The 71,699-nt window shown below is 42.5% G+C and overlaps 4 protein-coding genes across 9 annotated transcripts; 1 reads left to right on the top strand and 3 right to left on the bottom strand.

Moving 5' to 3' along the window:
* Positions 1–30,151: 30,151 nt before the first annotated feature.
* LOC120037510 (ADP-ribosylation factor-like protein 4D) lies at positions 30,152–32,379 on the bottom strand. The gene is made up of 2 exons (XM_038983545.1): positions 32,237–32,379; positions 30,152–31,492 (listed from the first exon to the last, which is right to left on the bottom strand). Exon 2 carries the CDS (start codon positions 31,346–31,348, stop codon positions 30,743–30,745), a length of 606 nt encoding a protein of 201 aa, XP_038839473.1. The 5' UTR covers positions 31,349–31,492; positions 32,237–32,379; the 3' UTR covers positions 30,152–30,742.
* Positions 32,380–39,569: 7,190 nt separating this feature from the next.
* LOC120037458 (transmembrane protein 106B-like) lies at positions 39,570–47,441 on the bottom strand. 3 transcript variants are annotated; one of them, XM_038983517.1, is made up of 7 exons: positions 47,061–47,441; positions 45,608–45,821; positions 44,711–44,864; positions 44,415–44,555; positions 44,260–44,303; positions 40,825–40,878; positions 39,570–40,391 (listed from the first exon to the last, which is right to left on the bottom strand). In XM_038983517.1, the coding sequence occupies exons 1-7, from the start codon at positions 47,209–47,211 to the stop codon at positions 40,274–40,276; spliced, it is 876 nt and encodes a 291-aa protein (XP_038839445.1). In that variant the 5' UTR covers positions 47,212–47,441; the 3' UTR covers positions 39,570–40,273. The 3 variants fall into 3 exon arrangements, with proteins under 3 accessions (XP_038839445.1, XP_038839446.1, XP_038839447.1); XM_038983518.1 differs by having other exon boundaries at positions 45,608–45,818; XM_038983519.1 differs by having other exon boundaries at positions 45,608–45,818; positions 46,927–47,440.
* A 90-nt stretch (positions 47,442–47,531) lies between these two features.
* On the bottom strand, positions 47,532–59,666 carry LOC120037329 (next to BRCA1 gene 1 protein-like). Of its 4 annotated transcripts, none has more exons than XM_038983488.1 (19): positions 59,442–59,666; positions 57,014–57,076; positions 56,895–56,913; positions 56,763–56,785; positions 56,418–56,603; positions 55,197–55,274; positions 54,848–55,044; positions 54,401–54,526; positions 53,911–54,114; positions 53,545–53,704; positions 53,106–53,375; positions 52,746–52,953; positions 52,333–52,620; positions 52,078–52,239; positions 51,536–51,953; positions 51,332–51,414; positions 50,877–50,952; positions 50,602–50,698; positions 47,532–50,381 (listed from the first exon to the last, which is right to left on the bottom strand). In XM_038983488.1, exons 1-19 carry the CDS (start codon positions 59,541–59,543, stop codon positions 50,208–50,210), a joined length of 2,934 nt encoding a protein of 977 aa, XP_038839416.1. In that variant the 5' UTR covers positions 59,544–59,666; the 3' UTR covers positions 47,532–50,207. The 4 variants fall into 4 exon arrangements, 2 of the variants coding, with proteins under 2 accessions (XP_038839416.1, XP_038839425.1); XR_005474805.1 differs by having other exon boundaries at positions 50,267–50,381; positions 50,854–50,952; XM_038983497.1 differs by lacking the exon at positions 53,106–53,375.
* A 250-nt stretch (positions 59,667–59,916) lies between these two features.
* On the top strand, positions 59,917–65,530 carry LOC120037501 (proteasome activator complex subunit 3-like). Its single transcript, XM_038983535.1, has 11 exons — positions 59,917–60,040; positions 60,607–60,639; positions 60,811–60,873; positions 62,145–62,249; positions 62,952–63,006; positions 63,253–63,368; positions 63,508–63,576; positions 63,739–63,806; positions 63,913–63,967; positions 64,053–64,139; positions 64,256–65,530. Exons 1-11 carry the CDS (start codon positions 59,996–59,998, stop codon positions 64,334–64,336), a joined length of 777 nt encoding a protein of 258 aa, XP_038839463.1. The 5' UTR covers positions 59,917–59,995; the 3' UTR covers positions 64,337–65,530.
* Positions 65,531–71,699: the final 6,169 nt, after the last annotated feature.

The following is a 71,699-nucleotide window of genomic DNA, read 5'->3' as shown; positions in this document are numbered from 1 at the left end:
CCAAACTCGTCATTAAGCTCGAGACCCTGGGTCTCGACCCCGCCCTGTGCAACTGGGTCCTGGACTTTCTGACGGGCCGGCCCCAGGTGGTGAGGGTAGGTAACAACATCTCCACCCCGCTGATCCTCAACACTGGGGCCCCACAAGGGTGCGTTCTCAGCCCTCTACTGTACTCCCTGTTCACCCATGACTGCGTGGCCATGCACGTGTACAACTCAATCATCAAGTTTGCAGACGACACTACAGTGGTAGGCTTGATTACCAACAACGACGAGACGGAAAATAACCTCACACTCAATGTCAACAAAACAAAGGAGATGATTGTGGACTTCAGGAAACAGCAGAGGGAGCAGCCCCCTATCCACATCGATGGGACAGTAGTGGAGAAGGTGGAAAGTTTTAAGTTCCTCGGCGTACACATCACGGACAAACTGAAATGGTCCACCCACACAGACAGCGTGGTGAAGAAGGCGCAGCAGCGCCTCTTCAACCTCAGGAGGCTGAAGAAATTCGGCTTGTCACCAAAAACACTCACAAACTTTTACAGATGCACAATCGAGAGCATCCTGTCGGGCTGTATCACCGCCTGATACGGCAACTACTCCGCCCACAACCATAAGGCTCTCCAGAGGGTAGTGAGGTCTGCACAACGCATCACTGGGGGCAAACTACCTGCCCTCCAGGACACCTACACCACCCGATGTCACAGGAAGGCCAAAAAGATCATCAAGGACAACAACCACCCGAGCCACTACCTGTTCACCCCGCTATCATCCAGAAGGCGAGGTCAGTACAGGTGCATCAAAGCTGGGACCGAGAGACTGAAAAACAGCTTCTATCTCAAGGCAATCAGACTGTTAAACAGCCATCACTAACATTGAGTGGCTGCTGCCAACATACTGACTCATCTCTAGCCACTTTAATAATTAAAAATTGGATGTAATAAATGTATCACTGGCCACTTTAAACAATGCCACTTTATATAATGTTTACATATCCTACATTACTCATCTCATGTATGTATATACTGTACTCTATACCATCTACTGCATCTTGCCTATGCCGTTCGGCCATCGCTCATCCATATATTTGTATGTACATATTCTTATTCATTCCTTTACACTTGTGTGTATAAGGTAGTTGTTGTGAAATTGTTAGATATTACTGCACGGTCGGAACAAGAAGCACAAGCATTTCGCTACACTCGCATTAACATGTGCTAACCATGTGTATGTGACCAATAAAATTTGATTTGATTTGAAGGGATGGTTCGGCGGTGTCAGAGGTTAAACGAAGGTAGAACTGGATTGAAGCCATTAAATTAAATCTGTGAGCAGCTGCTCTTGCGATCATTGTCATGAAGCCACACCCACCCATTCAGAACAAGAAAGTGTAGGCTATATAAAAAATAATTACGCTCAAATTGAAAAATCTATCAACTAAATAATAAGGATTTCTATCATCCTAGTCGAGGTGTAGATTACATCTCACATTCCAGTGTTTCAACTTATAAAAAAGTCTGCGTGGGATTTCTGTTAATGCGACTCCGTGCAGCCAATGGCAACGTCCACTTTAGGTGTAATGCCAGGAGCCACTTGTGGATTTGACAGATATAATGCAGTTCCACCTCCGATACCATCAAAACAACTGCTTTACGGATGTTAGCTAAAGCAGATCTGAAGCCATTTTTGTTTCTTTCTGACCATTTTAATGGAAAACTATTACAGTAAGGTATTAGTTGTTTCCTAGAAATGATTTGATATTGAGATAAAAACGGCTGCATTGGGCCTTTAATATGCTTGACTGCCCTTCACACAGAGATATAATACTGGTCTGCTGAGAGGTTCAAACACAGCTGATATTGCGGGCATATGGGACTGGAAATCCCAGAAGGCATTGGTAGGGGCGTGCCATCGTGGTAGTTGAAGGGATGGGGTGGGAGGGTATAGGGAGCTGAGCCTCCTGCATATCTGATGAGAGTGGAGAACAGAAGGTTTGGGGGTTATGGAGAGGGGGTCAGGGAGGGGAGGGGAGGGGAGGGGAGGGGAGGGGAGGGGAGGGGAGGGGAGGGGAGGGGAGGGGGTCAGGCATGGGGATGATGGAAACCCACAACAAAGAGACACAAAGACAAGCCTCGACCTTGAGCTTACAAATTGCACACGCTCGCCCGCAGGGGGGGAAGCGGGAGTCACCCTAACCCTGACCCTGTCTCTGCCAATGACAATGGCCCATAAGTGGTCCTCATTACTTCTCATGTGGTCTCCATTTCATATCACGCCTTTCAAGATCAAAATGTCCCTAGAAGACGACCCTGGAGAAAACAATTTCAAGTTAAAAGGGCTTGCGTGATTCATAAGATGGTTAGTCAACTGGTCAACTGCTTACGGCTTGTCTCCCAAAAACCATAAACGATATTGAAAAACTATACCCTCAACTTGTTCTTGGTTGTTTCTCTATACAGTAGTGTCTACTAACATTTTTGGTGGCAGTCTTCAAACGCTTCCATTTACTGAGGGAAAGGAGTACACCAAATGTGTCACTTAACCCTCGACCCTGACAGAGCCGCAAAAATAAACCTAATTTCCAGCTATTTAGATTGGGAGAGCAACCTCTCCAGGGAGATAATAGATGTTGTAATCACCAAGGGAAACCAAACTGTTGCTGTGGCAACCAGGCCTGACATGGGAAAACCCATTACTGAAAATAGGACTTGGAAGAAAAGTAGACATTTTTGTGAGGGCGGTATACATTGTGTGTCAAATATGATTTTAAATGGTTATGAGGTTGAATATCCAATGTGAAAAAATACCCGTGTGGCACAGTGGTCTAAGGCACTGCATCACAGTGCAAGAGGTGTCACAACAGTCTCTGGTTCAAATCCAGAATGTAACACATCTGGCTGTGATTGGGAGTGCCATAGGGTAGTGGACAATTGGCCCAGTGTAGGCTGTCATTGTAAATAATAATTTGTTCTTAACTGACTTGCCTAGTTAAATAAAGGTTACTTTTTTATTATTACGTAGGCCTAGTTGTTTGTCAAGGATCAGTTGGAAAACATGGAATTTACCGTGTTGTATGTTGCGTTTAGTGTACCATCTTCAACAGGAAGTCATAGCATCAACATACAATTATGTGTTTGCTTGGGTGTTCAGGCAGACCAGGGACTGTGGTTTGTGGTGGCACAGAGGAAGAGGACATTCTATCACTGAGACAGACAGGCAGGAGACATGCAAATCAGATGACTTTTAAATGGACCATGATCATATCAAAGATAGAAATGACGTAAATGTTTTTCTCTCTCCACTGGAACTTCTAACAAGCTTCCGTTGTTGATGTGTAACTTAAATGCAGATTTCCATAAAAGGGAAAAACATTTTAGATTAACTGGAGCACTGCACATGAATAACATAATAGTTGAAAATGATAATGAGGTACTGTATACCATGAACATTGGCACAGATATGGCAGTTGATAAGCAGGAGCCAAAAAATGTGCATTGTAACAATTAGTTTTAAATGTTGGATATTAACTTGTGGTGAGTTTAAACTAAATCAATAGGATTAGCAATGGTTCAACTGTGACTGTGAGCATACACCACAAACTTTATCTTCCTCGTACTCCATAGGGTCAAATCAGCTCAACTCTCCTGGGCACCCATCGCCACATCCATAAAAAGACAGTACCTTCCACTTCACCCTCCCTCCATATTTCATTCTCTTGGCGGTTGGTTCCTAATTGCAGTATTAGCTATATTTAGCCCTGGCTGTCCCCCCAGCACTTAATCTGCCCGTTTCTCTCTCTCCCTCTCTCTCTCTCTCCCTCTCTCTCTCTCTCCCTCCATTGGCTAATTGTGGAGTGGGGTATGTGGCCTGACTGTGACGTGATCCTTTGAACTCTGTCATGGCTGAGTCGGAACTCAGAACCTTTATTCAGATCTTGTCATGTCAGAGGCTTGGAACTGGAATGAGCTGTGCAGAAAGTGTTGAGTGACTCTGTCTGCAGAGACTTGTTAGAAGGGGTCAAGAAGGGTTCAAGAGCAGGAGTGGAGGGGTCAATTGGAGGGTGGGGGCACCTCTAATAATAATATAAATAAATCAATAAAACATTAAGGAAACATTACGAGCTGTATTTGCCAAAAAAGATGACATATTGGAAAAACGTCTTGACCCATGGTGCATTGTGCATCAAATTTCGATGGGCTCTATATAAGGCTCAGCCCCAACTCCCCAGCCTCCAGTCATGTTTTTCCTTCCATGACAATGTACGTTCTTAATTGACTCCTACACAGTGTCCCTATGACGTGTATTCCTTGAGCCCTTCCTGTCCTTGTCCTCCCGGCTCTGTGTTTTCCTCCTATCAGGTGCCAGGCTTCAGGTGGGGACCCAGGTGACCTGAGGTGGTGTGTAGGGTTTAACTCTGTGATGTCAGAAGCTCAGTATGTCAGAAGAAAAGGAGCCCAGGTTGGCTGCAGACAGACCTGCTCTAAATAAAGCTCAGGTCAACCTGCCTGCATGTAGCATTGGTGCTGAAATGGTGTCCTTGATAAGTGAAATGTTGGCATACTGCCTTTAGAGGTATCTTCTTGCTGTTGAACAGGCTAATTGGAATGTTCGCTATATATTTTGAGTATTTTCCAAGAAATTCTGTCATTTTGGAGTTGAAGTCTGTCCAGAATTAAGCAAACACTCACAGTGGGAGAGGGTGCTAGCTAGCATAAGCACAATAATATTCTCCCAGTGGGGAATAGGGCCAATGCCTGTGAGAGAGGAAAGGAGATGATGAGTCCCGAGAGGCAAGGTGACTCAGATGGACAGCAATACAAAACATGTTTGCCTGTGTTCCTATTGCTCTCTTTCTCACTCACTCACTCACTCACGCACACACGCACGCACGCACGCACGCACGCACGCACGCACGCACGCACGCACGCACGCACGCACGCACGCACGCACGCACGCACGCACGCACGCACGCACGCACGCACGCACATCTCCAATTTGGGTCCTTTTCATTCTAAATATACAGGTCTGAGACTGAGATCCATCAAAATAGCTGTTTTCTTCCTCATCACATTACAATGTGTGATGCAAACCACAAATGCAAAGAACACCTCGACACCACAAATGCAAAGAACACTACACTAACAATATAATTACAGGGCCGTTAATTTGGGTTGCTCGGGTGCGTATACGAAAGACTGTGATAATTGAGCCTTGCGAGCCTGGGATGCTACAGTGGAAGAGTGGAAGACAATGAGGATAGTGTGTGGCCATGTGGGATGGAGAGAAGGAGACAGACAGGCGAGTGGATGACAGACCTGTGGATTCCCTCCCCCCAGGTGTGACACACAAAGGGGCTCTTGTGGAGGAGTACAAGAGCTCTGCAGTAGGCTGCAATTACATGGAGGAGAGAGAGAGAGAGAGAGACAACAGAGAGGGAGACAGAGAAAGAGACAGGGAGATAGAGAGACCGAGAGAGTGAGAGAAGGGAGTGAGGGAGTGAGAGAAGGGAGAAGTAGACAGAGAAGGAGATAGAAATTGAGGGGGAGAGAGAGACAAGGAGGAAGAGGAGGGAAGCAGAAGTGATTGAGAGATAAGATATGAGAGGTAGAGGGAGAGAAGGAAGAGAGAGAGAGAGAAAAGGAGGAAAAGGAGGAGAGGAACAGAGCAATGTAGTGCCGGCTCAGAGATAGAGAGACACAGCTAGGCAGTGAAAGAGAAAAATAGGAGAAAATGGTTGAGACAGAGATGGGAAAAGAGCTTTTCAAAGATTTGGAGAGATAAGAAGATGAGGGATAGTGGCATATGGGAGAGAAGACAGAGAGAGAATCCACTAGCAGACAAATACTGGGCAGCAGGGGACAATCGTCAGCCAAATGCATAGGACTGGGGACAAACACTGTCAAAAATGAAAAGCTTTGTCATTGTCAATATTAATGATGTTTACCATTTCTTTGATAAATCATTTATCCCTTGTACTTATGGAATATGTACAAAATGCATTCTCCTTTTTAATTATTTATTTATTGTTTAACAAAGCTTTTGCTTATTTGACACATTGACAGGGAGAACACATACAAGGCGACATCTGACACATACACAGTGAGAAAGAGGAGTTACTGTTGACTCAGGCTGTGGTTGTATTTACCCCAGGTAAGGGGACATGTATGCACTGGTCCAGACAGTACAAAGACTGAGCACAAACACGTCAGCTGCTGGCTTATAGGTCCATACTGTAAGTCCATACTGTAATAATTGTTTTTTCTCAGATGAGTCAAGACAATCATGTGATACAGTGATACACAGCAACCAACTGCACATACACCATTTGTCTCAAGTGTCTGTTTATAACCACAGTGTAATCACTACTTAGCTGTCTTACTTACCACTGTCTTTTCTGACAAACCAAGTGCTACTGGATACATAACCCCAAAATAGCTATAAAGATTTTAGAATACTGTATGCAAGTAAAATGTTTAAAGGATTTTGTGTGAAAGTGTAAGATTTAAATGGACACTGTGTCTAGACTCTTCACCCACTCATTATTGAGATGAGATGTCAGATGCCAGGGTCTCTCTGAGGTTAGTTGAATATGTGTTGGTAGAGTTGAGATGGTTTTGAAGTAAAAGGAGAGCCAGTTTGAGGTCCATGTGTCCTAGTACCCCCACATACAGACAATTATCCACCAATTGTCGACATATGTACACTGATGCACCTACTTTATTACTATGTAACACCCCTGCCCCGCACGCACGCACGCACGCACGCACGCACGCACGCACGCACGCACGCACGCACGCACACCCCCCCCCCCCCCCCCACACACACACACACACACACACACACACACACACACACACACACACACACACACACACGGAGAGTGCTCCCTCCGTAATGGCTGCTGAGGGGGCACCACGGGGTAGTGCAGTCACGGGGACTGCAGCTCACACGAGCAACGCTCTCCTTCACACAGCTATAATGGAGGGAGCAGAGGTACACACAGGCCTTTAAGGGGCGGCAGGTAGCCTAGTGGTTAGAATGTTGGGCCAGTAACCAAAAGGTTGCTTGATTGAATCCCCGAGCTGACAAGGTAAATATCTGTTGTTCTGCCCGTTCTGTTACCTGGGCACCGACGATGTTGATTAAGGCAGCCCCACGCACCACTCTGATTCAGAGGGGTTGGGTTAAAAGTAGAAGACTAATTTCAGTTGAAGGCATTCAGTTGTACGACTGACTAGGATTCCCCTTTCCCTTATACACACACAATTGCAAATGTTATACTTATCTACCTTTCCATCTTTCTGAGAAACAGATATCTCTCCATCTATGCCTCCATTATTGAGTGGACACCTACTGTACCGCTATTGACACCCTAGACAAAAGTGGACTCAAATCAAATCAAAACAAATGTTATTTGTCACATGCTTACTTACAAGCCCTTAATAACCCTACCTGCATGTACATAATTACCTCAATTACCTCGACTCTGAACTGCTACCCCCTGTATATAGCCCCACTGTTGTTATTTACTGCCGCTCCTTAATTATTTGTTTTTCTTATCACTTACTTTTTTCCCGGTATTTTCTTAAAACTGCATTGTTGGTTAAAGTGGCTATGCATAGATAATAACAGAGAGTAGCAGTAGTGTGTGGGGGAGGGGGTACAAATAGTCTGGGTAGCCATTTGATTAGCTGTTCAGGAGTCTTATGGCTTGGGGGTAGAAGCTGTTTAGAAGCCTCTTGGACCTAGACTTGGCGCCCTGGTACCGCTTGACGTGCGGTAGCAGAGAGAACAGTCTATGACTAGGGTGGCTGGAGTCTTCGACAATTTTTAGGGCCTTCCTCTCACACCGCCTGGTATAGAGGTCCTGGATGGCAGGAAGCTTGGCCCCGGTGATGTACTGGGCCATACGCACTACCCTCTGTAATGCCTTGCAGTCGGAGGCTGAGCAGTTGCCATACCAGGCAGTGATGCAACCCGTCAGGATGCTCTCGATGGTGCAGCTGTAAAAACCTTTTGAGGATCTGAGGACCCATGGCAAATATTTTCAGTCTCCTGAGGGGGAATAGGTTTTGTCATGCCCTCTTCACAACTATCTTGATGTATTTGGATCATGTTTGTTTGTTGGTGATGTGGACGCCAAGGAACTTGAAGCTCTCAACCTGCTCCACTACAGCCCCGTCGATAAGAATGGGGGCGTACTCGGTCCTCCTTTTCCTGTAGTCCACAATCATCTCCTTTGTCTTGATCACATTGAGGGAGAGGTTGTTGTCCTTGCACCACATGGTCATGTCTTTGACCTCCTCCCTATAGGCTGTCTCATCGTTGTTGGTGATCAGGCCTACCACTGTTGTGTCATCAGCAAACTTAATTTTTACATTTACATTTTAGTCATTTAGCAGACGCTCTTATCCAGAGCGACTTACAGTAGAGTGCATACATTTTATTACATTTTACATACTGAGACAAGGATATCCCTACCGGCCAAACCCTCCCTAACCCGGACGACGCTATGCCAATTGTGCGTCGCCCCACGGACCTCCCGGTTGCGGCCAGCTGCGACATAGCCTGGGCGTGAACCCAGAGACTCTGGTGGCGCAGCTAGCACTGCGATGCAGTGCCCTAGACCACTGCGCCACCCGGGAGGCTTAATGATGGTGTTGGAGTTGTGCCTGGCCGTGCAGTCATGAGTGAACAGGGAGTACAGGAGGGGACTGAGCACACACCCCTGAGGGGCCCCTGTGTTGAGGATCAGAGTGGCGGATGTGTTGTTACCTACCCTTACCACCTGGGGGCGGCCCGTCAGGAAGTCTAGGATCCAGTTGCAGATGGAGGTGTTTAGTCCCAGGGTCCTTAGCTTAGTGATGAGCTTTGAAGGCACTATGGTGTTGAACGCTGAGCTGTAGTCAATGAATAGCATTCTCACATAGGTGTTCCTTTTGTCCAGGTGGGACAGGGCAGTGTGGAGTGCAATAGAGATTGCATCATCTTTGGATCTGTTGGTGCGGTATGCAAATTGGAGTGGGTCTAGGGTTTCTGGGATAATGGTGTCGATGTGAGCCATGACCAGCCCTTCAAAGCATTTCATGGCTACAGATGTGGGTGCTACGGGTCGGTAGTCATTTAGGCAGGTGTTCTTGGGCACAGGGACTATGGTGGTCTGCTTGAAACATGTTGGTATTACAGACTCAGACAGGGAGAGGTTGAAAATGTCAGTGAAGACACTTGACAGTTGGTCAGCGCATACTCTCTACCTAGCCTTACATTACAGTATGCAAATATGCATGTACACTTTTATACTACATATCCTCCATAGGCACACACACTGTCATTTGCAGCCGCACATAAATATATACACATACTTGTATGTATACTATAAAGTAGAGCAGGAAGTTGGCTAATGAATAATATATGTGGAGAAGGATAACATCAGTGGTGGATGTGAGAGGATGTTCTCAGAAGATACTGCCTGGTTCTAGAAATATGAAATCTAAAGAGGATTAAATAAATGTCTAAATGACATGTGTGGAATTCCTATTTTATTACTCTGTTCCACTTTTTCCTGTCTGCACCACTGATCCACAGGGTGGAAAATCCAAAGTCCAAACCGTCTGGATGATCTCTGAAATGGGAAAAACAGATTCACACTTGATAGGGTAACAACCATATCCAAACTAGCTTTGGTAAGAAAGTCAACAAGGCACTCTCTCCTGAGTTTGTCTGTCTGTCTCGGAGAAAATGTTATTTGCAGATTGTCATAAAAAGAGGGGGCAAAGTACTTTAACATCTATCCCCTGACGACCAGTGTGTGGGATAAGAGCCATGGTTTCTGGAGTCCTATTTTCCCCCTCAAATCTGTGGTGTGACTTTGGCCATGTGTTCTGACTAGGGCCAGATGGGGTGCTGGGTAATCTTAGGCAAGCGCTAAAAAATCTCTCGAGGGGGGAACTAATTCAATTAATTAATCGTATCTACTGTATATCAGTAGCAGCACGATCCCAAAAATAAAGGCAAAGAGTGAATTTCTCACACGTATATATTTACAGATGGTGGCAGCGTGGGGATCATGTGGCATTGCATTGTATGTTTTGAAACCCAATCCCATAGATACTTCCTAGGGTTTTACCCAAGACACCCTGCACTGCTATTTTTGTCCCAGATCTGATTCACCTACTCAATTCAAAACTGTAACATTTACAGGTTTATGGGAAAAACCTGGCCATGAGCCTAAATACTTATAGGCAAGTCTTACCTGATCCAACAACCCAACCTTTTAATATCCAAAAAGGGAAAACAATTGTCTCCTTATGTCTTCACCAAGCTTATATGTCTCCTTATGTCTTCACCAAGTTGATATGTCTCCTTATGTCTTCACCAAGTTGATATGTCTCCTTATGTCTTCACCAAGTTGATATGTCTCCTTATGTCTTCACCAAGCTGATATGTCTCCTTATGTCTTCACCAAGCTGATATGTCTCCTTATGTCTTCACCAAGTTGATATGTCTCCTTATGTCTTCACCAAGCTGATATGTCTCCTTATGTCTTCACCAAGCTGATATGTCTCCTTATGTCTTCACCAAGCTGATATGTCTCCTTATGTCTTCACCAAGCTGAAATGTCTCCTTATGTCTTCACCAAGCTGAAATGTCTCCTTATGTCTTCACCAAGCTGAAATGTCTCCTTATGTCTTCACCAAGCTGATATGTCTCCTTATGTCTTCACCAAGCTGAAATGTCTCCTTATGTCTTCACCAAGCTGAAATGTCTCCTTATGTCTTCACCAAGCTGATATGTCTCCTTATGTCTTCACCAAGGTGAATCTACGTTAGAAGGAACTTTCATGCCACCCTATTGACACATATAAGGAAGAAAACGTGTGTGTGTGCATACTGTACGTATGTCAGCCTATATGAGGAGGCTCGTCTTTACACACATCAGTGCTGGTTCCATTTCAGTCTAACGTATAATGTTCCACAGAAATATGTGGGCAGTAATATTGACTTCATACAGTGTTTTCTTCGTCTGAAAAAGCTCCTGCGTTCATTGGATTAACATGGTTGTCATAAAATGTGGCTTTTTATCCTGGATAAAAGAAGGCTTTTGCATGATATAATTTACCAAGGTTCTTTTTTTGTGTGTGCATGACAGTCATAATTACGCAGACAAACCCGACAGTGATTGGCTTACATTGATTGGCTTACAAAAATTGCCCTTTATTTACAGTTCTATGCCAAGCTTAACCAATGTGCAGAAGAACAAATCTTCACATGGTGTTGTTATGTGACTATTTCTTGTGTAGTCTCTACTCTATTCTGCCATGTTGTGTTACCATGTCAAGGCTATGACTGTTGTTTTGTCTGGTTCCCCAGCACATCTGGCTGAGCTCAGTTGTTTCAAAATGAGACAGTCAAATAATAATCCAAGCGCTCATTGAACGTACCAATGGTAATCAAACCAATAGGTTGGAAAACCAGCAGGGTATTTCAGTGGCATTGCTGCTAAACAGTCTGAGACATTCATTTTCCCTTTGCAAGATAAGCAGATCTGAGGTGAGATCTCCTCTCTACAGGGGCCGACTGATCCATCTCCCCCTCTTCCTCCACCTGCTCCTCCCCCCTCCTCTTGTACCACACATGGTTCAGTCTCTCCTGCTGGGGCTGTAATAGCTGTGGTGGATAAAATATGGAGGGGGACCAGTCCAAGTGTTAACTGTGCTACATGGCACTCACATCTGAAGGAATATCGGATTTTGAGAGAGGCCATCCACTCTCAAGGTATTGTTCTACTTCGAGTGTTGAAATGTAAAGATTATGATCCCCACCATTTAAAAAAAGAGCCGTAAGACTGTAAAGAAATCAATTTTGTCCATGAAGTGTGACTTCGTGCAACAAAGCAACGTTTGAGATTCAATGGACCAAGAATAACCTCTGTGTGATATCCACTTCTCTGTCCTCAGCTTGTACAAAGAGACCCCAAGGGAAGTGTTTGTCACCAAATCTCATTAAAGTAGTACAGGCACTTGGACAAAGGCAGGACATAAAGTGGAGAATAGGGGGTTGCCATTGCTTGATTGGCAGTAACATTTTGTGACCTCCCTATGCAACAGGGTCCCTCACTTTACGACCAGGATTTAGGAGCTCAGTGGCGGCCAGGGTGAGGATGAGGTACAGGTTGGGTGGGAGTGTTGTGGGTGTCGCCCCCTCTGCGGGGGATGGCGGACTAATTATCCACACCAAAGGACTCACCAACATCGAAGAGGTCTGTGGATGTTTAGCCTGTTGTCACCCTTCTCATCCCTGTTTTGTCCGGCTTTTGTTTAGGCTGAGGCTCCCCTACACGTTGATTTAAAGCGTGGGTCTACCACCTCACTCTGAAAGAGACAGATATCTTCAAACAGTTCTGTTTATACAATCTGTCTACGCAGCACCACCAGACACAAACACAGCGAAAGCCTCCAGACAACCCAACTCAGACATACAGCAACATCCAGGGGGAACCTTTTCAATATCAACCCTAACACTAACACTGACCCTCACAAGTCTCCAAACACTAACAAGCACACCCTGTATGAAACCAGTAAAGTTGATGCATTATTCACAGGAGGAAACCTATGTGTTGTGTGCAGACTAAACCTACAGTAGACAGAACCTTCTGTTGTTGTGAATCAATGTGATAAAATATTCAGCACTGTTGTTTTTATTTTTATCCCTTTTTCTCCCCAATTTTGTGGTATCCATCTCTGCAACTCCTGTACGGACTCGGGAGAGGCGAAGGTCAATAGCCTTGCGTCCCCCGAAACACAACCCAACCAAGCCGCACTGCTTCTTTGACACAATGCCCGCTTAACCCAGAAGCCAGCCACACCTATGTGTCAGAGGAAACACCGTACACCTGGCGACAGTGTCAGCGTTCATGCACCCAGCCCACCACAGGAGTTGCTAGAGCGCGATGGGACAAGGACATCCCTGCCGGCCAAACCCTCCCCTAACGCTGGGCCAATTGTTCACCGCCGCCCCATGGGTCTCCCAGTCACGGCCGGCTGCGACAGAGCCTGGATTCAAACCAGGATCTCTAGTGGCAAAGCTAGCACTGCGATGCAGTGTCTTAGACCACTGTGCCACTGCGGAGGCCAGCACTGTTTTTTTTTGTTTAGTCTCAGAGTTATCTTAGATCTGAAGAAAGTCATGTCAGGTCAAAGTCAAACCTTTGATATTACACGGGCAGACACGTTTATTAAAGAGCAAGTGCATTTGGAAAGTTTTCAGACCCCTTGACTTTTTCCACATTTTGTTATGTGACAGCCTTATTCTAAAAATGATTAAATCTTCTACATACAATACCCCACAATAACAAAACAAAAACAGGTTTTTAGAAAGAATGTATTACAAATAAAAAACTGAAATATCACATTTACATAAGTGTTCAGACCCTTTACTCAGTACTTTGTTGAAGCACCTTTGGCAGTGATTACAGCCTCGAGTCTTCTTGGGTCTGTATTTGGGGAGTTTTCCCCCGTTCTTCTCTGCAGATCCTCTCAAGCTCTGTCGGGTTGGATGGGGAGCGTTGCTGCACAGCTATTTCCAGGTCTCTCCAGAGATGTTCGATCAGGTTCAAGTCCGGGCTCTGGCTGGGCCACTCAAGGACATTCAGATCCTTGTCCAAAAGCCACTCCTGCGTTGTCTTGGCTGTGTGCTTAAGGCCGTTGTCCTGTTGGAAAGTAAACCTTCACCCCAGTCTGAGGTCCTGAGAGCTCTGGAGCAGGTTTTCATCAAGGATCTTGCTGTACTTTGCTCCGTTCATCTTTCCCTCGATGCTGACTAGTCTCCCAGTCCCTGCCACTGAAAAACATTCCCACAGCATGATGCTGCCACCACCGTGCTTCACCGTAGCGATGGTGCCAGGTTTCCTCCAGATGTGACGCTTGGCATTCAGGCCAAAGAGTTCAATCTTGATTTAATCAGACCAGAGAATCTAGTTTCTCATGGTCTGAGAGTCTTTTGGTGGCTTTTGGCAAAAATCCAAGCGGGCTGTCATGTGCCTTTTACTGGCTTCCGTCTGGTCACTCTACCATAAAGACCTGATTGGTGGAGTGCTGCAGAGATGGTTGTCCTTCTGGAAGTTTCTCCTATCTCCACAGAGGAACTCTGGAGGTTCTTGGTCACCTCTCTGACCAAGGGCTTTCTCCCCGATTGCTCAGTTTGTGGGACCTTATATAGACAAAAAGTCAGATTTCGTAACCTAATAAACTCAGCAAAAAAATATACGTCCCTTTTTCAGGACCCTGTCTTTCAAAGATATTTCATAAAAATCCAAATAACTTCACAGATCTTCATTGTAAAGGGTTTAAACACTGTTTCCCATGCTTGTTCAATGAACCATAAACAACATGCACCTGTAGAACGGTCATTAGGACACTAACAGCTTACAGGCGGTAGGCAATTAAGGTCACAATTATGAAAACTTAGGACACTGAAGAGGCCTTTCTACGGAGTCTGAAAAACACCAAAAGAAAGATGCCCAGGGTCCCTGCTCATCTGCATGAACGTGCCTTAGGTATGCTGCAAGGAGGCATGAGGACTGCAGATGTGGCCAGGACAATAAATTGCAATGTCCATACTGTGAGCTGCCTAAGACAGCGCTACAGGGAGACAGGACGGACAGCTGATCGTCCTCGCAGTGGCAGACCAGGTGTAACAACACCTGCACAGGATCGGTACATCCAAACATCACACCTGCGGGACAGGTACAGGATGGCAACAACAACTGCCGGAGTTACACCAGCCATCAGTGCTCAGACTGTCCGCAATAAGCTGAGAGAGGCTGGACTGAGGGCTTGTAGGCCTGTTGTAAGGCAGGTCCTCACCAGACATCACCAGCAACAACGTCACCTATGGGCACAAACCCACCATTGCTGGACCAGACAGGACCGGCAAAAAGTGCTCTTCACTGACGAGTCGCGGTTTTGTCTCACATGGGGTGATGGTCAGATTCGCGTTTATCGTCGAAGGAATGAGCGTTACACCGAGACCTGTACTCTGGAGCGGGATCGATTTGGAGGTGGAGGGTCCGTCATGGTCTGGGGCAGTGTATCACAGCATCATCGGACTGAGCTTGTTGTCATTGCAGGCAATCTCAACGCTGTGCGTTACAGGGAAGACATCCTCCTCCCTCATGTGGTACCCTTCCTGCAGGCTCATCCTGACATGACCCTCCAGCATGACAATGCCACCAGCCATACTGCTCGTTCTGTGCAGTATTTCCTGCAAGACAGGAATGTCAGTGTTCTGCCATGGCCAGCGAGGGGCCGGATCTCAATCCCATTGAGCACGTCTGGGACCTGTTGGATCGGAGGGTGAGGGCTAGGGCCATTCCCCCCAGATATGTCCGGGAACTTGCAGGTGCCTTGGTGGAAGAGTGGGGTAACATCTCACAGCAAGAACTGGCAAATCTGGTGCAGTCCATGAGGAGGAGATGCACTGCAGTGCTTAATGCAGCTGGTGGCAACACCAGATCCTGACTGTTACTTTTGATTTTGACCCCCCCTTTGTTCAGGGACACATTATTCCATTTCTGTTAGTCACATGTCTGTGGAACTTGTTCAGTTTATGTCTCAGTTGTTTAATCTTGTTCTGTTCATACAAATATTTACACATGTTAAGTTTGCTGAAAATAAACGCAGTTGACAGTGAGAGGACGTTTCTTTTTTTGCTGAGTTTACATCCGATAATAAGCACCGAGCTCTGTTGACAGAGCTGGTCAGCTTTATCGCCAAAACTTTTGAGGATTTTACATTTAGTTGACATAGTCTTCCAAGTTGTTTCCGCAGGTTGCAAATAGCAAAATTAGAATGACTCGAGCTGAATTAAATGTAAAAGGATTTGAAAATAAAAAGCTTGGGGTATCCTACGTGCTCCGTTGACATTTCACAGAAACCAAGGTCCATCCAACCTTTTTATGCGAGTAAAGTGCGTGTCGGATAAAAAAAATCTCATGACAGGCCCGATGGAAACATAATTTGTTTTGGAAAACTTTCCAAATGTTGACAAAACAAAATACGGTAGATGTTCCTTTCCAATAAATATCGAGGGTCTTATTCTGGTGACATGATCATCGATGCTTGTCTGCTATTTGACAAATAAAAATTATCTTGCTTTTTTGTCCATAATAGTCTTATCATGTCAGCTATGCGTGCGCTCTAGCCAACAGCACGCACACATGCCAATACCAGAGTGGGCACACTTGCTATATCGCACATTTTTTTGTGAGAAAACCATCAGTAGAGTTAAAAATGTGATGGAACACATGGGAATTTAACTGCAAAAGTTATTTGTATGTGCACTATGTCATCACGCACAGCCTTTTATCTGCAACAAGTCCATTTGATGGAAACATCTCTGGTAGGAAAATGCGCATATTGTTTTTATGCAGAGTTTATAATATTTGCATGAAAATCTGTCGCCAATTGGATGGAAACCTAACTATTGATACACTTGTTTTTGTGAGAAGTTTTTGAAAAAGAACAGGAACTTCTCATTAATATGAACAGCGTATACGAAAATATGAATAAATGTCATGTCTCAAAATCGATATCGATCTTACCTTTATACTGTTTTATGTCCTCCAGATTTGAGGAGAAAGATGACAAGTTCAGTGGTAGCCCTTAATTCTCGCACAGCATCTGACCCAGCTAACGCCACGCTAAATTCCTAGTTTGACCACCCTACCAGGGTAAAAACTTCAACAATCTCTGAACAGATTATGATCGAGACGAGGCTTGGACCATTGGTTTTCTTAGAGGATCATCATCACAATTAACATCTTATTTTACCCATTGGTCAAAATATGCTTTTTTTATTGGACACTCTAAAAAGTACCAACAGTTTAATCCAAGAGAGGACAAACATTATTATGAGCTAATGACCTAGGTCTAACCTTGATAAGTTATTTTGTTTTGAACAAAATCTGTTTGTAACCAGGAGCTACTACCAATAATCTATTGTGTTATCATATTGGTTAGTCAAACAGTGCAGAGCGTGAGTACAATGCCGAACATGACAAAATCCCACCAATGAACCCAGCCCCCACATTAAAGGTCATGACCTCGGATGATATACAGCCCTGCCTCACAAAAGCAGTAAATGTCTGATGCTTCCAGAGGGTCACTCTTGGTAACCTGCCAGTGATTTCTGTGGCTACCGAAAGGGAGGGTGGTCAGCATTTCGGTGCGTTGTCATCCAGAGAGAAACTCCAATGCATCCATCCTCTCTGGCTGCATCTGTCTGTGTCAGTTCAGTGTGTTGGCTATCTTTGTCCATTACATTTCTCCCCAGGTTTTCAACACCCCCTTATAAAGCAATGAAGGCATGTCTCGGGTGTTTATTTAAATGTCTATTTCCATTTCACATTCCTAAAAAGGTCCTAATGATAAAAGACCAAAATAGAGGAGACCAGCGGCGACCAACACAGCTGCAATTACTCATGATGTTAGTAATTAAGCATGTAAACCTGGCCTCCCGGGTGGCGCAGTGGTCTAGGGCACTGCATCGCAGCGCTAGCTGCGCCACCAGAGACGCTGGGTTCGCGCCCAGGCTCTGTCGCAGCCGGTAGGGATATCCTTGTCTCATCTTGCACCAGCGACTCCTGTGGCGGGCCGGGTGCAGTGCGCGCTAACCAAGGGAGCCAGGTGCACGGTGTTTCCTCCGACACATTGGTGCGGCTGGCTTCCGGGTTGGAGGCGTGCTGTGTTAAGAAGCAGTGCGGCTTGGTTGGGTTGTGCTTCGGAGGACGCATGGCTTTCGACCTTCGTCTCTCCCGAGCCCGTACGGGAGTTGTAGCGATGAGACAAGATAGTAATTACTAGCAATTGGATACCACGAAAAGGGGGTAAAATTTAAAAAATAAAAATAAAAAAAGCATGTAAACCTTTTGGGAGGTTAAGTTTACACTGAGTGTACAAAACATTAGGAATACCTTCCTAATATTGAGTAGCGCCCCCGTTTGCCCTCAGAACAGCTTCAATTCATCGGGGCATGGACTCGAAAAGGTGTCGAAAGCGTTCTACAGGGATGCTGGCCAATGTTGACTCCAATGCTTCCCCACAATTGTGTCAAGTTGGCTGGATGTCCTTTGGGTGGTGGACTATTCCTGATACCAGTGGCGGTCGGTGCTGTTTAGAATGAGGGAGCAAGATTATTAGATTATTATTCTTTTATGACCATGGCCTTATTTCTATTACAGCATATTGGATGACTGTCATTCATATTCCATTCCCCCAGCTCAATGTAACATCGATAGGTTTAGGCTACTACATGATACTCACATTTTCCCTATACCCATCATGAGGTTGCTACAACCTAACCTACGAATGAAAGTTTACAACATAGGTGCACAGGTTGAGAGAAAATTTGAGTAATCAAGGTGACAGTGATACATTCAATACCGCCTTGCCCACTCTTGCTTGCATCTAGCTGATCTAGGGTGTAATTATTAGTTGCAAATTAATGTATTTTTATCCCTGTTTAGTTCCGTTTGCTTCCGTTTAAGAACTGTTTTTCAACAGAATCGGCGAAATGAATACACACCTGATCACCCGCAAACACAGTTCACTTTCATAGCATCATATACAAACAGCATGATCACTTTGCTCGTTATATAATTCCTTCTTGCATCTATGCGCTCTCCTCCTCTCACCATTTCCCTTCGCTTGTGGACAACACAACAGCTCTTTGTGACCAGGTGAAGAAACCTTTCCAAGCCAAACCTTCATATCATAACCGCTAACCGCTACACACAGCCTACATCGTTGTCACCATTATTAGCTAACTTCATAGTCAACATAGTTACTAAAACTAACGCGTTAGTAAACCCGCTACAATCATACAGTACAGTGTACAGTCAGCCAGCAGTTAAGCAGTTACACCGGCAGACCCGGTGGCAATAAATTAATAAAATCAAAAGCTTACCTTGACTTGGAATAGTTCCAGTGTTGGACAGCCATAGTCAGCTAGCTAACATAACATCCCCCTCTGTTTTGAGCCGGGTGTTTGAGTAGGCTAAACTAACTAGCTGCATTTGCTAACTAAGTAAGTGAAAGTGAAAGAAATACAACAAAATATAGCTAGCTCTCTCTCTATCTCTCTTGCATTTTTTAAACAATTAATTTGTTCAAAACTGTTCAGCTATTGTCTTTCTCTCTCTTTGAATCAACTGCTCACCACAATATATGCACTGCAGTGCTAGCTGTAGCTTATGCTTTCAGTACTAGATTAATTCTCTGATCCTTTGATCAGGTGGACAGCATGTCAGTTCATGTTGCAAGAGCTCTGACAGGTTGGAGGACGTCCTCCGGAAGTCATCATAATTACTGTGTAATTCTGTGGAAGGTAGTGAAAACTTTGAGCTTCCTAGGTTTTGTAGTGAAGTCAATATAACCAGAGGAGGACAGAAACTAGCTGTCCTCTGGCTACACCATGGTGCTATCCTACAGAGTGCTGTTGAGGCTACTGTAGACCATTGAAAAACAGTGTGTTTTAATTAATTATTTGATGACGTGAATATATTTAGTATGGTTTTATCTAAAAAGGATAACTTTTTTTTATGTTTCACTATTTTTATTTTTATGAAATTCACTGAAGAGGATGGTCCTCCCCTTCTTCCTCTGAGGAACCTCCACTGCTTGATACACACGGGAAACTGTTGAGCGTGAAAACAATTGCAGCATCGCAGTTCTTGACACACTCAAACTGGTGCGCCTGGCAGCTACTACCATACCCGTTCAAAGGCACTTATATCTTTAAATCTTTTGTCTTGCCCATTCATCATCTGAAAGGCACACATACACAATCCATGTCTCAATTGTCTCAACGCTTAAAAATCTTTCTTTAACCGGTTTCCTCCCCTTAATCTACACTGATTAAAGTGGATTTAACAAGTGACATCAATAAGGGATCATAGCTTTCACCTGGATTCACTTGGTCAGTCAATGGTTTGTACACTCAGTGTATATGTTAGAGAATACCCAATGAGGACGGAAACTTAAATTTAGGAGAAATAAGCCAACAAAATGTTTTATGCATTCATATAGTAGAATAGTGTTCTGTAGCTTTCATAGGGCTCTATTCAATCCATATCGCGGAAGTTCACCATTACAGCGTAATTTAAATTTAAAGACAACGTTACCGCATTAGTTGAGACTGCATTCATGGTAACCGCTGCATATGTTGGGTTAATCGGACATTACCTTTAAATGTCTATCGCGCAACCTGTAATGCTTACATTTTACATTTACATTTAAGTCATTTAGCAGACGCTCTTATCCAGAGCGACTTACAAATTGGTGCATTCACCTTATGACATCCAGTGGAACAGCCACTTTACAATAGTGCATCTAAATCTTTTAAGGGGGGGGGGGGGGGGGGGGTCAGAAGGATTACTTTATCCTATCCTAGGTATTCCTTAGAGAGGTGGGGTTTCAGGTGTCTCCAGAAGGTGGTGATTGACTCCGCTGTCCTGGCGTCGTGAGGGAGTTTGTTCCACCATTGGGGTGCCAGAGCAGCGAACAGTTTTGACTGGGCTGAGCGGGAACTGTACTTCCTCAGTGGTAGGGAGGCGAGCAGGCCAGAGGTGGATGAACGCTTCAGCGATACCGATTGAATAGAGCCCATAGCCTTCATATTTCCGGTAATCATTTCAGATATTGGTATGTAGCTGGTATTTTGAGGGCCGTCAATACTCTTCAATAATATTACAAAACCAAAAACTTTGAAGGAGCCTTTAAAGGGGAATTTTAAATAGGCTGTATGAATTTGTATGTAGAGGAAGAGGGTTTACCAGATGGTTGCATGTTAAAATCCCAAGCAGTGCATATTACTGCAGTGCCCTTGAGCAGGGCACGTAACTTGGATTGCGTCATTGTGTGCATCGTGCCTTTAAATGGATTACCTGTAAAATGTATGCATATCTGAATAGAAGAGAACAGAGGTAGAATGGAAAGAGAAGAAGGATTTGAAGCTTAAAAGGTTATTGGGTCCTTTATAATCAACAACAGTCTCAGACAGACTTGATTATCTTCACATGGAGCATTTATCATACCCATATTGTTCTTTTAAAGCCTGACTGACATTGGTAATGGTATTATAGCAGGTGTTAGTTTGCATGGTTGACAGTAAGTACCTTTGATACTGCACGTCAGCCATTGTTTTAGATTAACTGTGGTAACCAATGAAGGGTACGACACCTACTGTAACAGAATGTTTTGTTCAGATGGGGGAACTAAACATTTTGACTGATATACTGTATTTAGCCAACCAATGGTGTAATGGTTATGATGCACTGTAAGTATTGGCAGTCAAATATCAGACACATAAGGGCTACTATGGGCTACGATGAGTGTTGACATTAGACATGGAAATACTATAGTATCTAAATTACTTTCTTTTCATTTCAAATGTGTGATCGGATTGATATTCTGATATTTCGTATGGAAAACAATGTCAATATTCTACCCTTCTACAGGATCAACCTCCACCATATAATACCTAGACGCACGGGACAGAGAGGGGAAAGGAAAGGGGAAATGGGATATCTAGTCAGTTGCGTTCAACTGGAATTTGTCTTCCACATTTAACCCAACACCTCTGAATGTGGGAGGGGAGGGGGGGATATGCAGACAAACTGGTGATACATTCTTTGAATGTCTGGCATAGAGTGGCACCTTGCTGAGTTATCAAACAGGAGTCAACCTCTAAATGCAGGACTGGTGGTGAGGCCTGAAAACTGAGTTTTACAGCTGAGGCTCTGAAGTGGAACATCCTAAGCCAAATATTGACTAGAATTTGTGATTACTTTGACATGAAAGTCTGTATGTAGTGATTACTCTTCTCTGTATGTTTCACAGGTCAAAGGGCACAGCTCACGCAAAGATGTGGAAAAACAATACTCATTTTCGCATGTCTTCTCTCATTCAGAAATGACTCAAACTTTCCCTGGCATGATAGTGTGCCGTAGACTCCATAATGGCACAAATCGAGAGGTAGAGTGCCCAGCGCCCAGAGTGGTAAACTAATCATCAGTCTACTTGACAGGCTACACCACACTATGACCCATCATATAAAATCCCTGAATCATTTCAAAACAACAACGGTTGTTTCTCAGGTGAAGTCATCAACTGGAGGGTTTAACAGCTGCTATGGCCCAGCTGAGATCCAGACTGTAACTGTTTGCCCTGCAGTGCTGTGTCCCTGTGTGGTGCTCTGACAGTCTGTTTCCTGAGAGCAGCAAAGCTAAAGGCCATGGAGAGCCAAGCAGAGCAGAATCTCCAACCTCTGCAGCTCCAATTAAAGCTTTGCTGGACTGTTCAGGCAGACATCCAAGCCCCAGAGAGTAAAACAACCCGTTTTGTGTCCTAATACCACCCTCTTCTCCCTTGCTCTCCCCTATCCCGACACCCATCTTGGCTGTTAGATAATCCTTACTCCCCTGGGCCAGTACTTTATAGTGAAAACAAACTGTGATCAGCTGACTGCCGGGGCTGTGAGGAACGACGGGGAGAAAAAGCAGAAATACTGTGACTAACAACTGTAAACAGTAACAATCACAGTGGCACTGTGGGCTCTGTTAACTTACATCATGTCACTTGTCTGTCATGAGGTACATGGTCAGTGATATAGAGAAACAATACAGACTTTATCAGTAATTACAAATTGGATACACATAAAGAAATGCTTCATAACAGTACTACAAGTGATGTAACCGTCCCATGTGTTATTCTTCCTTTTCTGTGGGCTTTACACAAAAAGCACAATTCCATTTAGTTAAACTCTCCATATAGTTCCAGAACTGTACTTCTCGCTTGTGTCCCACCACCACCAAAAGACGGCAATTCATTAAATTAGCCACTGGCGTGGCAAAATTGTCGAATGGGCTGGACAGAGTTCCCAAAGCGTTTAATGAGAACATTCCTGAGTGTAATAGTGGATGAAGTATCCTGGGAGCGCACAGCTTGGGCTGAGGCTAGAGAGAGACGTTTCACTGGCGGAGAGAGAGAGAGAGAGAGAAAGAGAGAAAGAGAAAGAGAGAAAGAGAAAGAGAAAGAGAGAGAGAGAGAGAGAGAGAGAGAAAGAGAGAGAGAAAGAGAAAGAGAAAGAGAGAGAGAGAGAGAGAGAGAATAAAAACGAGAGGAACACACATAAAGATATTGTTTTGATTTACAAATGCATTCTTATCTCAAGGCCACTGTGATAAACATCAAGTCAGTCTCTCACTGTCTCCCCCACACATATTGACTAACATAGACCACACACTTGTCCTCCACTGTACACTAACCTACTGATTTCTGACAGTTTTAGGTCTCTACTACCTACATCGAAAAATAACATTGTCCAGAGGCGGATAGGAACATTTTGCAATATGAGTGATAAGCAAGCAAGGACATCTACCCAGAACTAACTGTCAGCATGGAGTGTCTTCACATTGAGAGAGGAACTTTATGGGCCAAACAAGATATCACAGAGGAAGAGAAACAATAACATAAGATAGGTCATATATTTGCACTTACAAACCAATGGCAGAGTGGTCTATTCATTTAAAAACATATTTGTTTGACCTCTTGTTTTTAATGGAAAACTTTGGTACAGAAAAATACATACTTACCTAAGAATCAAAGTAGGTTTATGCTTTACTGTCCAAACCATTTCATTGTACCCTGGGGTTGTGGGTTACAACAAGACTCATGCTGATTCAGAGCAAGCCCTGAGGCCTGGTGCTAAATGACTACGTTTTTAGCAAATAAGCCACACAGAATCTAGATGAAGTTACACATAGATGCTGATGTAGAGCTAGTTTTACAATTCCCTTTGATGCCTAACACCAGGATTAGGGGAGGGTAAGCTGATCCTAGATCTGTGTCTATGGGAAAACGTCTACCTGAAGATCGCAGCACAGTGCCAAATAAACAGCATCTGAGTGATGACCATGTGAGGCAGAAACAAGTCTGTTTAATTGCCTCCTTAACGCCTGAGAGAACAATGTCTCACAAGGTACTGTGCTTGTTTCCCCGAGCGACCATGTTTGTTGACAGGTCTTGGTTGGGTTTGCTCTGTTCACGTTCGAACATGGAGTAAATGGTTGAAGGCACAGGGTTGCAATAAACACAAACACTATGTTCCACTCATGATTCATCAGTTGTCCTCACTGTCACACAGTATTTAACAGTTAACCTGACTTCTAATAATAATGTGATGTTAGCCTTTCAACCTATCACATCTCCTTGCAAGACACCACACCTGGGTTCAAATGACTAAATTATTTAAATTATATTCACATACATGTCAAAGTAAATATTAAGATATTTTTTCTTTAAAAAAAACAAATAGTTGAATATTGGAATGTATTTGGAACTACACTTGGAAAGTATTGGCATGTATTTTCAAACACAAATATGCTATTATTTAAAAACTCAGGTCTGTTTGGTCCTAGGGCTATTTGAAATAACGTATTTGGAAACAAGTATTTAAAAATATTTTCAAGTAGTATGCTACTTATAGAAAGCTATTTCAAAAAAAGCTTTCAAATACTTCAAATAGAATAGTTGATTCGGCACCACATTATTTGAAAATACTCAAAAATACAGAATATAAGTATTTAAATGACAAATACTAAACCCAGGACTGCAAGACACACAGATATGTGACCAAGGCCAATCCATGTATGAATATTCACATTCACCATTCATTATTCCCAATAGCAGGAGGCAGATCACCTTCCAGACACCAGTGCAGGAGCTGATTGCACAGTAACCCATTTCAGGTCACATCGTTACAGAGTCATTCATTGGAATTGGCACTTATCTATTACTCAGTGGTGGTGGGTGTTATTGAAAGTATTATCTGTGTTCCGCCAGCCTGGCTAAGGTCAGAGATAGTAATGGAGCCAGGTTGACCTCTATGGATGGGCCAGAACAGAAGACATCATTTACCTCCTGGCCCTCAGTGTCAAATACAGTATTAGGATGTCCAATGCAGAGAGACCCCTGGATCTTCCTATTAACCCATTAAGGTACAGAGGGAAGATAGGATGTTATGTATGCAAAGAGTGGTTCGTACAGGCAAAATGAGAGATAGGGATTTCTCTTTCACCATGGTTTCAGTTAGATTTGCTTTCATAAAATGTAAGATTTCTGATGCTGTCTTCTGTCACTTTCATCAAAAATGAACTACGGTTTAATAAGAGAAGCTACATTTATCGTACATCATCACATCTTCAAAAGATGAACATCAAAAACATAACAGATGGCTTTGTTTGAGATCACACGTGAAGCTGAACTTGCAAGTGGCGCTAAATCTCCCTTTGTGCACACAAGCACAACCTCAGGTCATTGGAGAGAAACAGAAACACACGAAGAGAGCACTCTGATGGCCCATCTGTCAACCAGCTGTATTCACGCAAAAGCAGGGAATATCTCATATGGAAAAGTTAGAAGAATATGACAAGATTCTTACATGTTCTACCTGGAGCAATATGTAAGCAATACATATGGCTGCAAATATACTTACAAGATTCATAGAAGATTCTTGTAATATCTGACTTATATGTTGCATGTATTATATTATATAAACCATACAAGAGACATGTAAGCTAAACCTTCTAAGGTCTCATACATGGGACATACTTATTTCAAAGCAGTTGCATACCACTGTCTGATGTCACTGACGCAAGCAATGTGACACTTATTGGAAAAAATAAGCAAAGTTCGCTGCGAGGATGAGTGGAAGGAGGAGGAGCAGGAGGAGGAGAGGGTGAAGAGGAGGAGGAGGAGAAGATGGTGAAGAGGAGGAGGAGGAAGAGGGGAGGAGAGGAGGAAATTGATGAATGACTTTAATAGCAGCAGTTAATCTATTTAGTTATTAAGTGGAGATCTCCAACAACCATTCTCATGATAGCACATTAGTAATGTGACAAATATCATAGCTAAACTGGCTTAGTGACAAATATCATAGCTAAACTGGGCTTGGTTAGAACCCTGGATGGGAGACCAAAGGCATAGCTGTAGATACATCAACTGTCTAGCAAGAGGTGCTGCCCAGCCTTAACCATAGAAACTCATACCAGAATATGTTTATAAAAGTATTATATTTTTCTTATAATAATTGTGATATTTTTTTATATGTTGACTTAAAAAAACAATGTGAAACCTATAAGGAAAGCATTTATTTTGTTACAATCTCAGCACATACACATTCCTTATAATATTCGTAGATGATATTCGTAGATGAAATATATGAAATTCATATATTTTGTCTCAAATACTGCCATATCTTTGTAGGAAAAGCACCACATCATGTACTCAATTGTGTATGTCATATGAGGCATATACATGAACACATATACAAATACACCACTGCCATACAAGATTCGTATTTGATTTTCATGATTATTTTCCATATGTGCTGTAGTTGGCATCACTACTGTTGGGCTGGCTTAAACATCACTGACCTTGACATCAAGCTTGGGGTTGACCACGTGTTCTTTTGATAAGTGTGTGAATTGGACCATTTTCCTGTCCTGCTAAGCATTCAACATGTAACGAGTACTTTTGGGCGTCGGAAAATGTATGGAGTAAAAAGTACATTATTTTCTTTAGGAATGTAGTGAAGTAAAAGTTGTCAAAAATATAAATAGTAAAGTTTATTTATTTATTTTTCACCTTTATTTAACCAAGTAGGCCAGTTGAGAACAAGTTATCATTTACAACTGCGACCTGGCCAAGATAAAGCAAAGCAGTGCGACAAAAAACAACAAAACAGAGTTATACATGGGATAAACAAAAGTACTGTCAATAACACAATAGAAAAATCTATATACACTGTGTGCAAATGGAGTAAGGAGGTAAGGCAATTAATAGGCCATAGTAACAAAGTAATTACAATTTAGCAAATTAACACTGGAGTGATAGATGTGCAGATGATGATGTGCAAGTAGAAATACTGGTGTGCAAAAGAGCAAAAAGGTTAATAAAAACAATATGGGGATGAGGTAGGTAGTTGGATGGGCTATTTACAGATGGGCTATGTACAGCTGCAGCGATCGGTAAGCTGCTCAGATAACTGATGCTTAAAGTTAGTGAGGGAGATGTCTCCAACTTCAGCGATTTTTGCAATTCGTTCCAGTCATTGGCAGCAGAGAACTGGAAGGAAAGGCGGCCAAAGGAGGTGTTGGCTTCGGGGATAACCAGTGAGATATACCTGCTGGAGCGCGTGCTACGGGTGAGTGTTATGGTGACCAGTGAGCTGAGATAAGGCTGAGCTTTACCTACCAAAGACTTATAGATGACCTGGAGCCAGTGGGTCTGGCAATGAATATGTAGCGATTAAAGTACAGACAACCCCAAAAAACAAATGAAGTAGTACTTTCAGCTCATTGGCTGTCAGACTGGGTATCTCCTGTAGTGCCTGGGGGACAGCGCATTGCCAGGCCTGTGTCACTGCTCAGCTATTCGTTAGAGAGTGGGTGTGGATCACAGGGTTGGTTTGATATAATAGAGCTTTACGCAAGCTTGGTAGCTTGCCTCTGCACACCCTTCACTGCTCTGACGCACTAGCAGCATACTATACTATGGGAGCAACAATGCAGAGGGAGAACCTGTCAAATTCCTCTGCTCTTTCTGCTTGACTTGTACCCACCCTTACAAAGGGTTCCCTGTGAAGTATGTCAAAGTAAACTACTAGACCCACACTTCAGTTCAAGTACTTTTTCTCAAGGGTAAAAAATTCCCTTAGCACAGACTAATTTCCCTGCCTTATTACCTGGTCAGTGCTCACAGCTGCTTGGGGAGTGAGAGGTAATGTTCTATTCTGGAAGCACTATCTGTGAGCCAACTTTAATGACCCATAAAGCTGAAGCCTCCCATAGAATGTGGAGATACACATCAGAAACACCCTAAATTACAGCACTGGTGAAATGTAGTGTGCAGGGCATATTTAGACATCAGGGTCGGCAATGCTAGCAGCCAAGCTGGATGACTGTTATTGGCAAAACCAAATGGTGTGGTCAAAGCTCTATAAAGCCTAACTTCTAGTGAAAGATGTTTCCTTAACTTCAATTAATGTAGACCTGCTTTACATGGTTTGGGTTTTGTGCCTTGGGAGAGCAGAGCACTTTGATGATGAAATCGCAAAAACACACTAATCAAATAAAAGTTGAATTGAATTAAACTTGGCTACTGTGTTTTCTGTGCTGGTTTGAGTCAATACTGCTGACTAATCCAGCTCAAACTGCTGAGACACACAGGGAGGTTCTAATCAAGGTAATTGGATTTGGTATCAGTAGAAGTGTATGGTTGGTCGTGAGACTGTGGCTGTGACGGGGGATGGCTGGGTATTGGTGGGCCCTTCTTACATTCCTGCATGACTTGTCTTCCCAGATCGGCCTGCAGGCAAGTAGAGTGAATAAAGGCGTCCGCACACCAGGTTCGGTTTGCTCTTAGCAGAACTCGGCTAGGCGAAGTGAACATCTGTGTCTCACATACGCCCTTAAAAGACCATTGGTTGAAAAACTAGAAAAAAATATGCCAATATTACTTTGCCCCGCAACAAATAGACAAAATACACTACTTCAAAAGTCATAATTAATCTGAAAAATCAAGAAATCTGTAATCATTTTTTACGTTTTTGCCAAGTAGGAGTTTGTCACGTAATTTTACATCTAAGATGCTTGGTGCAGTATTTCTCAAGTGAAAAAATGTGCATTAAAACTGGTCTCTCATTGAATGACGAACACTTAATTGAAGAATCCTTACTTTTGACCAATCACAGACAAAAGGGCGTAAACTTCGACTAGGCTCTATAAAAATATTGTGTGCTCGAACAGCCCAACAAAAAAAACTGCCCAACACCAAAACAAACAAAAAGTAATAATATTTGCGCAAACTGTTTTGACTGGGACGGTAAGCTTAAGGGTGAAAATGCCTCTAAAACATAGGTGATGCTATTGGAATATAACAGCATGGACACAAAACCTAAAAAAAGGTAGCAATACATAGCTCCAAAAATGTGTGAAGTGTGAGAGACAATTCAAAGACACAGTGACATTGCATTAATCTGGTCATTAATCCCATTACCTGATAAATAGAATGCCCAAAAATAGACTAAAGTGAAGGTTTTCGTGTGCTGGTGTAGGCTCCTAGCCTCCATTATTGATTTGAATTATGTGGTACGTTTGAAGTCAGTCCTGCCCACAGCTTTCCTTTCATATGGCTTTCAAATATTTATACAGGCCAAACTCTGCAGATCCTTGATCCTGTTTCTTAGTATTCTGTGAACACATACAAAATCAAGTAACTTCTACTAAATCCACTGATTTCCACTATACAAGTAATATGGGTCACTTATTCAAACCTCTAGATTTTCTCTACTGATGAAATACAATATATCTGAGAAACCAGTTACATATTAGCACCTGGCAAGAACTAGGTTATTTTCGTTGTTGTACTATTGCCAAGTGGCGCAGGAAGAGTAACTTATAACAGTCTCAAGTTTAGAATTGCCTGTGGTTTTTGGGCTTCTATAACACTGCCCTTTATCTCACTGGAAGGTGAGATGCCCTTCAAGAAAACACATTCCTCAACTATTCCCAACTTTCTTTGTGAGCTGATTATACCATTTGTCTGACTAATAAAATTAACTGATCAATTAATGGAGCTACCATAGATATATAAAATGACTGGAAAACTGCCAATGAATGTCCTCTAGGAGACTTTTGATGTGCAAATCACTAATTCAATGTCATTGAAGAATACAGGTAAGCAGTTCCTCTTGTGATTGATGCAAAAGCTATAATGAGAAGCCCAAGAGATTGTTTGTTCTTTAAACGATCTCTGCCAGGATGGGATCAAGCAGGCAGATGTTAAAGGAAAGATTAGTAATTGAAATAGGAGACAACAGCTCATGTTTCTGACTCAAAAGGACTCTTTTTCAATGAGGTTCTTAAGAAAAAAAACACGTCAAAAAAGCAAAATGGAAAACTGGACCGAGGACCCTATAGGGACCCTTGGTGTTCTGTTGAGAATACCATAAACATTTTGATATAACAAGGGCAGACTATAACGCTTGGTCAGCATGGTCAAATAAACAGAAGGAAAGAAGGGGACTTCCAGATAGTGTCTTCAATAATTTATTAATTTGTAAGTATTACAAAAAAAAAAGAAATATGTACAGAACGTAAAAACATATTGGTTGTAACAACTTGACACATTTAAGTCTACCATGACAAGCAAAACTGTGGTGAAAACTTGCATCATGGCTAGCAGCCTCAGGCCTTGTGCCAGCAGGCATTTCAGTTCCAATGCCATCTGAACATTGGGTAGAAATACAGTCCCTCTTGATCTACAAAAGCGTCGTCTTTTCCAACGGTGAACCACCTCCGTGAAACAAAGTGAACTACAAGGTAAACTAAATTAGAACTACCATACGTCACTGGACGTTTGGACTAGACCGTGTCGGCGCTACAACTTGATAAAAAAGATGGGAATGTTTATTGAAAAAAAAGAGCCACTGTAAAGGGCTGAACGTAGTCCGTGCTGTGTCCAACGTATAGTATAACAGGTCCATTTCTCTGTCCTCTGGACTGACCGTCACTGGGAAACCAAAAGCAGGTCGTCCGGGGCACAAAATTCCCATAAAATTCCAAGGAACACCAACAAGGTCCATTCTGCGGGTAAACGCCTTTCGGAAGCTCAGACGCACAGCTCATCTCTTCTTCTTACTGTGTCTGAGCAGCTTCTTCCTCTTTAGGATCATTTCATATAGTTTCTCCAGGCCGGGTTGGAGCCCCTGGCCGTTCAGCGCGCTGCATCCCTGGGTGTGGTGCAGTGTGGAGTTGCTAAGCTCGTGGAGGGCCAAGGCCTTCTCCACCTCCACAGCAGAGACTGCAGAGTCCAAGTCCTGCTTGTTGGCAAGCACCAGAATTGGTACTCCCTGGTTCTCTGCTGAGCGACTGATGCGGTGGAGCTCCACCTTGGCCTCCTCCATGCGCTCAGTTTCTGCAGCATCCACAACAAACACCAGGCCATCGGTGCGACGCGTGTATGACTTCCACAGGGGCCGCAGCTTCTCCTGACCGCCCACATCCCACACCTGGAAGGTGGTGGTGGCCCGCGAGCTTCCAACTGCTACTTTAATCCGTTCAGTGTTGAAGCCCTTTGTGGGGATAGTCTCCACAAATTCCCGGAGCTTTAGTCTGTACAGCAGGGAGGTCTTTCCTGCAGAGTCCAGGCCGATGACGACCACATGCAGAGACTGGAAGTTGGGGAGGAAAGGAGTGTTGGGGGCTATCTCTGTTAGCTGGTTGCCCATTTTGGCTGGTTGTCTGGCCCTGAGTGAGGTGGCAGAGTCTAGTAGGGGAGGTGGTGGGTGTCTCCAGAGAGATGGAGCATTCACACCTACTTCAAAAGGCAGCGGTTGCAGACCAGAAGGCAGACGACTAAACTCACTGATGACCTTGTAAAATGAAGGAAACGGGCAAGATTAGTTATGTATTATAGATGGCACCATGGATGACAATCACATATTTTTAGTCTACTGACTATGCTTCAAAGGGGGGAAAAAATGACATTTCAGTTAGCCACAAGTTTTCAAAACAACCCTGCCTATCGTTCCATAGCAGAAAAAAGTATGTAATTATATGGAACTGCAGTTGAATTGCCATTACTGTTTGACAACAACACTGGCTAAAATCCTGTACTTTTTTACATGGCAATACGAGAAGAGTGTACAGTACGCATTGTCAATCCATCTTATCGCACTATCTACAGAAAAATCAATTGACCACATTGAAATGTGTTTTGTCAACAAGGCACAGAATATTCTGGTCCCATGTATGTAACGTTACTTCAGCAAACTTCTCTGTCCTGTTGGTTCGTTGCATATGCGGCTGCATAGCAACACTGGTGTCGCTAACGTTAACTAACGTTAGCTAGCTAACCTTAATTAACGCGAAAAAAAATAACAAATAGTAGAACACTTTAGTTAAGTGTTGGCCGTCTAGGTAGATAGTTGGGTAACAATTATATAGTTGTACGTAATTTCAGTGGCCAGTGAGGTTAACATACATTGGCTAGTTACTGGCTAGTCCGTGCGAGAAACAATATCGAACCGAGTCGGGACACTTAGCGTTAACGTTTATTAGTTGCACCGAACCAAACAAACGATGTTCGTTAGTTAGAACATTACACATAACCTTACCTTTATAGCGTGTCTGTATTGAGTCAGACAACATAATTCCAACACAGATAAGCACAAATCCACACTGAAGAAGAATAATTCCAAAAGAAGCTGTGCTAGAACCACCAGAGTCCCTCTACTTGAATCTCCAGGCAAGGAATGGAACCAAAGGTGGTGAGTGCGACTGAAGAACACAACACCCACGAGTGACGTAACGAAAACACTCCCAGTCCCAGCCTCCCCCCTAATGCAATGAGTTTTAAATGGAAAGTGCAGTGACCTCTGACTTGTGAGCTCTTATCGACAGTTATCAGTCTATTGCTATGGAATTGTCAAACTAAAGGAATAAACAAAGTAGGATATTGATTATGTGGGTATGCTTAGCTTGGTTGGCTGTCTTGGCTGTTTTGCCTTTTTATTTAATCAGTACATAATTGTAAACCACTAAACAGTAACCTATTTCATATTTTGACATGAGACATCATGTTCAGTAGCCTATGAGAAATGTATGCCAGCACAAAATCATGGAAATATGTGTATAAAGTAGTTGGGGTAGCCGCTTGAGGTCTTTCTGCTCTGAACAAAGTTGGGGGCAGCAAGAGGACAATGGGTCGACTGTGGCAATTTGAATGCTAATGCCTTTGTAGTCTTTTCCTTGAACAGCACCATGATAACATTTCAGGAAATGACCCGCTGGAGTTGGAGTGCCCTGTATTCATAGGGCATGTGTTATGAAACCAGCCAGATCATATCAGCATATCTGGGAGGAATCTAGTTACTATTCTCAGCACACTTGCTGGTTGTAGCCTGTCATGAGGGGAGGATGCAAAACTGTGTGCAGATTTGAAAATAGAGTGGTTATCAGATGTACCCACAGTGCAGCAAATGGAGGGCAGATATCACACATGGGAGTTAAATGAAAACTCACAGGGGAATTGAGATTGAGAAATTGTGTCAGCATGTGCAACAATAATTATCTTTCCTGCAGAGCAGGATTCCATGCGAAGGGTCTGCCTCGGAGCAGAACTCACTAATTACACACAGTCAATGTTCAAATCACTGACAAATTAGCTTTCAAGTGAAGCAAATCAAATAATATAGAGAAAAGGCGTGTTATACTGTGCTTCTTCTCTCATTTTAAATTCACTCGACCTTCGCACACACACAACACAGACATTTTACTGTCATTATCACAAGGGAACAACCTCAATATACAATGGACAATTATTCATTGGCGCTACATTTATAGAGCAGTTGCTATCTTAAGAAACAATTGGTAAATGATCAATTGGGTACCAATTAACTTTTAGGACTGAATATATCATGCAGAATATATGTTTCTAAGTAGACTGTCTATGCATCTACTTATGTATTCTGATTGGCAATTGCTGTGTTTGCTTTGTATGATAAAAAGGCTAGAAAAACAAATAGGTCTATGTTATTTAAAGCTTTGATTAATTGGAATTTGAATGCAAGAAAAAATGCCTCCAGACTGTATTAAGCCAAAGGAGCCGATAGCCTAGTGGTTAGAGCATTGGGCCAGTAACCGAAAGATTACTAGATCGAATCCCTTACCTTGTCAAATCTGTCGTTCTGAACAAGGCAGTTAACCCACTGTTCCTAGGCTGTCGTTCTAAATAAGAATTTGTTCTTAACTGACTTGCGAAGTAAAATCAACAAGAGGGGGTATGTTTTTACTAAACATGACAGTAGCGTCCTCTACCGACTAATATGGGAAATACATCCATATATTGTGAAGTTTACACCTGAAAGATTCACAGGTGCAAAACTATTGCAGAACGACAATGCATTTGGTAAGTTACCAAACGTGCATTGCACATATAACATGATCAAATGGGTTGGAGATTTCCAGACTCCTCAGCTGAGAATTGTATCTCCAGAGGGTGAACTACTGGGGTGAGTAATTATTTACCTTTATCTCTGACGCCACCAACTCAAGGGAGCGTTCAGTTGCTAGGTAACTTGCGAGGCAGGTGGGAAATACTTGAAGCTGGAAAATTGAGGTACTCAACGTCATCATTAGCTACCTGCTTTAGGCTGCTGAAGTCCACCTTGCCTCTGAGGGCAAAACAGCATTTTTATCCAGGGATTGTTATAAGTAAAAGATCCAATAATTCTTTGTCATTTAAAAAAATCAACATAGCAGATCCAGTACATCAAGAGGTTCATTTTAATGTCTTACATGATTTTCTTTAATTATTGGCTGTTAGTGTGGTTACTCTAGGTTCGATTTATACTATTCAGGGATAGCTATTGCCTTTTATACACATTCATTGAAACTCCTAATGCAGCAGTGTGGAGACAGAGAGGGAATAACATCAGTGGCCCCTGTTTATATTTAGACAAAGACAAGACATTGTGTTGGGCTGTCATTAATCAGAATTGGTGAAACAGTGATATAGGGGCTTGTCTGTCTATCAGGTTACAGCACTGGCACTGTGGTTTAATGATAGTTAGCACCACTCTCCCACAGATGCTGGTGTAGGATGTCTGCTATGCATTGGGAAGCCCGGTGCCGGCAGACCATGGTGGACCGCAGGATGTCCAGGGCCAAGCAGCAGGTAGGCTACCGTCAGTAGGCTTGTTCCCTAATTGATTAACACCGGAGGTGTAAACCAAAGTCTAACATGCGACACCCCTGTGAGGGGTCAACCTCAATTCCTATTATTCATTTTGAAGGTTGTGTCCCTCTGGACATACCTTACGCCTCGGCTGAATGTTTCATGTGTGCCAGCACTGACCGAGAGCCAATGAATAGCCTTGAAATTCAGGAAAACATCAGAATCCCTCACTACCACCATAAGGTGGCATTAAATGTCATTGGCTTACTGGCACTTACATATTCAAGCACCTCTTGAAACAGCAGAGCAAGGTGCTACTGTGTTCTTATTCAAAGTTAATTGCTGCAACACAGTCCATTATCACTTACAAATAAGTTTGCAAGTTCCTGGTGGTAATTTGGTATTGAGAACAGGGATCATTGTATAGGATCTCAACTCCATCACATTTTGGATGTTCAACATTGACACGTATTCAGAACTTGAAGGCCATTAATTAACACCTGTCTAAATGGAGGGTGAAAACTGACCCGTCACTTGGGGTGAACCTCTCCCTGTCTGTGTGCAACTGTTTACAAAACTGTGAAGTAATGTTCAACACCCCTAGTTATATGCAAAATATCTCAGGTGCATTTGGTGTTTCTGCTGCATGTCAGGTTGCCTCAAGTAAAAAGCATTTACAAGTACCTCTTTTGTTTGTGCAGATGAGAAAGGACCCTTCAGAGCCAAGCTCAATGCCACTGGCAGAGTCTAACGCACCTGCTCAGCATTCAGGTAATATCTAAATGTTTAATTTGCACCATTTTTGTTGTGCCCAAACGGGTGACAAACTACTAACAAAACCATATTCATTATAAGCCAGACATGCTCATGGTATGTCTCATGACTAGGCCTTTCAGAAAAGGGACTTTTGAATACTTATTTGTAAATCTCTGACCCAGCAACCACAACCATCTTCTGACTGTAATTCAGGCAAAGAAGGTAATCAAATCTCATAAGCAAACAATTCCATGCCCAGAGGCTTCTGTTTAAGGAGTTATATCTGTGGGCTCATGTTCCAACATGACTTTGCCGTGTAGTCCAGCAAGTAGCCCACAATACCAGAGCCATTAATCCCCAGTTGACTCCAACACTTTGAGAACAATGGAATTACAATGTACTCTCCAAAGCCTTCTATTGGCTCATGAAAATCTCTGTAATCTGGTAGCTTCTCGCTTACAGGCACATCAATGATTTCCATTACCTGAGTCAACAACAGCCTATCCCCCAAAGGTGACATGAACACACATCCTCACCACAAACAGAAAAACTTCCCATTTAGGACGTATGCTCAGATAGGAGTGGTCTACACTAGTCAAGTTTCCCAACTCCAGTCCTGGGGAAACACAGGACCACAGCACAAGCACAACAGACGTTTATGATCTAAACATCAATACTTGAATCAGGTGTGTTAGTGCTGGTATTGAACAAAAATGTGTGGTCACGTGGGATCCCACGTAATAGAACCAAGTGTCTATACAGTTTGGTAATTTTAATGGCTCTAGCCTGGCCAAACCAAGTCTCCACAGTAGCAGAGGGTGTCACGCTCTACCATCCTCTCATTAGAATGGGGTCTGTTAAATAATATATGGGGCCATGCTCTGCACTCCTACTGTGTAGTTGCTCAAATATCACAGATGAGGAGTTATGGGGATTAGAAACCTGAGGTTTGTGGCAGGCAGCCATGTCTTGGGTTGTGTTCAGTAGAAACAAACAGGAGAAAACGCTTGGTTATGAGTACAGGTAGTGATAATAATATTGTTTAATTCTGTTTAATTCTTACTGGATGCAACCCCCAGTGAGTGCCTGTCATGGGTGAGAAAGGACTAGAAGTGGTTGCCAGCCCGTTGACATGGGTCACGTACAGTTCATTGGCATGGCCACCTGCATTGTGCTATTTTGCAGGTGAATTATCAACTGTGAAACTATAGTCTCAGACAACTGGACCAGTTGACAGGAAGGATAACATGTTCTTAGTAACAGAACAACACTGATTACAACATATCTGTACAAAGTCTTGGAGTACTCTATGAACACTTTTGAAGACTTCCTCTCTTGACCGTAGTATCCACTAACACGCCATTATCTTCTCCTTGTCTTCCAGCCGTGAATGAATGTTCACACTCCAAAAACAAGCTCCAGTACAGTGCTAAGATTGACAACAGATACTCAGTGAGTGCATGTGATACACTGTCATAATGCTATGTATTATTGATATACAGTACATAAGATTATAGGAGTGTTTTTATTTCTCTACTTTACAGTCCATACAGTACTCCCAGCAGTGGTGAAGAACCCATATCCAGTCATTGGTGAAGAAGACTAATAGAGGAAGTAAAGATTAAGAGTAAACCCAAATTGGTCTACACGGACAAGTTCTGGCCTGGTTTAGATCTTATCTGTCGGAAAGATATCAGTTTGTCTCTGTGAATGGTTTGTCCTCTGACAAATCAACTGTACATTTCGGTGTTCCTCAAGGTTCCGTTTTAGGACCACTATTGTTTTCACTATATATTTTACCTCTTGGGGATGTCATTCGAAAACATAATGTTAACTTTCACTGCTATGCGGATGACACACAGCTGTACATTTCGATGAAATATGGTGAAGCCCCAAAATTGCCCTCGCTAGAAGCCTGCGTTTCAGACATAAGGAAGTGGATGGCTGCAAACTTTCTACTTTTAAACTCTGACAAAACAGAGATGCTTGTTCTAGGTCCCAAGAAACAAAGAGATCTTCTGTTGAATCTGACAATTAATCTTGATGGTTGTAAAGTCGTCTCAAATAAAACTGTGAAGGACCTCGGCGTTACTCTGGACCCTGATCTCTCTTTTGACGAACATATCAAGACTGTTTCAAAGACAGCTTTTTTCCATCTACGTAACATTGCAAAAATCAGAAACTTTCTGTCCAAAAATGATGCAGAAATATTAATCCATGCTTTTGTTACTTCTAGGTTAGACTACTGCAATGCTCTACTTTCCAGCTACCCGGATAAAGCACTAAATAAACTTCAGTTAGTGCTAAATACGGCTGCTAGAATCCTGACTAGAACCAAAAAATGTGATCATATTACTCCAGTGCTAGCCTCCCTACACTGGCTTCCTGTTAAGGCAAGGGCTGATTTCAAGGTTTTACTGCTAACCTACAAAGCATTACATGGGCTTGCTCCTACCTATCTTTCCGATTTGGTCCTGCCGTACATACCTACACGTACGCTACGGTCACAAGACGCAGGCCTCCTAATTGTCCCTAGAATTTCTAAGCAAACAGCTGGAGGCAGGGCTTTCTCCTATAGAGCTCCATTTTTATGGAATGGTCTGCCTACCCATGTGAGAGACGCAGACTCGGTCTCAACCTTTCAGTCTTTACTGAAGACTCATCTCTTCAGTGGGTCATATGATTGAGTGTAGTCTGGCCCAGGAGTGTGAAGGTGAACGGAAAGGCTCTGGAGCAACGAACCGCCCTTGCTGTGTCTGCCTGGCCGGTTCCCCTCTCTCCACTGGGATTCTCTGCCTCTAACCCTATTACAGGGGCTGAGTCACTGGCTTACTGGTGCTCTTTCATGCCGTCCCTAGGAGGGGTGCGTCACTTGAGTGGGTTGAGTCACTGACGTGATCTTCCTGTCTGGGTTGGCGTCCTCCCCTTGGGTTGTGCCGTGGCGGAGATCTTTGTGGGCTATACTTGGCCTTGTCTCAGGATGGTAAGTTGGTGGTTGAAGATATCCCTCTAGTGGTGTGGGGGCTGTGCTTTGGCAAAGTGGGTGGGGTTATATCCTTCCTGTTTGGCCCTGTCCGGGGGTATCATCGGATGGGGCCACAGTGTCTCCTGACCCCTCCTGTCTCAGCCTCCAGTATTTATGCTGCAGTAGTTTGTGTGTCGGGGGGCTAGGGTCAGTCTGTTATATCTGGAGTACTTCTCCTGTCTTATCCAGTGTCCTGTGTGAATTTAAGTATGCTCTCTCTAATTCTCTCTTTCTCTCTCTCGGAGGACCTGAGCCCTAGGACCATGCCTCAGGACTACCTGGCATGATGTCTCCTTGCTGTCCCCAGTCCACCTGGCCGTGCTGCTGCTCCAGTTTCAACTGTTCTGCCTGCGGCTATGGAACCCTGACCTGTTCACCGGACGTGCTACTTGTCCCAGACCTGCTGTTTTCAACTCTCTAGAGACAGCAGGAGCGGTAGATATACTCTCAATGATCGGCTATGAAAAGCCAACTGACATTTACTCCTGAGGTGCTGACTTGCTGCACCCTCGACAACTGTGATTTTTATTATTTGACCATGTAGGTCATTTATGAACATTTGAACATCTTGGCCATGTTCATAATACCATGTTATAATCCCCACCCGACACAGCCAGAAGAGGACTGGCCACCCCTGGTTCCTCTCTAGGTTTCTTCCTAGGTTCTGGCCTTTCTAGGGAGTTTTTCCTAGCCCCCGTGCTTCTACACCTGCATTGCTTGCTGTTTGGGGTTTTAGGCTGGGTTTCTGTACAGCACTTTGAGATATCAGCTGATGTAAGAAGGGCTATATAAATACATTTGATTTGAGTATTTGAACAGGGCACAGGCAACATTGCCATGATTACGCTGTAGTGCAAGAACAAGGGAGTAAATTAGTTAGCTTCCACATTCCAAAACAATCCGTGGTAACACTACTAGTCCATGTGGATTCCTAACAACCATTTTCCCCCTCACTAATAATCTCATTTCAGTGACACATAAAAACCATAGGTGAATTAATATCCAGATCTTGTTATAGCTGTTAGAATTAGCATACAATTAGAGATTATGGTTCAACATACAAATGTGTGATCAGTAGTCAATCCCATTAGTGTACAAATCAAAGACAGAACTGTAATTCCCATGTTATTCCATAGAAAAGTTCTAAATGGTCTCTACCACAGTCATTATGTGATCAATGCTATATAGTTGTATGCATAAATGTAAGAATACTAAGTGGTTTTACCTACTTTAACAAATTAAAACACATAAAAGTAATTTACTTGTTTGTAGAAGTGCACCAACAATCTGTTTTATAAGAAATTATGCAAATATATAAACAGCTAAATTACTCCTTCAAATGTGTGCAAATTTGTAGTCCACTCAAGTCTTTCAGTTTCTTTGAAGACAAAACAAAGTAGGTTTCAGTAGGATATAGTGGCAAAAAAGTTATTTTCACAGCGCAGACCCTCCAACCACAGCAATGACCCTACTTATAAAGCAAGTGCTACAGAGGTGCATAAAAAAGACAGAACATTTCAGAGCTTTAATTTTAATTTCAAGCTCCACATTTTTGTGGTTTCTTTCTTCCCGATAACTTGAGGGACATTTGCATTTTTCAAGAAAAAACAACAATGGCTTTTGACCACACAGTTCTCCACAGTTCACCTCATGGCCTACTCCTCAGTCATCCCGCCACTCATGGAGCCCTTGGTCTCAGGGTGTAGGGTTGATGAGGTGGGGTGTTGTGGTGTTAGACCCACAGTCGATGTATTCAAACGTGTCCAGGGAAAGCTGCTCAAAGTGGGCCAGGTAGTAAACAGTCATTGACATCCTGAGGGAGGAGAATGGTTACAGATTATACCATTTTTCATCTATTATTTATCAAATCTAATGATAATTTATGTAATTGTACCAGATTTAGGTCAGCCAGCTATCAACGTTTCCTAACCATAGCCATGAAATAAACTCTCCCTTGAGCCATCACTGTAAAAACTGGGCCAAGTTAACAAGCAATACAGCCCTTCCTCAGATTTTAACCACCGAGAAGAAATAAATAGGTTAGTCTCTGGTGCTCTTGGTTTACTAGGTGGGTGAAGTTGTCGGTTTATCATCAAAACATTTAGTCATGAATTATGGTATTACATTTTTCCCACTGAACACAGATTCAACATGATTCTGGTTCATTATTGAATATATGCATTATAATCTAAATGGCTAATTTGGGGGGCGTTTTACCCATACTGACTGACTGGGCACATACTCACTGAAGATTGACAAATAACGTGTGGATCTTGATCGTAGATTTCTTGCAGTAATTGCTGGGAAAAATAAATAGAAGAAAATAATGAATACCTTCAGGATTTCCTTATGAAAGATATTATTTCAAAAACAACCCACTGGGCACAAACTCGTTGAATTAGCGCTGTTTCAATGTAATTTGACAAAGTATTGTGACGTGGAATCTGTGGAAAATACATTGATTTGAAAAAAAGTCATCAACTGTTGTTTTGAGGGTGACATTTCAACCACAGGATTATGTATGTTATCATGATAACCACATTTGAGACATTGTATAAGATGTTGAATTTGTACGTTTAAAACAACGTCAGAAGTCCAACTTTATATCCACTATCAGAAAAAAAACAATAGGCTGGGCAGGACCTCCTACTGAAGAATTCATCCATCTACAGCTACCCTTGAGTCTCCCATCCAGGGTTTTAACCAAGCCCAGCCCAGCTTAGCTATGAGATTTGTCATTGACTATTACCAATGTGCTATCGTCACAATTATTATTTAAAGATCTCCACTTTAAAACTAAATAAATTCACTGTTGCTATCGAAGTCATTCCAAAAGGTAGGTTTAACAGAGTAAATTAAAATGTGATCATACTTAGTCTGGCTTTAATTCCAAATGTATAATTTGTGTTGGATTCACAGCTCTATCTTAACCAAAACATTTGATTTGATTTAGTCCTATTCTTTATTTAAAGTGCATTTAAAGTTGAATTTAATCACATTCTTTCATTTAGATTTTTGGTTGCGATGGCTTCATGAATACAACATATAAAATAGTTAATTTGTAGACCAACTGGAATTAAAACCAGTCTTCAGTGGCAGTCAGTGGCACAGATGGAACTATCCAAGCAGAAGATTAAAATCGTCAAACATTTAAAATTTGAAACCAACCGAACACAATTCAATATCACTTTTGAAATACAATAGCCTATTAACTTGTCGACAAGTTAACAAAATGCTAGGTTGGATGCTGTCTCCAACCTAACTAAAAATAGAAAAGTTAAAGTCTAGAGCACCACAGTTGAGGTGTCATAATACCTATGAATGGTGGAAAAAAAACAGGGAATTTTTTAGAAACACTTAAAATAAGGGCTGTTTCTCGTGCAGGCTTACCCTGGCGTGACATTTTGTAACCATGTAAATCTCTTGGACAAGGTGACTTTAATCAATATAGTCGCCTCTATTTACTCAGATTCGAAAACGCTAATTAGCATCAAAGTAGACATCATGCAAAACTACAAATCCCTGCAAGCTCCTGCGCGTCATCTCTAGCTGACACCTTTGCTAACAGGTAGTGTCAATTTAAAACTTGCACAAGAGGGTTAAAAGAATTCAGGTTTCAAAATGTAGCCAATATATTAATTACTACATTTAGATAGTTAATCCAGAGATTCTTACCTTTGCCTCAATTTGGCAGTCTCATCCAGATCACCATGGCATTTGTAGTTCTCTATGATAGCCACATTAGCATTTCATTTTTTAGGGGTAAATACAGGCGAATATATTGATATGTCACCTAGTCCTAGAGACTACACGGTTATCAAAAAGATCATGCCAGGGTAAGCCTATACGAAACACAGCCCTTATTTTAAATGTTTCTAAAATCTCCTATGGGAAAAATGAATGGTGGAAAATGATTGGAACCATTTCCTTGTGTAACTGCTAGGGTATTGGGACTCATACTGTGGTACTCTATTGGACTAAGCTCAGATGGAACTAGCCCAGCAGTAGATCCAGGTAACTGCCAAAATAATGGAAACACGTGTGTAAACGAGGGATTAAAAGTAGGTGGAAGCACCACATAGGTGGAAGCACCTGCTTGGCAGGCCACTATTTTGACTACCATGGCCATCTATGCCCAGTAGGATGACAAGTCCCCCATCCACAGGGCACGAGTGGTCACTGCATGGTTTGATGAGCATGAAAACGAGGTGAACCATATGCGATGGCCGTATCAGTAAGCAGATCTCAACCCAATTAAAACACTTATGGGAGATTCTGGAGCACACCCAAGACTGCGTTTTCCAACATCAACACACCAAATTATGGTGTCACATCCCTCCAGTAGAGTTTCAGACACTTGTAGAATCTATGCCAAGGTGCATTGAAGCTGTTCTGGCCCATCACCCTATTAAGACACTTTAGGTTGGCGTTTCATTTATTTTGGCAGTTACCCATACCTCTCCTTTAAAATGTTGATATTTGGTTGCATTGTCAACCAAACAATTCAATATTACTTTTGTAATACAGTAAATTGCTTAAAGTTAAGGTTATCTTACAAGCGAATGTAACATTCAACTCTAAAATGAGTAACATATCCAAGGCCACATTGAGGATACAGTAACTATACATTTCTTATGTAACCATATATAAGTCTGCATGTTCAAAAAGCACGCATAGGTCCTCACAGGTCTGTGGAGATCTTCACAATTTCTGTAATCTGTGCAGAATGTCAGTTACACCATATACCATAAAATATACCATATTTTAATGTAATCTCAACTGCAATCTAGGCCATTTGGTTCTGCTTTTAAAAGAAGTGCAGTGAAAACAATCTGTTTTATAAATAAACAAAATATGACATTGCATTCCCATTTGAACTTTTAAAATGGTTTAAAGTACAGTGAGACATTTGGGGTGACAACGGCAACCAAAAATCTGATTGTTTTTCCATTGGTTGTGCTTTAAGATGGTTGAAAGCATAGTGATAACACATTGGAAATTCATCTAACTTTTGGCTGTCTTTTTGAGTGGGTGAATATAGGTTGTAATCTCATTGATCAACATGTTAACCAAATTTTAACCAAGTATCCACATTGAAATGACATGGTGTGCCCAGTGGGAATGCTTTTGACTTCTTTCAGTCCAGAGGCCCTTTCATTTTGTGAATAGGAATTTCTAGTGACAATTAGCCTGCAACACATGGAGGAAATGGAGATGAATTCCGCATGCCAGTGCTCCCAGCTAAGCAGGTTATGCTAGTTTATGTATGCTTATGTACTTTTGTAAGACAAATACTTTATCTGCTCAAACATTTGACAGTCATGCCTCAGACTTTCTCTAAATACAAAACACATTTCCAGTTTTGCTTTGTCTTTATACATTATTCAAAACAACTAGCCGAGAAAATGGCAGAGAATAACTGTCCGTAGAGCACACAAAATAAATTATCACATTTACAGCGAATGAGTTACATTACTTTCACATGACAACATGCCACAATCAAAATAAGCTTAACTTTACAGCACAACTAAATTAAAAGGACTGCGTCACTATATTGTAAGTGTGTTACCATGGCACTTTGTATAACCAAACAGCCACAAAAGCAGCTTTATGTCTCACTACTGACTCGATGGAAGATTCAGCACCAGACATAATTTAACCAAGGTTATACTTGTACTTACTTCAGACCCTCCTCCACTAGCGTGACAGGAATCTCAAAGGCAAACTGTCAGGGGAAATAAGGAAGAGCGTTAGTGAGTCAAGTAACAATATTTAGAGGCTTACAGAAGCTAAAATCTCTGCAGTATAGCAGTTGGTAATGAGGGGAGGTGCTCACCGTTTTGTCCGTGAGTGGTTTGACAGTGGTGACATTTTCCATATCAGCCTTGCCCACAACCGTTTTATCAAAAAGAGCCTGCACTGTCAAGTTATAGGCCTGAACTGTAAAAAAGTTGTCATTGGTAATATTCAGGATGTTCTGTGATGGGAGAGAGACAAGGCGATTATTACATTCATCTCCAAAAACACTCCAGTGATGCAGAGGAAGAGACAAGAGGCCAATACTTTTATGGCATAGCCCAGATAGAAACCAACTGTGTGGTATATGAATGAATAAGTCCAATGATGTCTCACCGTGATGTTCATTTGGACAGTGGTCGGGGTGAAGTAAACATAGACAGACTTGACAGCCACAGGTGAGAGGATGACACTGCGAGGAAACAAGAAGAAGAGGACCAGCGAGCTGACCAGCAGGCACAGCGTCACTGACACAGTGACATACAACTTCCTGTAGGGGGACATGAAATGTACAAGTTGAGTATTGATATAAGGCCCAGCGCAGTCAATATGTTTTTTTTCTGTGTTTAATATCACATTGTACAACAGCTGATGAAATTAACACTGTAAAAGTGTGCTTTTTTTTGCTGGTTGAAAATGCAATCTACACAGGATCTTCTAATCAGCAGGTTTGCATGGACGGGAGTTTTAGATTTCCATGGTGACATCACCATGCGGTTAGTAGACCAATAACAAAAAGCTCCAAACCTCTGCAAATAACAGCTAGTTTTCCTCTCCAGTCATGCTGCATTCAACTGCTAGTCGGAACTAGAAAACTCTGAAATGTACAACTTGCTAACAGGTTGTTATACACGTGCTGCGTTCAAGGAATCAGCAAGTCGGGAGTTCCGACTAGCATGTGAACGTGGCATACGACCACGTTGCTAGAGAAAGTTAGCTAAAAAGCTTATTAATGGAAATCTATTACAGTAAGTTAATTCATTGTTACCCAGAAATTATTTTGGAAAAAATGGCTACATTGCATTGGCCATTTTAACATACCTCATTAACATACCACAAGCGTTTTCATGCAGTATACACAAAAACACCTAGATACAGATGCCCACTCACAGAAAGCAATAATACTTTCCACACACACTGAACATCTCGACACACCATAGACCTAAAAGACCTTCTAAATGATGCATGTGGGAAATAAAACAATTGTTGCTATAAATCTCAACATGGTCTTACGTGTGTCGTGGTTTCAGCCTCTGATCGGAGCAGGGGATCACTGCCACCAATTTGCTCTCCTGACCTCGTGGGATGCGGCCCGTGCCCTGGCAGGTTGGGCAGGCCAGTGTTTCCTCAGAGTGTCTCCTGTTAGAGGTCTTCCTTCTGTCCTGCTGGGGTACGATGGCCTGCTCATCATTCTCACTGGGTTGACTGAAACCAGCTCCCATGCCTGCTAAAGAGACAGTCATATATACAGGTAACTGCCAAAATAATGGAAACGCCAATATCAGGTGTCTTAATAGGGCGTTGGGCCACTACCAATCACCAAAACAGCTTAAAGGGACCGTGGCATAGATTCTACAAGTGTCTGGAACTCTACTGGAGGGATGTGACACCATTCTTCCACGAGAAATTTCATAATTTGGTGTTCTGTTGATGGTGGTGGAAAACGCTGTATCAGGCGCTGTTCCAGAATCTCCCATAAGTGTTCAATTGTGTTGAGATTTGGTTACTGACACACACACACCTGTGGGGACACATTTGACTCCCCTTCAAAATCCTATTTTCCCTAACCCCAATCTTATTTTCCCTAACTCCTTAACCCCAAACCTAACCTCAACCCCCCCTAGAAATACGCTTTTTATTTGTGGTGACCTGCAAATAGTCCACAGTTGGTCGAATTTTTGTTTGTTTACAATTCTTGTGGGGACTTCTGGTCCCAACAAGTATAGTTAAGCATGCACTCCTTTGAGACCCCTCTTTCAAAGTCACTGAGCTCTCTTCTTCTAGCCAAAATAATAGGCAACTGGGGATTGTTTATATGACCCTAAGCATGATGGGATGTTAATTGCTCAATTAACTCAGGAACCATACCTGTGTGGAAGCATCTGCTTTCAATATACTTTGTATCCCTCTTTTACGCAAGTGTTTCCTTTATTTTGGAAGTTACCTGTAATGTTAGTTGCTTCACATCAATATAATGATAATTTACTATTGATATTTGTGACGACAAAGGATTATATTCTGTGTATGTATGTGCTTTGCTGTCTTGGTGGATTTCACAATGGAGATGATCTTAAATGCATACAATTATACAATGTTTCATTATCTTCGCAGACACCGAACCAATTAGATCGAAGTCGGCTTTGTCCATACATCAGACAACATCTTATGTGAATTAATTCTACAATTTAGCAAATAACCGATGGCGAACGTTAGTTTTAATCTAAACAGAAATTTGACTACGCATTTACAACACACCGCATACAAGTCTTGTGATGAGTTTCGTTTCTCTGCCACCCCTGAAGAAAACAACTTGTTGCACTGTGTTTACTTGCCTTGTTTATGGGGTGTTACGATTTATAAATACGGTGCCGTCATCAAGATTATCTGTAATCTAACTCCACACCATATGCCTCACAGCAGTCGTGAAAATTGTCTAATATTTTTTTTATGTTGGTCACATACTCACTGAGCAGTGGCGCATTTCCTATCCAGATGAGGAAGACGCTGCGTAATTTTGCTGCCACCCACAGGAAAGAATTAAAGCGTCTATATGTAGCTTTTTGGGGAACCCGACCAAATTCACATAGAAAGGTGAGTTCTAGATCTGTAATTTTCATTGAAAGAAATATAAGAAGCGGTATTTGTGTTCTATTTTTATGCTTCCCGTGATTGTTTTATTTTTGAGTGTTTTACTTTGTTTTGTACACCAGCTTCAAACAGCTGAAAATACAATATTTTTGGTTATGGAAAATATTTAAGTGGTTTAGATGGTACAATTATTGTTTTGCACTGCACTTGCTCGTTTAGTCACAAACTGAAATTAGGCAAATGTTAGCAACCAGAAAATGGCGAAACAATTTCTGCATAGTGCATCTTTAATAGGTTGCCTACTCAATGTTTTTTTTAAACAAAGTCAAATAAATACATTGATTCCTGGTTGTTTTTGTGTATGTGAGCATTTCAAATATTTTTTATTTAGCCTTATTCAAAAAAGAAGTGACATCTAAGTGTAGTGACTTTTATTAGAGACAGATATTTGTACATCACAGGTAGCCTATGTCTTTTAATTGCCTGGAAACCCAACATTGAATTGCATTGAATTCTAGGTAGGCAGAAATGAGCGTTTGAATCTCTACAAGCCAGAATGTTGAATAAAATTGTTTTTACGTGCTTTAACCGGTTGTCTGTGTGGTTGGTCCTTTTGGTGGAAGGAATGTGAGACAATATCCACAGAAAAGTAGAATTACATTAAGATTCCTATCACCGGAAGCGTGCGCAAAACCATGTAAACACGTGCACGAGCTCGGCAAGTAATGCATGTATTTTTATCATGTGTGCATGCCGGTAAAGTACATTAAAATATCATTTTATTCAACATTCTGGCTTGTAGAGGTCGTGAGTATAAACTTTTCCTGATTCAAATGCTAAATTCTGCCCGACCTAGAATTCAATGCAATTCAACGTCAGGGTTCCAGGCAAGTCTTTTAAGTGCAACACAGAAAGAGTTCAGACAAACTGCACATTATCCCTCCCCAAAAACTTTTTGGAGTTCTCATTCTTCACCCTCTATGAAAATATCCTGCCCATATATGGAAGGTATGAATGTTTCAATTACACGTATGGAGAAATCTATGAATCGCACTGTTTCTGACCTCCATTAACCTGCCATAATTTATGACATATAGTTTTCCACTATGGGAAAAGCTTACTTTAAATTTTAATTCAAAAGACCACAATCCTTATTGTCCTTGAATTCCGTTTCTCCTTGACACCCTAAAAGTTGACTCATAAGTGGCAATAAATCAGATACCATCACCTGGTAGGACTGTACATTTTAGTCATTTAGCAGACACATCCTTTGGTAAGACAAACCCTAAGAACCATTAAGACTACACTATACCAAAATAGGGTTGATTCAAAGGGTTTTTGTACTAATGATTTTTACCAATATCCATTTGCTACATTATGACTGGCCACTAAGTGTTAATTATTTTTCACAATGCTCACAACCCTGTCAAGTTTTCCTTAGTGTACAAGACTTAAGCAAACCTTTCCAGTATCTTTTCTTCAAATAAACATATTAGAACAGTGGAAATTCAAGCACAATGACGTGAGAAAGCTTCAACCAGAAGAACACAGGCAAATCTTCCTTTACATTTCCAAAACAGCCCTCAAGCAATCAACTCTAAAACAAAACATCAAAGATGACCTCCTAGGATTACCTGAAACACGTTAGCATTTCCATATTGGAAAATAATAAAAGCATTTCAAACTTGTTACATACTGCTTGATTTCAGTTTTCAACTTTTGAAAGAACTTGACGTACATTTTTTTTAAAGAATGATACCAAGTGGAAAAAATGATACCAAGTTTAAAGAATGATACCAAGTGGAACGAGTCAATGCTTTTGATATATCATGATCACCAGGCCCCCTGTATGGTTCTGAAAAGAACCCCCCTCCCTCAGGACAATATAGAGCAGATTGAAGACATTTTGTAAAGGAGGTTCATTCATTTCTTGATAAATAAAATCCCTTCAACAGGATCTTAAAAATGATTACGTCCTTCACTTCTTGAGCAGCTAGTCTTTTGGGTTTGCATCAATATTTATGTCTTCCATGTGCAACAAAAAAACATTTGTATATTATATTTACATGATTATTTTGAAACCCAAATATACTCCTAGTTAAGAATGGTGATTAAATAACCCTCTCAAAATGGAATTAAATGGACTGCATCAATGTAATGGTCCTCATTTCAAAAATACTTAATGTGTACACCATTACGCACAAATATCCATAGCATGTTGTCAGCCATGGCACGACATCACAGAAAGTAGGGGAATGATTATCTTCAAATCAATAAGACACATCATATGTCTACAGTACGCTGATACTTTGAACAGTTAAGCTGAGAAAGGTTTAAGCATGTGGGTGTGTGTGTGTGTGTTTAATTGCTGTGATCTGAAAGAAGCATAGCATTCTCCAACACTGACAGTCATTCACGCTTGGAACGAGGACCTGACGTGTCCACTATTCAAACACTCTATGAAGGTGATTAACGTCATACAATGTTGACTATTGCCACAGCTTATCATATCGTAAGACCTATATGGTTCTGGCTCTGTGATAAATATTACACCCAACACCCCTTCAGCTAAACTTACACATACTGTAACTCTTGTTGAATATACCTGGTCTATGGCTGCATATTCAGCCTGTATTCCAATCTATGACTTCAAGGGTGAGTATACTGTTTAACAGGAATGGCTCGGCGATAGCAACTTGTGATATGTTTGCCATTTGTTACCACAGCAATGAAGGTGTTCTCCTGGAAAGAGTAGCCCACCTCATCCACCCCCCTTCAGTCTCCCCCTTTCCTATACAAAAGCTAACAGCCAGAAACGGCCATGTTAAATGAATCTACATACATACTGTAGCTATTTGATAGTCTAAATATCCCAAAGTCCATGGGAATGTCTCTTTAGGTCATAATCAGGATACCTCCTGTCATACTTGGGCCAAATCTAAAAGAGAGGAAGAAGAGACAAGAGGTCAAGGCGGCAGAGGTTACACCCATGACGACACCCCAGCTCCTCCTCCTCCCTCTCTCCTCAGTAGCGGGTGGAGTACCAGTCATTGTCGGTCATCTGGACCAGTTCATTGACCACGTCCAGCAGGTTGTAGTTGTGTTTCTTCAGCAGCCGCTGGTTGAGCGGCCGGTCACCAAAGCCCATCTCCACCAGCACCCCCATCATGGTGTCCTGGGTGGCTCCATCCACTGGGGGCTGCAGGAAGGACAGCATACTGTTTAAAATACACCTCCTAGATACTAACTTGACTCTGATAGTCACTAATGACATGCTAAAGTAGCCTTACAATGGTGGCATTCCAGTTCGATGTCTCAACCACCATGTTAATATGATAGAGCAATCTTCTGAGATTGCAAAAAGGATGACCTTGAATGCCATCATTAACAGCACTGTAGGAAGTGAATGGAGGACTAACCTGCACTGGGCCAGGCTGCCCAGTGAACAGAGCCTTGTAGGCGGATGCTGCGACAGACAGGGCTCCTTTTACCAGGCCTCCAGTGATGCCTGGGTGCCTAGAAGGAACAAGACCGACAGAGAGGGCCAGGGAGTGAGTCTTACTGACACCATTTTGTTTCTGGTCAGCCAACACTAACATCATTAAATTGACGTTCCACTTTAACAATCTCTTTAACAAGACATCTCAGAAAATATTAGCATCTGAACTGACTGAGTTGCACATCAGGGTCCCACCTAGGGTCTTCGGAGTTGTCTTCTGAGTCACCAGAAGCAGATGGGCTGTCTGGTTGGCTGTCTGGCTGCTTGGAACCTTTCAGACACAACCACAGAGATGACTGGTTGGTTATGTTCTGGGAAAAGGATATACCGGTATGCTCATATGGATAAGTTGTAGAGCTCAAGAGGGGAGTGTATAGAAGGTGCTCTTTGACAAGAAGCAGACCTCTACTCCATAGCCATTGATCTAGTGCTTAGTACTTGTGTTTGTTAGAACCAAGCAGACATATTGTACTTCGATATTACCGCTGAATGATCAGACAGCAAAAAGGCACTGCAGCAAGCAGAAAACATTATTACTGTTAGGGCATTGTCGTCAGTTAGGCCCAACTGCCTTCATGAGACGAGCAAAAACACTGTTTCCTTTAGTTGCTAGAACTACTGTTCAGTATGTGACCGTGTGTGTTCCTTACCATCCTCTGACTCTCCCTGCTGGTAGACCTCAGTCCTGTCCAGGGACTCTGCTGCTGCCTCGGTCTGATCATTGCTGTCTAGGCTGAAGACAACACCAACAATATATGTCTACATTTTGGAACATCTCAGCAATTTAGCACTGTCAAAATGTGTAATAGCACTGTAAACCTATTTCCAAGCACAGCTGGCCCATGGTTTCTCACCTGGGTGTAAGAGCTGAGTTGAGCCGAGGGGGTGCCACCACCACAGGGGTTAGGGGCACTGCGTCCAACGTCTGGGAGGTGCACAGCATATCGTTGGCGCTGCTGGAGCCTGAAACTGTCTCTTCTGCTTCATCTTGCTCCCCCTCGGGAGTGGTACGGCCCTGGCGGTCGGGGTCTGTGGGCGTGTCGGGGGCGTCGCCAGGCTGGGAGAGGGCGGAGCTGTACATGGACTCTCCCAGGGGGCGGCTGGTGTCGAAGCAGTCAGGGAGGATGATGATGTAATCCTCGGATGAGGCCGAGGAGGAACGGCTGCGGGCGCCCCTGTTCCCCTCTGTCAACTCTCCTTTATCTTCGCCCTTGTCTTTGTCCTCTCTGGCGTCCATGCAGATGCTCTCGATGTCTGACTCCAGTCCCTCATCTGCAAACGGTCAAACTATTTAATTGTTGTTTTTTACCTGACAACAGGGCCCAGATTTGAGCTCAAGTGGTATTTATCAACCAATCAACTCATTGAAAACAGGTGGATAAGTTGGGCCAATCACCTGGCATCATCAGCTCTGGTATAGCCAGCTGGGGTGGTGCTAGGGTTGGGGCCACGGGGGATATGTCCCGGGTTTTCTCGGACCTCACCTCCAAACGCTTCTCAACACCTTTCCCTTTAAGAGAAGAGGAGGCGGAGCCACCTTGGGCTGCTGGGCGGACCACTGTGAAGATCAGGGAAAGGAATTTTGGTTACACAATGTTATGGTCCTGGTATTAACATAGGCTTCATATGGAACTAATTAATAAAAACTCACCTTTGACGGGGCAGTTCCCATGCAGGGGTGTATGGTCTGGGGCCTCCTCCAGTGTGAGCGAGCGCATCACCGTCTCACACACAAACTGAGTCCCGCTCATATCCTCCTCTCCCTCCTCCTGGGCTGGAACCCGGCCCCCCTCCGCCCCTGGCCCCAGGCCCTGAGACGGCTGGATGCTTGTGACTCCCTGGGCCTGATGGGCCTCTGCTTCCTCCTGGATCAACCGCAGGGTGGGCTTCTCCTGCAGGGGACCGTCATGGGGCAATGGGGATATGCACGGGGTCATATCTGTGTGGAAGAAACAGAGAGAATGAGAGAGAAATTCAGAAAAGGAGACGGAGAGACCCTAAGTGCAGTCAACTGATTAGGAACACCCTGCAGATTTAGCATGTGAATAGCAATGGAAGGCTTACCTGCCGGGGTGTTGTTGGGCACGCTCTCTAGTTCCTGAACAATGTTGATGTCCAGCAGCTCAAAGGAGAGTAAGTCCTGGGCTGTGAGCAAGTCCACAGAGGGAATGTAGTATTCTCGTTCGTCTTGGTCCACTGACATGAGTGCTTGATCCCTAGAGGCTACAGCACAAGACTTCCCACCCTTATCTGTGGAGAGGGGGTTCTTCCCCTGTAGAGCACCAGCAGATCAAAATATATGTTACCCAGACAGAATACATACTTAACTGAGATTACTACCATCTTTTCCAGAGAACTACAGCATTGTATAGCAGTTTGGGATTGGCCACTGAGAACCAAAGTCAAGCGGGTGGGTGGACTTGCCTGTGGGGTGACGCAGGGCGACACCAGCACGCCATCTGCCATCACGGCTGCAGGCGCCAGGGGGTCCACCACAATGCTGCACCAGACGCGAGGGCCAAACTGCTCCCCACCGTGTGCCAGACGCCAATGGGAGGTGTATGAGCCTTCCAGGGCCGGGGCGCATAGTGCCACACTTACCACGCCCACCTGACCTGGCTGCAGGAAAGGCACAGCCACCTCACGCCAGCGGTCGCCCGACGCCACCCCCAGATTCCCCCACATGAACTTCAGCTAAGAAGGAGATGGGGGTAGAGAGAGCGAGGGGGGGGGGGAAAGGTATAACATTGACAGTCTAGCTCTCATCGTCGTGTCCTTTCTTTCTGCTAAGATTACTGTGGCTGTCAATGGTAACCTCAGATAATGTGCATATCCCAGGTGCATCCTCATCCCATAATAGTACCTTGGTTTCAGTGCTCCAGCTCACGCTGCCAGTGTTTCTCATCTTCCAGTACTTGATGAACTTGGTGCCCGGGCGAAGACGAGTCCCATCAGGCAGGTTCTCATCCAGGAACAGGGCCGTCATGGCTGGCACCACCAGAGGGCAGGGCCGCTTGGGACGCCTGGGGGACAAAGCGCCAAAATACACTATTAAACCACAGAACATCTCTCTCCAAAGCACAACTCTCTTTGTCCTTTCCCTCCTTTTGACAGCAGTCTAACTAGAGACAAGACCTGTGCCTCTCACTGATTTGAGCTCAAGATACACTGAATACTAAGCCGTATCTACTTTCATCTAATTTTGGTGAACTGTCCCTTTAAGACGTACTCCGGGCTGTTGGCCTGGGTGGCCCTGGGTTGGAGCAGGACGGGGGAGGAGCTCCCGTCTCCGGCGGCACTCCACTGCAGGCCCCTCCTTTCCATCTTCAGCTGCTTCCTGATCTCCTTTACCTCCGCCTTCAGCTGACGCTTCTCAGCCTTCAGACGCTGCTTCTCCGCCTTACGGAAGCTCCGGTCCCCTCGCCGGTAGAACCTGGGGACGAGGTAGGGAAGGGGAGAATGAATGCAAGGGTTTCTGATTGGCCATCATAGGACAGATACAGTTCTGACAACTTTCTGATGACAATGATCATTGTAGGATTGAAAATTACAAATACAAAACAACCCCCAAAATGGAGAGTAATTTCTCATATCAAACCATAGCAGCCCCAAAAACAAGAATTAATTAACATTGGCACCCCATAAGCATTAAATGAGGTTCCAAAAACGGAATATATGTAACTGTTACAATATGTAATATTTTCCAACCCTGGTCTTACCTGCTGTGGTCTGGGGCTGGTGAGCCGTGCTCAGGGATGGAGAGGGGTGTTCTGGCTCTCACCAGGTTGTGGCTGGGGTCATGGGAGAAGCTGCAGGGCTCACACAGTGTGCAGGACGTACACACACTGGGAAAAAGAAACCAGACATTCAGGGAGCAGCACACCAAACAAAGGGCCTTCTGATTATTTTAAACTGATCTTCTTAGGTTTCGCATACTGAAGAAATGGAAACGACAACTGATCGAAGGAATTTGTTTGTTTTGGAGCAACACAATGTATGTTGGAGGCACTAAATGAAAAGTAAGTGGGAGTAGGCTATTTACAAAAACATGTAAGAAATATCTGATTACATTGGTGTTTATTTACCTTTACTCACATTTTAACTAATTCACATTTGTCAATGTCCTCCCTAGTCTCTCTCTGAGCCACCTCTCTTCTCCTCCTCACCTGCACTGGTATCCTCCCCCAGCGGTCTGGCCCCGGCAGCTGCTGCAGGCAGGGGTGGAACTAGGACCCCCAGGCAGGGTGGAGGAGGTCACCTCAGGGATCTGGGCCTCAGCTCCAATGGGCTTGTGGATGCAGCACTGGCCCGAGAACTCCCTACAGATCTTCTCCACTGCCTCCCTCACTACTTGGTCTTTGAACTGGATGACAAGAGTTTGGGTTACTGGTTAGCTTAATTTCATCTATAAAATATACACATACAACCATATAAATGTCAAGGTTAAGTGGTATGATTCTAAATAGTACATTCATTGAAGATAAAACCACAGTAATTTCCAAGTCATCTCCTCACCTTCTCCATGTAAGATGTAAACCATGCTGGAGGTGTCTTATCTTCCTCTTTGGTCCCCTTTAGTTCTTTCATGATCACCTTGGAAACCAAAGTAGAAACACATCGGTGAGAAATCAGACAATTAAGCCATATTTATTTTAGGACATGCAATGACTTAGTTTGGTCTTTACCTGTATTAAATGAATACCTAATGACACAAAAGCTCATTCAATTTGAAAGAATTAGCTATATAAAGTAATAGTGCTGAGCAATTAGTACTTCGAGGTCGATTCGATTATAAAAACAACATTAAATACACTATGCATTATGTGGGTTGAATGCTGTAACACAGACTAAAGCAATTAATAAAAATCCCATGAAGGTAGTGACTGCCCATTACTGCTTATCAACCATCATTTATTCACCGAACTTTAATAAAATATTTCAGTTGTTGTGTATATTACATTTGTTTTATTTGATTACTTTATTATTTCATTTCAAGTCATCTCTTCTCTATAGAGCTGCTGCCTATGCAGTCTGACAAAATCTAAAAATGTAGTTCTTGAAAGTAAATAAGGCATACTTTTATGACTGCTAAATAGCAACTACCACTCAGATCGTGTATTTTCTGGTAGAGGTACCTCACAAAGCAACAGTTGCTCTCTATATCACCTCAAGCAATGGATTATGGTCATTGTAGTTAATTACCACATTGTATGCGCTAAACTATGTAGAATATGGGCCATTCGGAATCTTCAACTCCCTTCTACAGCACACAGTTCAGGCTGGATCTAATGTATCACTAGAGAAACTGTGAGATGTGCGCATTGAGCGAAATGGAAGTGCGCAAACGAATGAAATGGAAATCAAATAAATAAAAACTTTTTTTTTTAACCTTTATTTAACTAGGCAAGTCAGTTAAGAACAAATTCTTATATTACAATGACGGCCTACCCCGGCCAAACCCGGACGACACTGGGCCAATTGTGCGCCGCCCTATGGGACTCACGATCACGGCCAGTTGTGATACAGCCCGGGATCGAACCTGGGTCTGTAGTGACGCCTCTAACACTGCGAGGCTGTGCCTTGGACCGCTGCACCACTCGGTCCCTATAATTTAACCAACATCGGTCAATTAGTTGTTTAAAAACCGAAACATAACCAAAATGTTGGTTAATAATCCCTCAGCACTATTAAGTAGGAAGTATACAGTAGTGTGCATATCTATAGCTCTGTCCTTACCATGCCCTGTTCGGGGACAGCAGCCTGGACCTTCCGGCTCACCACTTGAACCAGGGTTGGGCAGTGCTGTGGGGGACGGAACCCTCTCTTGGGCTCCCCTCCACTGGCCTTGGCCGGCACGCGCGTGGGCTGACCCCTGGTCTCATACACATTCATGTGCAGCCGGTTCCCTTGCCTGGATGCACTCTGATGAAATCAACAGAGTGGAATGATGGTTAATGTATTGCTTTGTTACTTGAAGGCGTATTTTGGATCCTGCTTCAGATAACAGTTCCACTTCACTTGAACCTTTTGTCATCATAAGGCCTAAGCAGGGACAGGAGTCAGATTTAAGTTACCACCTACCTTTAATGCCTCCTCATACTCCACTAGAAGAGGAGAAATATCATTATTGGACATTTTACATTGAACAACTAACTAATATTATATTTGGTACAAAACATAACACAATATTATGTTTGGTGCTTTACTACTCACTTTGGCTGTTTATGGATACCTGAAACACAAAACGGAAATGTATTGCAACAACATTGTAATAGCATTATATTACCATTCCCAACAAATTAACATTGCTGTAACTCTTTGCTCTCACTCACCTCCTCATTCTCCTCATCAAAATAAGTAACTTGTAGATTACACAGGCCAAAGGACCTTTTCACCTGTAGACAAAAGACACAATCTATAAACCAACCAGTGTATTACATGATTTAGCAAGCTGTTTCTCAGACAAAGGACAAGCGCCTCCAAATGACATAAAAGTGATCATTTCAAGGAGAGCCAAAAATCAATCATGTTATCACGGTTATATTTATGCTATGCCGTAGTATCCCATATTTGCTAATTGAATGAACAAGCAGGGCTATGATGTAGCATAGGATGCCTGAAAGGAAAATAGACTGGTCTCCTTGAAGGCAATGCCATGGCAACATGGAGACACAATGGCAATTTCAATGAAGATGAACTCCGTGACTGGTGACTGGACAGCGGGGTGACAATGGAGTCTGAGCTTGCTGCTGCCAGGAGAGTCAGAGGAAAACAGTCTCATAAGCTCACCTTATAGGAAAAACAACAACTGGCATCCACCATTCACCTTGCACTCACTGACATTAAGATTTCCCATTTTACTGTGGGAAGAGAGAGAATTCAGCCCATTGCAAGATATTTTATTGGCTTGCTTTGGAAAGTGGCTTGCTTTGGAAACGTCCCCTTATGCCATCTTGGCATAAGGGGACGTTATCAGATGAGGTGGCTTGGCTCAAATGTTTATTTTGACATCATATGGCAGGGCTGTCAAACCCTGGAGTGAGAGGCGGAAGCCTCAAGTATCATAAGCCAGACTCGCCCTCGAATCAATACCCCCCACATACTGACGTCAAATAGAGTACAGTACTAACATGAACCAAGCTATCATAGGCAAGTAATATGTTCTGTTATTGTATTCATGAAAAGGAAATGAGAACCACAGAGAACTAGCAACATTAACTGTAGCATGCAGTGTAGCCCTCCATCTCAATAGCCTGACTGTTGTCAATAAAGTGTCACTTGGGTAAATATGAATTAATCCCAAAATGATGCAACTGAATAATAGATGATAATGGGGCATTTCATTTTAATTTTTTTAAACCTTTATTTAACTAGGCAAGTCAGTTAAGAACAAATTATTATTTACAATGATGGCCTACCAAAAGGCCTCCTGCGGGAATGGGGCTGGGATTATTTAATTGCTTTATTTTAAAATATAGGACAAAACACACATCAAGACAAGACAACACAACACTACATAAAGAGAGACCTAAGACAACAACATAGCATGGCAGCAACACATGACAACATAGCATGGTAGCAATACAACATAACAACATGGTAGCAGCACAAAACAGGGTACAAACATTATTGGGCACAGACAATAGCACAAAGGGCAAGAAGGTAGAGACAACAATACATCACGCAAAGCAGCCACAAACGTCAGTAAGATTGTCCATGAGTAGATAGGTTCTGCTTGTAGTCTATTTTGACAGCCACGGCTTCAAGCGCTCATATCAAGAATGTCACTGGTCTTCCTTACTGTTGTTGTTACCATTGACATGTCACATGTCATATGGAACGAACTGCAACAACAACAAAATTCACTAAAGCTGGAGACTCTTACCTCCCTCACTAGCTTTAAGCACCAGCTGTCAGAGCAGCTCACAGATCACTGCACCTGTACATAGCTCATCTGTAAATAGCCCATCCAATCAACCTCATCCCCATACTGTATTTATTTATTTATCTTGCTCCTTTGCACCCCAGTATCCCTACTTGCACATTCATCTTCTGCAGATTCTACCATTCCAGTGTTAAATTGCTATATTGTAATTACTTCGCCACCATGGCCTATTTATTGCCTTACCTCTCTTATCCTACCTCATTTGTACATACTGTATATCGCTTTTTCTACTGTATTATTGATTGTATGTTTGTTTATTCCATGTGTAACTCTGTGTTGTTGTATGTGTCGAACTGCTTTGCTTTATCTTGGCCAGGTCGCAGTTGCAAATGAGAACTTGTCCTCAACTGGCCTACCTGGTTAAATAAAGGTGAAATAAAAATGTATACTCATCTACGTGGATGCCCTCTGCAGGGCAGGCAACAAATTCATGTCTAATGTATCTTCAGCTAAATGTAGGCCTATTGTAATATATACACTTTTATAAATAGCAGCGCCTCTTATTTTAGCATTGCTCGATATTATGTTGTTGCGACTGGGATATTGTTGTAATACTGATATTCTGTTCGTTTAGATCGCTAGCTGCTGTAACTACTAGCTAACATTAGGCCCTAATTGTTCAATACTGGATTGTCATAGCTAGAACAATGTTCTCAACTACAGGGTATCAATCATTTATACAAGGTATACAACATTTAGCAAATAAGCGGCCGGCGATCGATGGTTGATAGCTTTAGTTTCAGTAACAGCCTACCGTAAAGGTATGCCAAGATGAATGCTGCTATGAAAACACCAGCGTCGTTATCCTTGCTTACCATGGCCTCCATTGACTCCCAACTCTTCGTCTCCGAACCTGACAGGAGAAAATTCTTCGCATTCCCCCTGAAATTCACCTTCAAATTGATGTAGAAGTCCATTGCTCCTTGTTTCTATGAATTAAAACATATCAAGGAAAACCAAAATTAATCACTATTGCCGAGATAAATACAGATAGTCTGCCTTTATGGTATGTGACTTATCCGGATGAGGCGTCTTTTCTGTTTACATCATCAGCTATGTAAACACACCCATATGATCACGTGACAGAAACGCATATTTTAATCAATGCTGCGCCGAAAATAAACACGGACACAGAGTTAATGTAACACACGGACGTTACTTTTTTTAATCATTATATAATCTTGTATTTTAAAATAATCCACGAGAAGAATAGCTAGTGATACTTTTTTTTGGTCCACGTGGTTGTTTTACGAGTCGCATCTTTTCTACGTCATAACTTGATTTCGAAGCAGTGTGCGGCAAAAGCAACAACGAGCCACTTAAAACCGTTTTTTTTGTTTATATCAGTTAATTTGATTTATTTCAAATTATGTCTTCAAAAGGCATTAAGGTAGACAATGACCTCAAAACAAAGGTAATGTTTTCACAATTACTTTGACGCAGAAGTTGAATAATTGAGAATGCTTGCCAGGCCTAGCTAGGGAGCTTAGCTACATTTTGCTCATTGCTTATAGTAGCTAGCTACGTTATTAGCACAACATCATCTTAGAATGTTCTATTAGAAAATCTGAGCTCAGTCAAGTGGTGTGTGTTTATCTATCCTGTTGAGACTGGACAGTACCGATTTGTTTGTTTGTCTACAGTATCCTGCATCACACATTTATGCACGAGGGCTGTCTTTTTCTGCAGAAACAGCAACATTAGCTAGTACGTTAGTAACTAAATATTTCCCACTTCATCTGCTGTAACACTACCAGTTCTTGGGGAGAGCGATAACATTAGCATATGTACAAATTTAACTAGATAGGTCGCCTGCTAGCTACAGATAAAGACACGACGGGAAAAAAAGTATTGTGGTAAGGACAGCTGCTTCCATCAAATGACACGTGGTGTGATTGTACTGTCATTCAACATGGTTTTTCTTTCACATGTCATAAGATGTGTTCGAAAAGGGTTATTATTATTATTACTTTCTCATAGGTTGACGCCTTCAGAGAGCGGATCACGGGTGAGGTGAGTATCAACATTATGTCAACATGTTCTTATTTTAGACTTTTGATTACATTTACATTTGATGGTCCTAGTCTTCTATTTCACAAATTTAACCAACAACCACAAATAACTGTTTGGCAGCATCATAGACACGTGATCATTGATTAAAAAAATAACTTTGTTCTTTACTAGGCTGAAAACCTGGTCGCAGACTTTTTCCCCAAAAAGTTGCTGGAACTTGACAGCTTTCTGAAGGTAATTCATATTCTAATAACAGGGATTCTATTGTTGTACTTTTCATTGTCAAAATAGAATCTAGGTTAATGCAGAGCACTCTGTCGTGATACGTTGCCCTTGTTGTCCTGGCACCACCCTTGTTGTCCTGGCAGTGTGGTGCCACGGCAACAACCTCTCCCTCATCAGCAAGGCAAAGGAGCTGATCATGGACTACATGAAAGGAGGGCCGAGCACGCCTCCATCGACGTGGCTGTAGTGGAGCGGGTTGAGAGCCTGAAGTTCCTGTGTCCATATCACTAATTAACATGGTCCACACTAGAGCTGGAACGATAAACCGAAAATTATCAACACCAATCACAAGAATTTTGTTGATATCAATCATTACGATAAGTAGCCTATACTAGAGAAATTTGAAGTTAAATACATTTGCTAATATGGGTGATTGTTAATGGGACAGTTGATGACTACAACCATCAAACCAGTAGTAGATAATAAAAAATAAACTGTAGTGCATATTGTTATAACTTATCGTTATTGCATCAATTCAGGCAATTTATTGTGCTATGGATTTTTGTCCATATCACCCAGCTCTACTCCACACACACCAACACATTCGTGAGGAAGGCATGACAACGCCTCTTCCCCATTTAGGAGGCTGAAAATATTTGGCATGGACCCTCGGATACTCAAAGTTCTACAGCTGCACTATTGAGAGCATCTTGGCTGGCTTGCCTCACTGCTTGGTATGGCAACGGCTTGGCATCCGACCGCAAGCACTGGGTCGTACGCACTACCTTTCAGGGCCTCGATACCAGGCGGTGTCAGAGGAAGGCCCTAAAAACTGTCAAGTACTCCAGCCACCCAAGTCAGACTGTTCTCTCAGCTACCGCACGGCAAGCGGTACTGATGCACCAAGTCTGGAACCAACAGGACCCTGAACAGATTCTACCACCAAGCCATAAGATTGTTAAATAGTTAACCAAATAGCTACCTGGACTATATGCATTGAACCTTTTGCACTCTCTTTTATTATTATCTATCTGGTTGCCTAGTCACTTTACCCCTACGTATATGTACATATCTACCTCAATTACCTCGTACCACTGCACATCGAGTCAGTATAGCCAAGTTATTGTTACTCATTGTGTAATTATTCCATGTGGTATTATTTTTCAATTTCTCTCTGCATTTTTGGGAAGGGTCCATAAGCATTTCACTGTTAGTCTACACCTGTCGTTTACAAAGCATGTGACAAATACACTTTGATTTGATTTCTTCATCCTTTCCAGGAGCCCATTTTGAATGTCGCAGACTTGAAAGAGATCCACTCAGAGATAAACGTCAAAGTACCCGACCCAATCATTCTAAACAATAGCCATGATGGAGTAGATGTGGTAAGTTCATGGATTCTCATTTGCATCAAATCAGTATCATGAAAGTGTATACATTCAATACCAAACATGATTTTGTCAATTGTCAATTTTTTTATTTAACTAGGCAAGTCAGTTAAATATGATTTTTTTTCTTACAACGGCGGCCTAGTGGGTTAACTGCCTTGTTCAGGGGCATAATGACAGATTTTTACCTTGTCAGCTCAGGGATTCATTCTAGCAACCTTTCGGTTACTGGCCCAATGCTCTAACCACTAGGCTACCTGCCGCCCCCATTGTTACAGGTAACACACCTGATTTAGCTAATCAGATCTTGATTTGAAGACTACAAAAAGTAGAATCAGGTGTGTTACTGCTTGGCTGGAACAAAGACCTGCAACCACAGTTAGCTAGCATTTGTTTATATTGGCGCTGCCTAACAACTTCATTAGTCTGATCACAAGGGTATGTTCCACATCTGAAAAGAGACTACCCTGAACAAAGTGGAGGATAGCCAACACCAGTAGTCTCTCACTCACTTTAACATAACACTGTGAAGGAATGTTAATGAGACATAAACAGAATGGCTCATTGACTCTCAGTAGGTCACTGTGCTCAAAGCACTTGTCCATTACTGTTCGAGGTAGAAAAATGTGGAACCCCTTTGATCAAGGGAGACCTGTAACAGAAGTAATGCCTATGTTAACCCGAGGTTAATGTTTATAGCAAAATTCCAGAAAACGGAAAATTGAAGATGGACTAGATGATGATAACTGTCAAGGTAAACCCGACTGCCTGTTGTCATGCCATTTAATACTTGCATAATAATTCTGATGGCATTGTTGTACTGTAAAATACGCTTGTTGATATCTCTTAATGTCTGTCAATGCCGACTTATGCCAGAACCATTCATCTTCAATACATTTCTTGATAGAAGAGAATAGTAGACTGCACTTGACTGATTTGCAGTATTCTATATTAGCTAGAAGCGGCTTGGATGTTTGACCTCTCAATCCCACCTCTCTAGATGGCCCCAAGGTGTTTGCCATGCCAGGGGGGATGATAAAAAGCAACGGCCAGCTGGTGGACCTGATCGAAAGAGTCAAGCCAGAAATAAGAACCCTCATAGAGAAATGCAACACAGTATGTACCCACAAACACAGCCATTTTTCTTTGAGGGATTTATTTGATTGCTTTTTGAGGGCTCTCCCACTCTGAATTGCTTAGTGGAGATCTACTGTTAAGAAATGACTGTCTCATCTGTATGTCTCCTCACTCTCAGGTCAAAATGTGGGTCCAGCTCTTAATCCCCAGAATAGAGGATGGTAACAACTTTGGTGTATCCATCCAGGTATTATACTTTCCCATCAATATGAGTGCAGAGACATGCACATTCACATGTCTAGCTTCTAGTCTACTTTTCCAAACATGAACAAATCTCCAACACTAGGGGGCAGTACTTGCGCTCTTTTGCCTTTCTGTCAGATGATGCTGACCTGGTTTCTGTTTACAGGAGGAAACTGTTGCTGAGCTCAGGACTGTGGAAGGAGAGGCAGCCTCTTACCTGGACCAAATTTCCAGGTATGCCACAGTATACACTACCTTGTGTGTTTTTATTTACTTCACAAAAATCCCTTATGAATCTAAAGCGGTTCCTTGGACTGTCTCAAACATTTGTTTTCAACAGGTATTACATCACCAGAGCGAAGCTAGTCTCAAAAATTACAAAGTACCCTCATGTGGTAAGTGTTAACTGCACACTGTTTACATCCACATCCAATCTGCTGCCCTGAGTCCTCTCGTTGTTGACCATCTGTCTGTCTGCAGGAGGACTACCAGCGCACGGTGACTGAAATAGACGAGAAGGAATACATCAGCCTCAAGATCATTGTGTCAGAGCTGAGGAATCAATATGTGAGCAATACATGCACACAGTTCTGGCTCTGTTCAACCAAGTTGTATCAACGTTATGTTGTTAGCCTGTCGCAGATATTTGTTTACCGTAATAACCAAACCCCATCCGCTTGCAGGTGACATTACATGACATGATCCTGAAAAATATAGAGAAGATCAAGAGGCCACGAAGCAGCAACAATGAAGCCCTCTACTGAACACTCCACTTCTCCGTATCCTCTTCTCACCAACTCCTAGTAACAGCCACATTGGCAGCATTTAAATAGGCAGCACAATTCTGATATTTTTTCCCACTAATTGGTCTTTTGACCAATCAGATAAGCTCTGAAAAGATCTGATGTGATTGGTCAAAAGACCAATTAATTAGTGGAAAAAGGCTCCAAACTGGGTTGCCTGTGTGAATGCAGCCATTGACTGTAACAGGGGCTTTGTTCTGGACTATTATCATCAATTCCCTCAAGGTGGACTTTGAAATTACCTCCTTAGACATGTTCTGAAACATCCATGTTTCCAGGACTTGTGAGAAGGTTGTACCTTGATTATGGATTTTTCTCCATGTCGACCAATCAAGCAGGCTTGAACTGAACTCAAACATGGCCGGCCTCCACAAGGTTGGTAGGTCAGATGAAACTTTTTGTGTCCTTGTCTGTGTGTTTGTAGTGTGTATGTCTTGTCTGGAAACCGTCATGGGAGTTTCACAGGTATACTTTGTCTGTTTTATCTTTAGTTTTGTTTTTAAGGAATTATTTTTAGGATTCTGAAGTGCTTGCTGGTAACTATAATTAGCTGTATGTTGAGATTGTCAAGGTGAGTGTGTGGGAATGCTCAATCTGCATTTTAGACATAGTGTAGCTTGCAGTCCTGTCAGTTATTTTTATTTATTTTTTTACTTAAGGGACTACTCACAAGTACATTGTGAAGGACTATGGTCTGTTTCCAGCACAATATGTAATGTCCATCCACTCTGATATTGGAGTTTCAATTGTGTTAAAAGCCAGATCTAATGTTCTCATATCCAGATGCTACGTGATGAGAGAAATGTCTTTACTGTTTCTCTCCCTTAATTGTAATTTTGTTTTAAGAATAAATATTTTTACGTAATACAAATTCTTGAGAATGACATGGTTTCTCACCTATTGTATATGCTGCAACTGTTGGTGTGTCTCAGAGCTTGTGTAGTTGAATTCAAGCCTTGCTGTGAAAATTATTAACCTCAGGATGAGGGGGGCAAAATACTTCATAATAGCTAGGTTTCTATCTAATTTGCAACAGATATTCATACAAATGTGATCAAATCTGCATTTAAAAAAAAAAAAATGCATTTCCCCACCAGAGGTGTTTCCATCAGACACTTTTTTTTGTGGATAAAAGGCTGTGTGATGAAGTTTCATGTACTGAATAAAGGTCAGTGTTTCCATGGCATTTTCTGCTCTACCGATAGTTTTGTCACGCAGTGTTGTGATAAATGGCAAATTTGCCCAATCTGGTTCGCATGGTCTCTAGACAAGTTTGCTGATAGTGTACACTGGATAGGTTAGGTTATATGATAAGAGCAAGATAACTTGTTAATTGGCAACTAAGCACCGATCATGTCACTAGCATACAAATGAAGAGCCTCAATTTTATTGGAAAGGAGCATCAAGTTCATCACTGTGCACTTTCAGCACCCTGTAGTGTAGACAACTGCATGCTTTACCAAGTTGCAGTGGGAGGACCACACAACATAGCTAATGTGTGACTGCAAATTTACCTCAACGTGATGATTATTCTATCAAATTGCGTAAGAAATCATTTCCACCGCAATTTGTCGCACAATTAATTTTACTGACACAAAGATCCCACCATGTCGTACAAAGAAATTGTAAACATTTACAAAATTGTAAGGACATCCTGTTTCTATCACACTTGTCGTGATGTATTTTTATACGGCAGGCCTCTACTCACATAAAAACTTGATGGTTATAGGATAACTAATCTACTACAGCGGTATTCAACTCTTACCCTAAGAGGTCTGGAGCCTGCTGGTTTTCTGTTCTACTTGATCATTAATTGCACCCACCTGGTGTCCCAGGTCTAAATCGGTCCCTGATTAGAGGGGAACAATGGAAGAAAAGGGAAAAAAAGCATTGGCTTCAAGGTCCAGGGTTGAGTTTGAGTGCACTACACTATGCACTCGAGTAGTGGTGGTATAGAGATGGGGAAGTGCACCCAAGAGGTAATGTATAACAGGCTAAATAAGGGGAAATAATCTAGAATTGGCTGCTGGTTGTTCAAGGGCAGGGTTATGTAGGTTACTTTCTAAATGTAATCTGTTAAGTAATGTAAATTTGGGATTACACAAACTCAGTAACGTAGTATGATTAATTTCAGTTTTTTATGGATTACTTTCCCCTTGAGGCATTAGAAGACGAAAAGGACACATCAAACGCATTTGGTGTGTCATTGTGGTCTCTGACTTGTGGTTAGACACACTCAGGTGGAACAAATTTAAACTTGAGCATCGGTGTACACATCACTGACAAACTGAAATGGTCCACCCACACAGACAGTGTGGTGAAGAAGGCGTGACAGCGCCTCTTCAACCTCAGGAGGCTAAAGAAATTTGGCTTAACACATAAAACCCTCACAAACTTTTATAGATGCACAATTGAGTGCATCTTGTCGGGCTGTATCACCGCCCACAACCGCAAAGCTCTCCAGAGGGTGGTGCGGTCTGCCAAACGCATTACCGGGGGCAAACTTCCCACCCTGGACACCTACAGCACCCGATGCCATAGGAAGGTCAAAAAGATCATCAAGGACACCAACTACCCGAGCCACTGCCTGTTCACCCCGCTATCATCCAAGAAGGCGAGGTCCGTACAGGTGCATCAAAGCTGGGACCGAGAGACTGAAAAACAGCTTCTATCTCAAGGCCATCAGACTGCTAAACAGCCATCACTAGCACATCAGAGGTGGCTGCCTATAGACACAGATTAGGAATCACTGGCCACTTTAACAATGTTCCATATCTAGCATTACTCATCTCATATGCATAAACTGCACTCCACAATATTCTACGGTATCTTAGCTTAGTCACTTTTAAATTGTGTTTACATATTGAATAACCCATTTCATATGCATATACTGTATTGTATTCTATATTACACCACTGTTAAACAGCAATCTCCAGCACACCAGAGGCTGCTGCCTATAGACAGATTAGGAATCACTGGCCACTTTTTGGAAATGAAACACTAGCCACTTTAATAATGTCTCCATATCTTGCATTACTCATCTCATATGTATAAACTGTACTCTATACTATTCTACAGTATCTTAGTCACTTTAATTGTTTAAATATTGCATCACCCATCTCATATGTATATACTGTACTCTATACTATGCCACAGTATCTTAGTCCAATGCTGCTCTGACATATATGTGTATATATATGTTCTTAATACATTCCTTACTTAGATTTACATGTATTTTGGGTATATGTGGTGAAACTGTTAGATATTACGTGTTAGATATTACTACACTGTCGGAGCTGGAAGCACAAGCATTTCGCTACACCCGCAATAACATCTGCTAAACACGTGTATGTGACCAATAAAATTCGATTTTAAGTAATAATCTCATTTTTTTAAAGTATCTAACCTGTTTACAATATTTTTGCTGGTTAAATAACTGATTAGTTATTTTTTTTGTAATCTGTTTTTTGTAATAACTCCCCAACCCTGGTCACGGGTGTGATATGAAATGTTTGTATATAGTGAGAGTTTAGAGAGACATTGAGTCGTTGGCACATGACATTACTGTATAAAGAACAGTGGTTGTGTAGAGTAGCATTAGTGCCTGCTGAGAAGTAGTGTGCTCTTATATTTGATACAGTTGGTTCTTAAAGGTAAGCCTTGTCAGTGTGGTGTCGGGGTTACATCTGATCCTGACCTAAACACTGGTCCAATACATCCAATACAGCTGTAAATGCAATCCTTTGATGTGAATGTTGTTAATGAACTCTTAAAGGGAATGGTTGGTGTGGCTGGTCATCGCAGATAAAATGTGCACCTCTCACAATATATACAACTGACAATCGTTCCTTTACCGCTTTCTTCAGACCTCCCCTGCAAAATGGTCGCTCAAGGAATGTATTCGTTAGTCAAATGGATATTATTAGTCCTTGGCATTGCCTCAGTGATGGGGAACATTGTTCTAGAATGGCTTAATACGAGAGATGTGACAGCAGTGCAACAATTCCCTGCTCAACCTCCACCCTATAAGGGGTGAACACAATGAGCGCAGCGGTGTTTTTTCTGACCTATTCGCTGAGGAATATCGTCAAGTACGCGACCACATGGGCACAATTCCAGGCTTAAACATTTTGTATGATCGACTTTTCTCTGCCAAAGAAAGTGGATACGCTGCTCTACCTGGATGACAATGGACCCAAGCCGGTGAGAGAGCCGAGGAGGGAGGTTTTCTATGGCACCATTGGATACAGTAAAGACAGTGGTGGCAAAGTATCCAATTGTCATACTTGAGTAAAAGTATAGATACTGTACCTTAATGGAAAATGACCCAAGGAAAAGTGAAAGTCACCCAGTAAAATACTACTTGAGTTAAAGTCTAAAAGTACTTGGTTTTAAATATAATTAAGTATCGAAAGTAAATGTAATTGCTAAAATATACGTAAGTATCAATCATAAATAATTTTACATTCCTTATATTAAGCAACCCAGACTGCACCGTTTTGTTTTTTAATTTACGGATAGCCAGGGGCACACAGCCCTGGAGTGTTTGTGTTTAGTGTTTGTGTTTAGAGTCCGCCAGGGATGTTCTCTTGAGAAGTGCGTGAATTGGACCACTTTCCTGTTCTGCTTAGCATTCAAAATGTAACGAGTACTTTTGCATGTCAGGGAAAATGTAGAGTAAAAAGTACATGATTTTCTTTAGGAATATAGTGAAGTAAAAGTTGTCAAATACCCACCAAAAAAACGACTTAAGTAGTACTTTAACGTATTTTTACTGAATTACATTACACCACTGATTAAATAATATTTGGTGGGACCTCTTCTCAACCCTACTTTCCATCGAGATGTCACGTTTGAGAGGTATAAAACCGAGTTACCCGCCAATTTACACAGGGGAGTACACACTTTCAATCTCAATTGTTTATTTAGTTATTTTCAGGGTTTGGTAAATTGCTAAATTAGAATTTTGGTGTTGAGCCCCTTGCCTCTTTCGAGATTATGCCTCGTGGAGTCAAGTCAGGGACAAAGGGTTCTGTCGTAATTATGAGGGGTTGTATGTTCACCCTATAGGATTTGAATTTCAACTCAATCACGAGAGCACAAATCCGTTTCAATGGCGTGCGATGAAGTTGCTTGTGATGAAGCCGGTACTTCAATAGTGTGCTAGATCTTAAACAACAACATGACGCTGGGACAGGCTCTCAACTATATTATGTTCAAGGTAAACGCCTCAGTGTCAAAACTAATAATGTCATATACACTACATGACAAAGTATGTGGACCCCTGCTCGTTGAACATCTCATTCCAAAATCATGGGTATTAATATGGAGTTGGTCCCCTTTGCTGCTATAACAGCCTCCACTCTTCTGGGAAGGCTTTCCATTAGATGCTGGAACATTGCTGCAGGGACTTTCTTCCATTCAGAGCATTAGTGAGGTCGGGCACAGATGTTGGGTGATTAGGCCTGGCTCGCAGTTGGCGTTCCAATTCATCCCAAAGGTGTTCGATGGGGTTAAAGTCAGGGCTCTGTGCAGACAAGTCAAGTTCTTCCACACTGATCTCAACAAACCATTTCTATATGGACTTCGCTTTGTGCACAGGGAAATTGTCATGCTGAAACAGAAAAAGGCCTTCCCCAAACTGTTGCCACAAAGTTGGAAGCACAGAATCGTCTAGAATGTCATTGCATGCTGTCGTGTTTAGATTTCCCTTGACTGGAACTAAGGGAACTAGCACGAACCATGGAAAATTAGCCTCCACCAAACTTTACAGTCGGCACTATGCATTCGGGCACGTAGCTTTCTCCTGGCATCCGTCAAACCCAGATTCATCCGTCAGACTGCCAGATGGTGAAGCGTGATTCATCACGCCAGAGAGCGCGTTTCCACTGCTCCAGAGTCCAATGGTGGCAAGCTTTACGCCACTCCAGCCGATGCTTGGCATTGCGCATGGTGATCATAATCTTGGTGCGGCTGCACGACCATGGAAACCCATTTCATGAAGCTCCCGACGAACAGTTATTGTGCTGACGTTGCCTCCAGAGGCAGTTTGGAACTCAGAAGTGACTGTTGAAACCGAGGCAGTCCTGTTCTTTGAACTTGTGTGGCCTACCACTTCGCACCTGAGCTGTTGTTGCTCCTAGTTGTTTCCACTTCACTATAACGGCACTTACAGTTGACCGGGGAAGCTTTAGCAGGGCAGAAATCTGACAAACGGACTTGTTGGAAAGGTGGCATCCTATGATGGCGGCACGTTGAAAGTCACTGAGCTCTTCAGTAAGGCCAGTCTACTGTCAATGTTTGTCTAAGGCAATTGCATGGCTGTGTGCTCAATTACACCTGTCAGCAACGGGTGTGGCTGAAATAGCCAAATCCACTTATTGTCCACATACTTATATATAGTGTATCAAACCGCCTAGTGAAGCAAATTTTTATGAAATTTGTGCTTTTTGGTCTTTTTACATTTTAACTATTTATTTTCATATCCCTGGTCTCTACTAACAGGAATGGTGCAATATTTATGCCTCACCAACTGCCTTTTATCCCATATCTTTGGTGACTGATTTGAGTTTTCTTACAGCCCTCTGAGTGGTCAAAATTAGTGCCACTACTGATGCAGGAGGGCTAGGGCAGTTGACCAATCAGGTTCAAGTGAAGATTTTTTTTCATATCCATTTCTAAATCGACTGTTAGTACATGCTCTACCAGCCGGTTGATAATATGGTTAAAGGGATAAAAATCTGTGTGCGCAGGCCAATTATTTAATTGGGAACATTTTGAACTGGGAACATTTTCACTCTGTTAGAAATTTTACAACATGACGTCACAATCAGAACGATTGGGAACTATCTCACTTTGGGAATATCTTTACATGACACCGTGGCCTACACCTTAAGCTACTTTACCATAGAAATATACACTGAACAAAAATATAAACGCAACATGTAAAGTGTTGGTCCCATGTTTCATGAGTTGAAATAATAATTTGTGTGCACAAATTACTGATGTCAACGTTGTGAACAGAGTGCCCCACGGTGACGGTGTGGTTAAGGTATGGGCAGGCATAAGCTACGGACAACGAACACAATTGCATTTTATCGATGGTAATTTGAATGCAAAGAAATGCTGTGACGAGATCCTGAGGCCCATTTCTTTTAAGAGATCTGTGACAAACGGATGCATATCTGTATTCCCAGTCATGTGAAATCCATAGATTGGCGCCTAATGAATTTATTTCAATTGACTGATTTCATTATGTGAACTGTAACTCAATAAAATCTTTGAAATTGTCTGTGGCTTTTATATTTTAGTTCTGTATATCTAC

This window comes from Salvelinus namaycush, chromosome 3, assembly GCF_016432855.1.
Source record: "Salvelinus namaycush isolate Seneca chromosome 3, SaNama_1.0, whole genome shotgun sequence".
Lineage (NCBI taxonomy): Eukaryota > Metazoa > Chordata > Actinopteri > Salmoniformes > Salmonidae > Salvelinus > Salvelinus namaycush.
This window is presented reverse-complemented; position numbering and strand designations above follow the sequence as displayed.

Excerpts from the sequence above, each read along its gene's own strand:
- LOC120037510 (XM_038983545.1), bottom strand. The coding sequence starts at position 31,348 with ATGGGCAACCAGCTAACAGAGATAGCCCCCAACACTCCTTTCCTCCCC.
- LOC120037458 (XM_038983517.1), bottom strand. The coding sequence starts at position 47,211 with ATGAAAATTACAGATCTAGAACTCACCTTTCTATGTGAATTTGGTCGG. Across the intron at positions 45,822-47,060 it reads AGGAAATGCGCCACTGCTCA|CAGGCATGGGAGCTGGTTTC; the intron begins GTGAGTATGTGA and ends CTGTCTCTTTAG. Across the intron at positions 44,865-45,607 it reads AGGCTGAAACCACGACACAC|GAAGTTGTATGTCACTGTGT; the intron begins GTAAGACCATGT and ends GTCCCCCTACAG.
- LOC120037329 (XM_038983488.1), bottom strand. The coding sequence starts at position 59,543 with ATGGACTTCTACATCAATTTGAAGGTGAATTTCAGGGGGAATGCGAAG. Across the intron at positions 51,954-52,077 it reads ACCAGAGCTGATGATGCCAG|ATGAGGGACTGGAGTCAGAC; the intron begins GTGATTGGCCCA and ends GACCGTTTGCAG. Across the intron at positions 50,699-50,876 it reads GACAACTCCGAAGACCCTAG|GCACCCAGGCATCACTGGAG; the intron begins GTGGGACCCTGA and ends TGTTCCTTCTAG.
- LOC120037501 (XM_038983535.1), top strand. The coding sequence starts at position 59,996 with ATGTCTTCAAAAGGCATTAAGGTAGACAATGACCTCAAAACAAAG. Across the intron at positions 62,250-62,951 it reads GCCATGATGGAGTAGATGTG|CAAAATTCCAGAAAACGGAA; the intron begins GTAAGTTCATGG and ends TAATGTTTATAG. Across the intron at positions 63,369-63,507 it reads TCATAGAGAAATGCAACACA|GTCAAAATGTGGGTCCAGCT; the intron begins GTATGTACCCAC and ends CCTCACTCTCAG.